General features: G+C 45.2%; 1 protein-coding gene across 2 annotated transcripts; it reads left to right on the top strand.

Moving 5' to 3' along the window:
- The first annotated feature begins 37,839 nt into the window (after positions 1–37,839).
- On the top strand, positions 37,840–44,516 carry IRX3 (iroquois homeobox 3). 2 transcript variants are annotated; one of them, XM_061594404.1, is made up of 4 exons: positions 37,840–38,305; positions 40,323–41,496; positions 42,665–42,731; positions 44,172–44,516. In XM_061594404.1, the coding sequence occupies exons 1-4, from the start codon at positions 38,084–38,086 to the stop codon at positions 44,224–44,226; spliced, it is 1,518 nt and encodes a 505-aa protein (XP_061450388.1). In that variant the 5' UTR covers positions 37,840–38,083; the 3' UTR covers positions 44,227–44,516. The 2 variants fall into 2 exon arrangements, with proteins under 2 accessions (XP_061450388.1, XP_061450389.1); XM_061594405.1 differs by lacking the exon at positions 42,665–42,731.
- The last annotated feature ends 27,573 nt before the right edge of the window (positions 44,517–72,089 follow it).

Below are 72,089 nucleotides of genomic sequence, written 5' to 3'. Positions count from 1 at the left end.
AGAACAATACGAAATCTTAAAATAGGAACACTAAAAACAAAACAAGTTTAAAAGCAACAGACTATAGAATTTCTTGAAGCAACAGATTAATTAGGCGTTAAAAGATGGTTGAAAATTTAAAAAGGCTTCAAGAACTGTCAACAAAGGGGATGAGATAAAACCCAGGTGATTTCCACAGGAAATATATTCCATGGTATTGGGGGTCAACACTGAAAAGGCCCCGTTTCCTAAACCTGCCCATCTGCTGTCATATAATGATGGAATGGAAAGCAGGGCCTCTGATGTTGATCTCAAGAGCGAGGCAGTTCCATACCGGAACAGGCAGTTCCTGAGCTAACCAGGTCCTAAGCAGTGTTCAGGTGTGCATGTAAAACCTTTTGCTAGTTTATCTAAAAAATGCAAACATATAAAGCAATCTTTAGTATTTGCTGTGTGTGTGTATATGTGTGCGTTTGTGAGAGAGACAGAGAGAGAGATGAAGGAATGACAAGATGAGCAAAGATTCTGCCACACTGTGCACCAGGCGTGAAGAACCTTTTGCAGCCCAAGGGCCACATTCCCTCATAGGAACCTTCCAGGGGCCGCATGCCAGTGGTGGATGTGGCCACAAGCAAAAGTGGGCACATCAGGCAAAACTGGGCAAAGCCAGAGGAAAAAATGGATGGCATGTGGATGTGACTCCTACCTTTGTACTACATTCCAGCCACACAAAGGCCACATTCACACCATACATTTATTCAACTGTTATTCCACTTTAAACAACCATGGCTTCCCCCAAGGAACCCATGAAGGGTGCGAGAGTTGTTAGGAGGCCCCTATCCTGAGCTACAATACCCCGGGTGGTTTAACAGTCTCTCAAAGGATTGTAGCTCTGTGAGGGCAATAGGGGGTCTCCTAACAGCTCTCGGCACCCTTCATAAACTACAGTTCCCAAGATTGTTTGGGGAAGCCATGGCTGTGAATGTGGCCAAAGTCAGAGGTTTCTGCAGAGACAAGGAACCAGAAACAGAGACATTTCGAGCCAGGCAAAAATACGCAAGGAAAGCACAAAGCAGGCCTGGAGAGTGGGTGGGTGTGACCAGGGGAGGGGGTACTGCTTGGGAAATGTCTTGGGGGCCAGATAGCAAGGCTTAGAGGGCCACATTCAGCCCCTGGGCCTAAGGTCCCCACCCATGCTGTATACTCTGGAGCGTGTGTGTGTGTGTGTGTTTTAAAGCAATTAAAATTGATCGCCTTGATTTCATGGTCTGCTTCACATTGCAAAGCCATTTTCCTAGAAAGCACACTTCTCTGGAGCACGAAGAGCTGGCCGAATAGGTTTAGAATCTGGTTTCAGTCGAAGCCTGCCTGGTCTTTCTCATGCATCTCATTGACTCGGATCTTCTGTTTAAACAGTTGCACCTGCAAAGGAGCCGGTCTAAGCATACATTGAGCCCAAATTGGGTTGTTGAGAGGGGGGGTGTTGTTTTTTGTGCTTTGGTTGCGAGCCTCCCATCCCTTCTTATAAGCCCTTGATCTCAAGGATGGAAAATGAGTTTATTATGCTGGCTTCTCCAGATGAGGCCCTAATGGAGGCTCAAGAGGCCTCCAGCCACTGCCCTCTCCTCCCAACCCCAAGGTTCTGTTTACACTGATTAATTAACACGTCCCTGCAGTATTTGGCTAGAGTTGGTGTTGAGGTCTGGGGCAAGAGGGAACAGAGAGAGAGAGAGAGAGAATCCTCTTCTCTCCCTCCCTCATTCACACACTCACTCATGACCATGTTCAGCTCAGAACAAGCATCCGAGTTCACTGGGGACGCACAAGGGTAAATACTGAAATGGGGAACTGTGGGGTGGGGGGAGAAGGAGGCAAGGCACAAAGAGAATAATCGGATTTAAAAAGACCTAATAAACCTCAAGAAGCCCAGCTCAGCCAAGATCAACAAGCTAATATTGACAAAGAAAGCGAATGTAGATGCCCAAAAGGGCATTTGGTCACACACACACACACACCAACTGTCTCCATCAATACCTTTTGGCTTTGGCTATTTGGTGACTGAATACATAAGGGGGGGGGTCTGAGACTATGGGTCAAGTAGCTCTCTCTTTGCATCCAGTAGGCTCCTGGTTCACCAGAACCAGAAACCTGGCCCTGTTCCTAGAGGGGAAATGTGGCATCAAACCTAAACGAATTGTTTTATCTTATATGTATAGTCTGAAAGCACACAATGCAGAAGACTCAAGCCTGGTTAGTGTCTGGAGGGAAGATAGGGTGGCCATGTGACCTACTTCCCAATGGGAAGGGACATGGCTCTGTAATAGAGCATCTGCCTTGCGTGTTGAAAGACCTGGGTTCAATCCCTGGAGTCTCCAGGTAGGGCTAGGAGTGTTTCCCATTTGAAACCTTGGACAGCCACTCCCAGGCAGTGTAGACACAACTAAGTCCGACGGACCAAGTGTATAAGGGAGTTCCTATGCACTTTACAAAGGAAAGTCCTCTACTGTATTTCAAGGGCTATCAGAGAGCAGTCCTCTGTTTCAAGGGCTGTCCAGTCCAAATCCAGTTTAAATATAAAAATCAAAAGGGAGAGCAGGGTTGCACATCACCAGTTAGCACCTACCTAGACAGCAGACTGAGCAGGGTAGGGACACAGGTCACCCACTATCTGTCGCAGGTGAGGGGAGCCTTTGGCCCACCTACTGTTGCTGAACTACAACTCTCATCAGCCCTGCACATTGGCCACACTTGCTGGGGCTGATGGGAGTTGTAGTTCAGCGGTAGCTAGAGGGCCTGTTAGCATTGGAGTTGAAAGCTGGCAGAAGCTGAACCGTAACTGAATGCCTGTCGAAGGAGCACACTTTACCCTGGATGCAATCACACTGAGACTGTGGCTTTAAGAAAACATTAAACTGGTGTTTATTAAAGGAAACACATGTTTGATAGGAAAGATCCCTAGTTATGGTTATCTAAACGTGGAGATGCAAAGAGCCATGCTTGCTCTTTCATCTTTTCAGGAGAGCAAGAGACAGAAGAAAGAAGTCTCCTCTCCCAAGGTGGGACGAAAAAGAAGTGAGGAACAAGTCAGCAGCCCCTAAGAGCATCAGTCTTAGCACCTGAAAGAAAACAGTCTAGGAAGCATGGAGGTTCCCTTCTCTATCTACCCTTCCCCATGTAAGCCCACCAGCCTTACTGGGAGAGAAACAGAATAGGCAGGACCGGCCAACCCTAATGGTTCCCAAAGAGAGCCCCATCTCTCCTTCTCCCCCATCCTGCATTTGCAAGCCATTTCGCAATGTCGATCCATGATTTATCCCTGTCTCATAAGACGACGCATTTGTACCTCTGGATCTGATCACTATCAGTCACACACCACTGTTAGGGATAAATTGAAACCCCCAGTGCTTGTAAACTATAGTTCACTTGTCCTACCTAAACCAGCTTGTGCTTCACAGGAAATAGAACCAAAGTGGCCTTTATTTGACTTTTGATATAAAATGTTGGTTTATTTCCTGGTGACCTGACCCTTACCTACATTCCAGTGGCTCGCATAATAAAAGCCGGTTTAAGCTGGAAACTTCCCTACTATGCATTTCTGTATCACATTTATGCTTATGGCCTTGCTTATTGTTACAAATGTTCCTTGCATAGATATGTCAAACGCCGTTCTAATGTCCCACAAACCTTGACTTGTAAAACTCCTTTGATATGTAAGCAAAGTAATATCATGTCTGTCTCCAGTTTAGGGGGCGCCCGGTTGCAGCTGGGCCTCCCCTCAATAGTTGCCTTTGTCTGTTCTTGCATAGTGCTTATCTCAAGGACATGCGAAGTATGCAGACATAGAGTCTGAGAGATAGTCTTGATGTTTCCTCTTTTGTCCTTCCCCCTGTACCCCCTTACCTCCTTACATATGCCCCAAAGCTATAACAGTTAGAAATTGCTTCTTTTGTATTTTATGACGTGAACCCGATATTGTACACTTCGGGGTAAGCCTATATAAACCCTTGGACACCAATAAACGAGGTTCCCATGCTGGCCTGCTTCGGCTTGTAAGTATTGGGTCCCCTTTGCAAAGGTTTTTGTCTCGTGTTACTTGATCTCTGATAGTGGGTTCACTTGCACTCAACTCCGCACTCTTCCCGGGTGTAATAAGCGAGTTGGGGTTGACAGGACGACTTGCGTGTTGGGTTTGGACCTAACAATTGGGGGCTCGTCCGGGATCCCTTGTGCGGACCCCCTTTTTGCCATTGCACCCCTTAATTTGATAACAGGCGCCACGAGAGAATTTCCTCGGTTATCAATAAAAGCGGGCAGCTTTGACACTTTGGGGATAAAGCACAGTTGAGGAAAAACCCGTTATCAGACGTCATGGGAAATAAAGGGAGTATGCCGGTAAAGGACAGCCCTTTGGGAATCATGTGTATGCTATGGCAAGAGGAGGAATTGCCTGTGCGGAGGAGAGGCCTGAAAAAGAAAAAGATGATAGAGCTCTGTGAGGAGGAGTGGCCACGGATGACTGCAGTGTTGGTGCCGGGTGAACGGTGGCCGAGGGGTGGGTCCTTTGAAACCGCTCCGCTATTGGGAGTGCGGAGATGGATTGGGGATACCCACCCGGATCAATTGGAATTTTGGCTCCTATGAAAAATAGGGTCGCAAAAATGGGATAGTCTTACTTTGATGGCAGTGAGAACTTTGTCCATTGAGGAACCCCCTCCTCATTATTTTAATGACGACTCGTCAAGCAAAAGAACGGTCTTGAATCGCTCTATAATACCCTCTGCTCCGGATCCGCTCCCAGCTCCCGGGGATGGAGATCCCAATCCGGAGGAAGGGGCCCTTTCATTTGTGTCAGACGATGAGACAGATGAAAAGGGGAAAGAGAAGGGGGCCTCAGGGGGCATGGACACGCGCAAGCAAAAAAAGGAAAAGAAAAGAAAAGAGGCAGAAGCGTTGGAGATGCCTTTGCTTGTACATGATCAGCTGTACGTGGATGGCCACGGGGGTATCCAGCGTACTGAGGTGGTTGAACTAAAGAGTTGGTTGGAATGGGACTTAAAAGAATGGAGTAGAATGGCTGGAACTTTTGGGGAACAGCCAAGGAGAATCAGAGAATTGCTAGGCAGGTTGTTTGAAAGCCACAATCCGACGTACTTGGATGTGGAGCATTTGTTGAGAAGGGTACTGACAGGTGAAGAATGTAGCAGGTTGTGGACAATGGAGACTGCTTGGGCTGCGGAGGCGGCAACAAATAGAGCTTGGTCGGACCGAGCGCAAACGGCTGCAGCTTGGGCAGCGGGAGACTGGACGCAGCCTTGCCGCGCCCAGCTGCAGACCGATAGGGATAGGATTTTGACACACTTGGAGCGAATGTCACAGAAACCCCCCAACCAAGCTAAATTCATGGCGATCAAACAAGAAGCCAGCGAACCTCCCAGAAAATTCTGGTCGTGCTTGTTAGAGGGAGCACGTAGTTATACCAATTTGAACCCAGAAAACGTGCTGGATCATCCAACCCTCATTGCCAATTTTGTTCATCAAGTGCAACCAGCGGTGAGGGATTATTTTCTAAATTTCAGACCCGGATGGGGGGGGGAGGCTGTGACTGTGATTTTGGAAGTAGCGGATTTTGTGTGGGACAAAGACAAGGAGAAAAGTAGAAAGAAGGAGAAGAAGGAGGATTTTGAAATGCTGGCTCTTGCAATAAGAGGCCAGCCACCAAATAGAGGATTTCGAGGCAGGGGGAGAGGCTTTCCGAGGGGGCCGAGAGCCGGAGACCAGAGAGGAAGGGGACAGATGAGGCATTCGTGGCAGGGAGACAGGGCTTGTTTTCAATGTGGTGATTATTCTCATTTCAAGAAAGACTGTCCGTGGAGGACAGGGAACGCGCAGTACACCCCTAACAACCCTTCTTACCCAGATTTTACAGGCACGAACGCAGATTTTCCGCCCCCACCTTCACCTGCCGCTCAACAGACACCGGCTTCATGGGACCAGTACGGCAGTCGCCCAGTGAACCAGCAATGACTAAATGTGGATAGGGAGGGGCTGGGAGCGGGGCTAATGAATCTTATGTCTCTGGCAGGTTTCTTTCTCTCTCTCTCTCTCTCCCAATCCAAGAACCCAAACTGTCCTTAAACGTGCAGGGGCCGATGGTGACTTTTCTGGTGGATATTGGAGCCACATACTCCCTGATAAATGTTGCATCTGGTAGTTGGTTAAGTAAAGAAGTGAAAATGACAATGGGGGTAGACGGAAACCCCACACCTATGTGCATAATGTTACCATTGCAAGTAAAATACAATGATAAAATGTTTAACCATGTTTTTCTTTATTCTGCTTCATGCCCTATTTCTCTAATGGGCCGTGACATGTTATGTAAACTGGAGGCTACCTTAACCTGCACCCCTGATGGGGTGGGTTTGTTGATGAGTGTATTAGGGGTGCTCGTGGGGACCACAGTTAAACACAAACATCTAGATTACAGCTTACCAGAAGATCTCGTCGACTTGCCATCTGACTTGTGGGGCACAGAGGATACAGATGTGGGATTGCTGCGATCGGTAAGCCCTGTCAGAATTCAGGTAAAGCCATTCCTCCCGCCACCCAATGTTGCCCGGTATCCTTTGTCATTAGAAGCAAGAGAAGGCATACGCCCCATAATTGAAGGTTTTATCGCAAAAGGAGTCATCCAGCCACAGCGAACCCCCTGCAACACGCCTATTCTACCTATAAAGAAACCCCCAAAGAAACCCGGAGATCCAGTCCGGTGGAGATTTTGTCAAGACTTGAGGGCGGTAAACAGGTATGTGATCCCTTTACACACTGTTGTTCCAGACCCGGTGACAATCATCAGTCAGATTCCATGGGACGCGAAGTGGTTTACCGTCATTGATCTAAAAAATGCCTTTTTCAGCATCCCTCTCCACCCAGATTCGCAGCATTTGTTCGGGTTCGAATGGGACCAGAGCTCTTTTGTTTGGACCCGAATTCCTCAGGGATACTGCGATAGTCCCGGGGTGTTTAGCCAGTGTCTACGGGATGACCTCGAGGGGTTCACCCCAAAAGGGGGTTCAGTTCTTGTTTTGTACGTTGATGACATCTTGATTGCGAACGGACACCAGGGGGTGCTGCGAGAAGACGGTAAGGCTTTCCTACTATACTTGCATTCAAGGGGTCATAAAATCGACCCGAAGAAAATTCAGTGGCTATCAGAGAAAGTTAAATATCTGGGGTTCATTTTAACGCCAGAGGGGCAACAAATGGATCCCGGGCACGTTTCCACCATACAGAATTGTCCGCTCCCAAAAACAAAGAGACAGTTAAGAGGGTTTCTGGGACTGATTGGGTTTTGCAGACCATGGCTGCCATCCTGTGGAGAATTGAGCAAACCGCTACACGCGCTTACTGCAAGTAAAGCTCCTGATTTGATACAATGGAGCCGGGACAATGAAAAGGCGTTTGAATTATTAAAACAAAGTGTGGCCACGTCTATGTCTCTGAAACCGCCAAATTATGGTAAACCCTTTCATTTGTTTGTCCATGAAAGATCGGGGTGGCTAGCGGAGTTCTGACACAACTGTATGGTCCCAGTCACTTTCCAGTGGCGTTTTATTCACAGCAAATTGACAATGTGGCTCGCGGGACTCCCACATGTACACGCACGCTGACAGCGGCGGCTCTACTTTTGACCAAGGTAAAAGGATTGACCCTCGGTCATTCCACTACTGTCTGGACTTCACATGCACTTTCAGCTTTGTTGCGAAAAGGTACCACACAAGTGTTTTCAGCGCAGAGACAGCAACAGCTGGAAGCAGAGCTGCTAGAGGATCCTAATGTGCGGTTTGAATGTTGCGGACCGTTAAACCCAGCTACCCTCCTGCCCGAGTTGCCTCCGCCTTTCCCGGACCATGACTGCGTACAAGTTTTGCAATCCACCTTGCAGATCAGACCGGACCTGTCTGATGAACCGCTACCGGAATCGGATGCCGTTCTCTTCACTGACGGCAGTTCTTACTACCAGGACGGGGTAAGATACACGGGGTTTGCAATCACAACACAATGGGAAGTAATAGAGGCAGCGGCGCTCCCAGGACGATGGGGAGCACAAGCGGCAGAGATCTACGCTTTAGCCAGAGCATGCCAGTTGTCGGCAGGTAAAAAGGTGACCATTTTCACAGATAGCAGGTATGCTTTTGGGGTCATACATTGTCATATCCATTTGTGGAAGTACAGGGGGTTTACTACTGCGGGGGGCAAACCAATCCAACATCTGGAACTTGTACAAAAGTTGTTACAAACTATTCTTGAACCTTTACAGCTAGCAGTGGTGCATTGTAAAGCACACACCAAGGAGCAAGATCCTGTGACATTAGGAAACGCCCTAGCAGATCAAACAGCGCACCAAGCGGCATTGCTTCCTATAAGTATGCCAACTTTGGCGCTGGCAACCACTGCTTTTGTCCCGCCTGTATCTGTTTCAATACCCCCGCAGGAACTGAAGCGATGGACCGAGCTAGGAGCGATCCTGAAACAGCAGTTATGGACTATGCCTGACGGTCGAGCATGCCTTCCCAGAGCTTTGTACCACACAGCAGCGAAATGGTTCCACGACCACGGGGGTCACTATGGTAAACATCCGCTAGTGGATTCGATCACACGCTTCTGGTATGCTCCCGGAATTCAACCAGTATGTGGTGCAATAGTGAAAGCATGTCACATTTGCCAAGCAAACGGCCCAGCTTTACCAAACAGGGCCCCGCAAGGGGGCAGACCCGTACCGGCTGCACCATTTTTACACCTTCAGATTGACTTTGTTGATCTCCCTAAAGCAGAAGGAAAGAAACATCTTTTGGTCATGGTATGTCCTTTAACAGCATGGATAGAGGCATTCCCAACCACAAATGCCACCGCCACAACGGTGGCCAAATTGCTACTGAAAGAAATAATACCGCGGTTCGGGGTTCCAGAGGTAATAGACTCAGACCAAGGAACACATTTCACAGGACAAATTTTGACAAAAGTTGAAGAAGGTTTGGGAATCAAACATCTATTCCACACTGTTTATCATCCACAATCGTCCGGGGCGACGGAGAGACAGAACCGGGAAATTAAGACTGCATTGGCTAAGTATACTCAGGAAACCAAGATGATACCACGGCGTCGTTTTGCAGGCCGTGGGAAGCAATGCCTGGGGCCAGCGCTCAGGGAGGAGAGAAACTGCCAATGTAGCCGCTGCCGCCCGTGTGGTACCTAGTCAATCATGAAGAAGGCAGACAATCTCGCGAAGATATTCCAGCTTAGTCAACTGAGGCGAAGCAGACACCGGCGTGAGGGAAGTTTGGCAGCAGCGCTGGCCCAAAGCATGGCCCTGGCGATGATCGGCACGGCGGGTGCCTACCCCAGCTGGGTGCTGGTACAAAACGCAGAGACACAGATTGTGTTGGGGGCGGCTTGGGCAATAATCCAAAATGACCCAGCTCCCGGCACGCCACTGCTGGGCCCGGCGGGGGGCCAGCTCATGCTGGCCATCGCGTTCTGCTGCCTCTTCAGCGTGCCGGCTGGCTCGCTGGCTTTGACGCTGGATTTCTTCGGACGGCGGCGGTACTGATCACTGACCCCGCTGATGCACGGCCTCACCGCTGTGCTGATCGCCTGTACCGCGGCGCTTGGCTCTTGCCTCTTAGCACTGGTCCGTGGACGGATCCGGGCGGATCCGGAACTGAGCGACTTATCTACAAGCCCCGGGCAGAGCCTTTTCCTGGCCTTCCTGGCCTGCACCTTGGCGTCCACCGCTACCGGCTTTAGCTGTGTGTCCCCAGCCCGAGTAGAGCCAGCGCGCTCCTCCTGGGATTTAGGGAGACCTGGCACACCACGATACTTCCACAGCTCCGTTTCGTCCGAAGGCTCCTCGGTGGGTTCCGACCTATTGCACAGCAAATTTCTCTCCTCTCTGCACTTGGACACCAGCTCAACGGTGGGTGGGCACTCCGGAAAAACGCAATGGTATAACTACACGACCCAGAACCAGTTTCTACCCATCTTTCTGGAGGAGCTGAAGTCTGACACCGAGAGCTCGCTGGAGGATCATTCCTTATTGCGAAGGCAGCAGCAGCAACAATCAGAGAACAGGCACAGTTTAGGGGAGCAGCAGCAGAACTCTCAACAGGAAACGCCCTTTTCAGGGGCACGAGATTCCCCACTGGAGGTACACATGGAGTCAGAAGTGTGAAGTTCAGACAGCCTATTTTTGGGGCAAAGCACCTCAACAGTCTGAAACCATAACCACCACACTACATACAGCCACAAAGGGAGAATGAAGGACAGGGGAAAACCCTAAAAGTCAACAAACCCAACTACCAAACTGTCCATGTCTTGGTTTACTGACAGTTCTTATTGTATTCTTCTTGTTCACGGCCCAGAGAGCTAATGCTAGTGGGGCGGTATAAAAATTTAACAAAATAAATAAATAAATATAAACAGGTTTAAGGTGGCCTCAGGTACTCCCTCTCATTCTTTTCCATTTGCGTACCCGCCCTACCCGAGCCTTAGGGCTCTCGCCGTTTGAATTAATGTATTGCAGGCCTCCCACGAAAGGGGGGAGCTTGCCAAACGTGGATGCTTCACTATTGGGGGGGGATCACATAACTGTGTCCCAGTATCTTTCTCTGCAGAATAGACTCCGTGAACTGTGGAAAGCTGCCGGATCCACCAAGACGGTGCCCCTTGAGGACCAGGTGCATCCATACTGTCCTGGGGACTTTGTCTGGGCAAAGAAATTTGTGAGGGGTGATTCTTTGCAGCAAAGATTTACAGGACCACATCAAGTCCTTTTAACTACACAAGCAGCCATCTTCCTGGAAGGACGGAAGTCGTGGATACATCATTCCCACATAAAGCCTGCTGTGGTAGCGGCACCTCCACCTCCCCAGGTCCCCAAAATACGTTTGCAGAGGAACGAAGAAACCGGTCAGTGGCAGGCGGCTCAACTCCCTTTCCAAGACGCAGACATCGAGTAAACAGCAACGCAGGAATGCTCCGACACGAATGGAGGATGTCTGCCTATTTGTGGGTCGCGGGTGTTTTGATTCACCATGCCTGGCCCTTATGTTGCCCCCCAAATGTGAAAATATGCAGTGACAATGACTATTATTATTTGAAAGATTTTGGACGAACAATTCCGAAAACCCAGGACTGTCCAGATCCCTTCCTGTATGATGTGGACCAGATAAAGGAAGGGATGGTGAATGCCGACATTGCGGGACGGTTATGTCATAAAGCGGCTGTTATATTGCAACACAATTATACAGGCAGCTGGGTAGTACATTGTATCCGTGTGGAAATTGAATGGCCCATCAGACTCGCACTTCGGTGCAGACAATATCGCCCTATGCCTAACTATGGTTGTCCCCCTAATGTGGATGTAAAGTCCATAAGAGCAGAGTATAACATGCTTACTTTTCAGGCACAAGATAATAGAATTACTTTTCAGCTCAGGACAACAGAAAAACAGAAGTTTTGTGTGGGTATTGGTATACCATCTTGCTATGCGTGGCTGAATGATAAACTGAGCGCTCAGAAACCCTTACAGAAGCAGGTAACACAGGCTACACATAACATAAAGACATTAGGTGGGTTTAAACAAAGAAATACTAAAATAGGCGATGGGTGGGACGGAAATACGTTTGTTGCCTTAATGGAAGAGACAGCCCCTAAGAAGGGCACTTGTTATGTCTGTGCACACACACCACCACATGGACAGGCTGGAGTCCCCTTGACTGGGGCCCCTTTGCCGTTAAAAGAATATCTTTCCTTTGCTTCACATTCCAGCTCACAGGAACTAGAAGGGGGGCTGGTTCTAAGCGGGCCCATCGCCAGATCAGTCTGTGTAGGCAGCGGAAGCCAGCCGATGGGAGGGATGATGTGTGACGGCTTGATTTACTCTACAAACCCGGGTAATTGGACATTTTTAAATGGGACACACAGAGCAGAGGGCTTAACTTGGTTATCTATCTGGCAGCATTTGTTGCGGCTGACTTTTGCAGACCATCATCTGGTGCCTTTCCTCATGGACTTAGTGGACCACCAAACCCCAGCTGGACTCTGGTGGCTTTGTGGACATTCAGCGGTGAGGAAACTACCAGCATCAGGCTCTTGGACCTGTACTTTAGGAAGGGTGGTGCCAGGGCTTCGGGTTTCCCCCACTCTGCCGACCCTGCGTCGCCGTAACAAGAGAGGCACAGGGGAGGCAGTGCTGAGAGGGTTTTTTCCAATGTATGGCGCAGCCAAAACATACCAGGAACTCATAGAACTTTCTCAAGCCTTTGAACGTTTTATGAATGATTCAGCTATTTCCTTTTCAGATCTTACAAATGAACAAGGACAAATTAGAACTGTAGTTTTGCAAAATCGGCTCGCCTTTTTATTGAGCTCTCACGGGGGGGTCTGTTCGTTAATAGGGAGTGAATGTTGTACCCATATTACGGACAGCAAAGCTGACGTCATTAAACACATTAATGATGTCGGTAATATTTATCAGGAGGTAGAGCGCATTGGGAATTTCTCTTTGTTCTCTGGGTTTTCTGACTGGTTTTCTGCATGGCCTGACTGGCACAAGATTTTATTTTACATTGTTATGGTACTTGCTTTGTTGATTTCTGTTTGCTGTTGTTTGCAATGTATTCCTAATTTGATGCAATTGGCCTCGGTCTGTTTGGGCAAGCTCACACTGTCCCTTTCCCGAAAACCGCAACCGACTTACATGGAAATGGCTTTGAGACCGATTTGGCAACCCAAGCAAGGTAATACAGCTACCTGAGAGACTAGCTAGTCTCTCAGGGCTGAAAGGGGGGACTGTTAGGGATAAATTGAAACCCCCAGTGCTTGTAAACTATAGTTCACTTGTCCTACCTAAACCAGCTTGGGCTTCACGGGAAATAGAACCAAAGTGGCCTTTATTTGACTTTTGATATAAAATGTTGGTTTATTTCCTGGTGACCTGACCCTTACCTACATTCCAGTGGCTCGCATAATAAAAGCCGGTTTAAGCTGGAAACTTCCCTACTATGCATTTCTGTATCACATTTATGCTTATGGCCTTGCTTATTGTTACAAATGTTCCTTGCATAGATATGTCAAATGCTGTTCTAATGTCCCACAAACCTTGACTTGTAAAACTCCTTTGATATGTAAGCAAAGTAATATCATGTCTGTCTCCAGTTTAGGGGGCGCCCGGTTGCAGCTGGGCCTCCCCTCAATAGTTGCCTTTGTCTGTTCTTGCATAGTGCTTATCTCAAGGACATGCGAAGTATGCAGACATAGAGTCTGAGAGATAGTCTTGATGTTTCCTCTTTTGTCCTTCCCCCTGTACCCCCTTACCTCCTTACATATGCCCCAAAGCTATAACAGTTAGAAATTGCTTCTTTTGTATTTTATGATGTGAACCCGATATTGTACACTTCGGGGTAAGCCTATATAAACCCTTGGACACCAATAAACGAGGTTCCCATGCTGGCCTGCTTCGGCTTGTAAGTATTGGGTCCCCTTTGCAAAGGTTTTTGTCTTGTGTTACTTGATCTCTGATAGTGGGTTCACTTGCACTCAACTCCGCACTCTTCCCGGGTGTAATAAGCGAGTTGGGGTTGACAGGACAACTTGCGTGTTGGGTTTGGACCTAACACCACCATGTACTGAGGGGGGTGCAAACGTTGTACATTTTATTAGGTACATAGGAAGCTGCCCTGCTTTGTGTCAGGCCAGTGGCTTAACATACTGGCAGCAGCTCTCTAGGGTTTCAGACAGGGATCTTTTCCAGGCCTTGCCTGGAGATGCCAGGGATTGAACCAGAGACCTTTTGCATGCAAAGCATATGTTCTGCCACTAAGCTATGGCCCTTCCCACAAATGCGTTCATTTATTTATATGAAACCTAACTCAATGCCGGCCACATGTTGGAGCTTTACAAGGGAAGATTCATTGTTTGTACCATTTATTCCAGGTGTTGAGCTGATAACCAGTGACAAGATAGCCCATCACAGGTGACCCACCCCTCAAAAAAGTCTGGCACCCCAAGAGGTCACCTCATTTAGGCTGCAGACACACTAGTGCCTTCAACAGCAAGCAGTCCGTTTGCTCTGGCTTCGGTTTAAAACATGTTTAAAATGTGTTTGCCCCTGGCTGGACACATCTCCCTACTCTGCGGGCTGATCTCAAACCCTTTAGGTCTGCCCACAGCAGAGTGTTTGGCCAACCACTGTCTCTGCCCAACCTACAGCAAAGTGTTTTCATTGGACACACCAAGGAGTGGCAACGAGCTGATCTACCAAACAGTTTTGACTTCAGCTTCAAGCTGATTTCATGGAGCTGGAGCTGCATTTGGAGTAAAAAAAGGGCAGAGTTTGAGTAGCGTTGTTTGTCTCCGACTTCATAAAGCAGAGCTGGAGACACACTGAAGCCAGCACAACTACAAGTGTGTCCCTACCCTCACCTGAGAAGTATCTGTGCTGCTGTAACCACAGGGAGATGCCTAGTCCCTTTGGAGCAACTAGTGTAAGGAATCTTGTTCAGCCCAAGGGCCACCTTCCCTCGTGAGCAACCTACTGGGGGTTGCATGCCACTGGTGGCGGTGGCCAGAGGCAAACTTGGGTGAAGCAATGGAAATGACTCTTACCTTTGTACACTTTGCACATTCCACCTCTAGAAAAACAGAGGTTTCCTCCAGTAGTATACTGGCAAATTCAGAAGTGCAGGGTCCCTTCATGACAGTCACAGCCATGCCCACCCGCTGCCCAGCCAGCCCCCCTTCTAAGATTATACAACCTTCTAAAATGATAGAATAACCTGGCCAGGCTTGACTACTGCTTTTTTCTTCTCTATCATTGTCACTATTTGGCTGTACTTTCTCACTCTGAGAGATATTGCTTGAATTACTGAATTCATTGTCTACAGGCTTATCTCCTCCTGCCCCCAAACTGCTTGATGATGTAGATGACATGCTATTGTCAGGATTCACTGCCTCTTCTTCTGCAGTTACAGAATTCTCACTCTCCACAACTTGTCTTGGCTTTTTGAAGTGGGAATTAACGAAGGCTTGCTTGCAATCGACACTCACTAGGACTCTTCTCAGGGGCTAACACACTCCCCTTTCATGCTGATTGGCTCATAGGACGCTAGAGACATAGGGACCTTGCTGGGACCAGGCTCCCCAAAAAAGTAAGAGGTTTAAGACCCCTCCAGGACCCCAGATGATTACACACAAATCTCTCCATCCGTATCCAGGCATTGTCCCACTTCAAGGACGCATTTCAGCCAAGCAAAAGCGTTCAAGAGGGCATGGCCTGGGGAGAATCCTGGGGGGCAGATGGATAGGCCTAGAGGGCCAGGCTGAATTTGGCCTGGAGCTCCACCTCTGCTTTGAAGATATCCCAGACTCCGTCTCTGAATAACTTTGAACTTTTTGTTTTTTAAAAGAATAAGAAAAAAATTTTGAGGAAAAAAAACTTTTAAAAGGGAAATACAAGAAAAAGGATGCAGTCAGCATTCTACCCTATTGCTTGGTAAGAGGGTGACCTTCCACTCACTTTCCTGTGGTCTGACCATTGGCCAATAATAATAATAATAACAACAACAACAACAACAACAACAAATTTAGGGTGCAAACTCATGTACACTTATCTTGGGGTAAGTTAAACTGAATTCCTTGAGAGTTACTCCTGAGTAAACATGCACAGGGTTGGTATGTCTGTTTATGCTTTTCCTCTTTCTTGTTGCCTTATTTAAATATTATTACATTTAAATCCCACCCAGTAGACATTTAAACCCCACCCAGTGGCAGCTAGTGGGGCAGTGGGATCCTCTCTGGGTTTCAGTCTGAACTTCCAAGGAGCTGTCCGAGGTCCTGAAACTCCTTGAATGTTTAGGCCAAAACCCGGAGCAGATTCCACTGCCCCACTGACATGAAGCTACCAGCCGTCACTGCAGCTCACCTTTTCTCCAAGGAGATCAAGGTGGTGTACATGGTTCTCCCCCTCCTTAATTCATCCTTACAACAACCCTGTGAGCTAGCCTAGGTTAGTCTAGGCTGAGGGACTGGTGACTGGCCCAAGGTCCACCACCAAACTTCATGGCTGAGTGGGGATCTGAACCCTGGTTTCCCAGGTCCTAGTCCAGCACTCTAAACCTTACACCACAACATGTGGCTTTAGGATCTCTCCAACATAATATTTTTGGAAGTGGGGGCTGGTGCCCATTGGGGCTGGTGGGGAAGAAATCAGGGAGCCCAGCAGCACTTGAAGCCAGAGCCAATGACAGGCGGAGCCAACTCGTTCTAGTTTTGTCCCCATCATCCTTACTGAAAGGCACTAATGAGGGAAAAGCTGACAGGCAGTGCTCACGTCTTGGGTTGATAGTAAGTAAGAAGGCAGGCAGATGGGAGTGGACTGAAGGCAGTCTGAGTTTTGTAGGCCAGTGCCCCATTTGTTCCAGTGGACCATCCACTGCTGATTTTTGGATATGGGCTGGACATGTTTAGAATCAGAAGCAAGATTGCTTGCAGTAGGACATAATAAATGCATACAAAACTGAAAGCTTGTTTGCGCATCTGTACATTTTTCTTGTAGCTTGTTTTTCTCTGGGCAGGTACTTTGGCTTCCCTTTTCTGTTGTTGTTTGGTTTCCTTAAATGGCTTAGAAAGCACTTAAGACTCCTGCAGCCACTGTTGGCCAGCGTTTTCCTATTAAGTAATTTCACTTCGATCCTATTAAAATGGAGGCTTTATAACCTTCAGCTGAACTCTCCACCTCCAAAAGAAAATCCTTTTTGCCTTTATATTTAATGACGATGGGAAGCTCTTTCTCTCTCTCCTTCCAGAAGGCGATCACATCATCTGGATCCAGCCTCTGCCGTCCTCATGTTTTGCAAGATCTAAGGCACGTGCATGAAAATATGTCTTCTCCCACAGGGAAGAGGGGAATGGGAGTTAACTCACATCTGATCTTACTGTTTTTAATGTGAGGGTTTAATTCTGGAACACGTGATGTGGAAATGGGCATGGCAGGACCTCTGAGAATGTGCAAAGGTCCTTTTCCGCACCACTGAGGAAACATCACCCAATCCTGAATGTAGGCCTAGTTCTCATTCTGGCTGTCTACCTGTGTTGATGTTATACTGCTTCAGACTATAGTCAGTGGAGGCTGGTCCATTAGGGTGAATGGGGCACTACCCCACCAACCTTATTCTGCCCTCAGCCAGCCCCCAACTGCCTGCTTCCAACCTTCCTTACTTCCAACCTTCCTGGCAGCCAATCAGGGCATGACTCAGCCTGTCATTAACTGTGGCTTCACCCGCTGTTAATCTCCCCTGCCTTCCACTCTACCCATCCCAAATAGGTACCAGCCACCATTGTTATGGGGGGGGGGGCTCATATGATGGAATGCTATATATATATACACACACACACCAATGCTCCTATTAGGAATGTCATAATTAAATTTGCATACATCTGCATATATGGCCTAATCAATTGTTTCGAAGGGAACATTTCTGCATGGAGGAACATCCCAACATAAGAGCCACACAGAGAGAGACCTGCAGTCTGAAGTGGAATGACTATACCCCAATTATCTGAAAGATTGTCTGCAGACTCTCTTGTGTGTTGAGATCAGCAGAGGGGACCCTCTTGGTAGTTCCACCACCCTCAGAATTTCACTGGGGTGGAGGGTGGCCAGGAAGAGAGCATTCTCTGTGGCAGTTCCTAGGTTGTTTAATTCCCTCTCCACAGAGGTGATCTGGCACTTTCATTATACCATCATATACTGAAGTCACACCTGTTTGCCCTGGCCTTTGACACCTGAGATATGTGTTTTTGGGACCTACCATATTCTGCAACAGTGATTTGTTTTAACTGTTTGTAATGTTGAATTTTAGATTGTTGTAATCCACCCTGGGACCTGTTGGAGAAGGGCAGGTAATAAATAGATTAAGAATAAGAATAATTCCACATGCAGCAAGAACTATCAATGAAAACTTGCCCAGAGTTTGTGGAAATAGAGCAGCTGTCACCAACCTTTTGGGGCCTGTGGGCATATTTGCAAACTGGATAAATGGTTGTGGATAACACATACACGCCACAACTAAGTACAACCACAAACTTTCCTCTAGGGCACAACAGAATGCTTCTTTCAAACCTAACTTCAGCAGGAGGAGGAAATCCTGCAAGCACCAGAGAAGGTCTCTGTGGGCACATGTGCTCCCCTGGGCACCACGCTGGCAATGCCCTGAAGGAGTGAGACTGTAGGTTGAAGTGGCAGAAAGGGAAAATGGAATATGCTCTTTGGCTATAGTGGAAGATGGGGCAGGAGGGCCCTCTGAAGTCCCAGACTTTTAATCTGAGAGCTGCAATAAATATAGAGTGGCAGAGCTGGACCAGAGAGAGCCGAGTTCAAATGTCTCCTTGGCACTACTCCAAATTATATTGTTCAGTATTTATTTTATGAATTTGTATGCCCATTACACACACAAACACACACAATACATTCTCAGAGTGAACAGGAGCCACCCCAAGCCCCTCCTCCTAACTTCCATCCGGGTAAAGACTCTTTTATTCTGACAGGCTTTTGGGATAAAAGGTGTTTAGGATTGGGCTCTACAAGGTTTGTTTTATTATTTTATGCTATTATTTGTATTATTTTAAATTGTTTTTTTACTATTTTAAGTGCTTGTTTCATGGTTTTAAGGTTGCGTATAGTTTAATTGTATTATAATTGTATGTTTTTGTATGCTTTTAACTACATGTAGTTTTATTTGTAAGCCGCCCTGAGTTCCAGTTTGGAAAAAGGGCGGGGTAAAAATAAAGTTTCATTCATTCATTCATTCACTCTGAGACAGGCGAGTGGAGTTGAACAGCTGGAACTCACTCTGCTTATGATGGAAGCATGATCTTAAGCCACTCCCCGTCTTTCAGCCCAACCTACCTCACAGGGTTGCTGGGAAGATAATAGGTGACAGGGCAATCACCTCTGGAGATGGAAGCCCAGGTAGGAAAGTGGGAAATAAAACACACACACCTGTGCATTGTTAACTTTGAAACCAGACCAGTGGCTTGGGTGGCACTTGCTTCCTTGTGTGGCATTCTATATCAGCCCAAGGGCTGCATTCCCTTCTGGCCACATGCCAAAGGCAAAAGCCAGTAAAGCAATAAATGTGATTGTTTTGCCTTTGTATAATAGGCTAGTTTCTTCGCACACATCCCTCTCTAGGCAAGCAAGAGGCATTATTTATTTATTTATTTATTTATTTACACGCCGCCTTTCAGCCCAAGGCCCTCAAGGCAGCTTACAGAAGACACAAATATCAAAATACAATATAAGAATACCTCAATAAATCAATACAATACAGCAGTACGATTTACAAAACACAATTTACAAGAGTTAAATAACAATAACCATCACAATCTACATTTCCAGCTTAACACTTGCAGCGCTAAAATTGGCCCCAAGGTACCGTCTAAAAGCACATAAGTCCATGAGTCCACTACCTCGCTGATCAGGGTTCAAGGGCATATTCCAGCCAGGCAAAAATACCCAAGGAGAGTGCACAGCAGGGGTGGTGAAGGGGGTGGCTTGGGAGGGAGTGTAGCCGGGGAGAGTCCCAAGGACCAGACAGAGAGACCTGGAGGGCCACTTTTGTCTCCTTTTGGGCCAGGCAACTACAAATAAATAATGACAGTTGAAATGCAAATCCACAAACACAGGCACCATATTTACCAACAAGGGGTAGTATTTAACTAACTTCTATTCAGAGTAGACCGATTGAAACGAATGTCCATGCCTAGCTTAGGTCCATTAATTTCGGTAAGTCTGCTGGTCAAAGTTAGCTGGATACAACCCAAGGTCCTAAGTAAAATGTGAGTATAGCGTAGCACTTGGAAGACACAGGAAGGTCCTTTTGTAGTTATTACTAACCACCAACTAGCCTCCCTCCTTCCTAAGGGACTCTTGCAGTTTTTTAAAAAAGGCAAGAAACGAAAAAGAGAGGGGAAAGAAAGCAATAGCAAAGGAGCCCGTAGACACAACAACCACAAGCGTTTTGACCGACGTCTCCGTTCTAATCGTTTGCAAATGAAGCCAACTCTGTTTGCTGGGGGAAATGTTGATCTAGGCACAAAGCGCGGCCCAAGCGACGGCAGCGCCCCCTTAGCTAGGAAGGGGGACCGTCTCGCTTTGTGTTGGCTGCCCCTGATCAGACGGGACCACAATTAACGGATTGTTGAGCGAGAAGCCGGGCGCACGATTGATTCCATATGCGATACAGGAATGCGGAACGCGCTATCTCGTCGGTAGCTTGGGGAGCATCGGCGAGGCCAGCTTGGGGGAGTGGGGGCTAACAATTTGGGGGGGGATCCAGGAACCTCCCTCTCGATCTTTATCTTCATTAAAAAAAACACACAAAACCTTGCCTGTTGCTCGGGGCTGCTTAATTAACACGTTTTAGCTTGGCGTCGCTTTAGAGTATTTACAGGAAGGCTGGGGACATCAGAACAGAAGAAGAGCCTGCTGGATCAGGCCAGTGGCCTATCTAGTCCAGCATCCTTTTCTCACAGTGGCCAACCACATGCCCCAATGGGAAGCCTGCAAGCAGGACCTGAGTGCAAGAGCGCTTTCCCCTCCTGCGGCTTCCAGCCACTGGCATTCAGAAGCATGGCAGAGCATAGCCATCCTGGCTAGTAGCCACTCATAGCCCTATCTTCCTATTGGTCTAATCCTCTTTTAAAGCCACCTAAAAGACAGACAATTGGGTGTTGGAACAAATTAAACCAGAACTATCATTAGAAGCTCAAATGAGGAAACTAAGGTGATCATACTTTGAACACATCATGAGAAGACATGGTTGTTGAAAGTGGGGCAAGAGCAACTCCTGTTTTGTTCTTTTGTTTATGTTCCAGAAGGGAGATAGAGGTAGGGTCCTCCAGATGGCTAGGCTTGGCTACCTTTACCTGTGATGCTCTGACTGACTTCCTTCTGTCGCTAGACTGTTACGTCTTTAGGGAAGCTTACCTACCCCTCCTCCTTCTGCCCTTTCCACTTTTCTTCTCTGACTGTCCGGGAGAGAGGAGACATCCTTTGTCTCTGCTCTCTCTCTCCTAGCCATGGGGCTAACTCCTACACCTGGGTGTTACACCTCCAACTTAGTTAGTTAGAACTAGGTATGCCTTTCTATCTACTATGTATTTCTATAAATAAAGTAGCTTTTCTTATTTTACTAAGTCTACAGTCTCAGTGATGCTGATGCAAGGTAAAAGCCTGCTTTCTTAGGTAAACGCACACACACACTGGCACACTCTCATTTCAACATCCGCTGTTACTCTCTGCTGCTGTTGTGCTGCTTTAAACAAATTTAGCAACACAAACACACACAGCAACAATGATTCACTAGAAAAGACATTAAGGCTGGGAAAAACAGAAGGGAGAAGAAAAAGAGGAAGGCCAAAGAAGAGATGGATTAATTCCATAAAGGAAGCCACAGACCTGAACTTGCAAGATCTGAACAGGGTGGTTCATGGCAGATGCTACTGGAGGTTTCTGATTCATACGGTTGCCATAAGTCATAATTGACTTGAAGGCACATAACAACAAAATGAGTTGGTGGACATCATGGCCTCCTGTGAGACCTTGTGACCCTCCAGATATTACGGGACTCCAGCTCCCATCAGCCCCAGCCAGCCTGGCCAACGGTCAAGGATAATGGGAGTAGCGGTCCAGAAACATCTGGAGGGCCAGAGGTGTCCCCCACCCATCCAGTTTACAGACAACTCTTCTTTTCCTCCAATGTGTAAAAAAAGGGGGGATCCCATGGACTTTATTTTCCACATATCATCTGGGGTGCTCAAGGTGTCCTACATGGTTCTTCAGAGGTAACATGGTAGAAGTCTATAAAATTATGCGTGGTGTGGAAAAAATGGTCAGAGAAAAGTTTTTCTCCCTCTCTCACAATACTTGGAACTTGTGGACATCCAATGAAACTGAATATCAGAATGTTCAGGACAGACCCCCTCCCCAAAGTACTTCTTCACAAAGTGCATCATTAAACTCTGGAATTTGCTCCCATAGGAGGAATGATGGCCACCAACTTGGATGGCTTTAGAAGAGGACTAGACACAATCAGGGAGGATGAGGCCAGCAGTAGCTACTAGCCATGATCTGCCTCCACTGTCAAAGGAAGTAAGCCTCTGAATGCCAGTTGCTGGAAACTGCAACAGGGGAGAATGCTCTTGTTCTCCAGTCCTGCTTGTGGGCTCCTCGTAAGCATCTGTTTGGTCACTGCGGATGCTGGATTAGATGGGCCATTGGCCTCATCCAGCAGGTTGTTTGTATGCTTTCCCCCTCCATTTTATCCTCATGACAACCCTGTGAGGTAGGTTAGACTGTGCAATAGTGACTGGCCCAAGGTCACTCACAGTAAGTTTCATGACAGCCAGTGTGGTGGGGCCAGGGAGACCAGGGTTCAAATTCCCATCAGCCATGACTGGGTGACCTTGGGCCAGTCACTGCGTCTCAGCCTAACCTACCTTGTAGGGTTGTTGTGAGGATAAAATGGGGAGGGAAAGAACCATATTTGTATGCCAAGCTCCTTGGAAGAAAGGTAGGATATAAATGTAATAATAACAAAATAAATAAATATAAATAAATGGCTGAGTGAGAATTTGAACACTAGTTTTCCACGTCCAGCTCCAGCACACAAATCACTACACCTCTTAAAATTCTCCCTCCCATACCCACTCATGCTGTTTAGGTGGCTAGTGTTCTAGAAATAGCCCAGTTTACAACATAGTCCATAGCCCTATGAACAGGGGCATTAAAAGACTGTGGTCATATACGCATTAACACAGAAGTAAGTCTCACTGTATGTAATGGGCCTTACTCTCAAGGAAGGCTGCAATCCTACCTACACCTAATTTGAGGGAATGCTGGAATTAGGGGGGAGGAGGCAGAGTCCTTAATGAAATCCACAGCTGCCACCCCCCAACACCCCCCTCCATTTAAACAAAACCATAGATGATTACAAGGAGTTGGCACAAAATATAGGTGTCAGCCCTTTCTGATCTCCCACCCCAAAATTTGGGAAGCACGACCCATTGAATGAAGTAGATCTTAGGGTACAATCTATACATGTCTACTCAGGAGTAAACTGCATTGACATCTAAGGGTCTTACTTCTAGATGAATGTGTATATTGTATAGCAGGGATCAGCAAGGAGGTATGCTCCAGATATTGCAGACTACAACTCCCATAATCCCTGATGATTGGCCACTCTGGCTAGGGATTATGGGGAGTTGTGTAGGATTGCCACCTTGCTTTCATGCTTTATAAACTGGCCCCATTGAATCAACTAGGGCTTTACTTCTGAGTAAACCTGGGTAGTATGGTGCTGGAAAGTTGTCTTTCGATGCTCATTTACTGGAAAGGAGCCTCACTGAGCCAAGAAGCATTTATTTCCCAGTCAACTTGCAGAAGACACAGCTGTAAATTAAAAATGTTGGGCAGGATCCAGCCAAAGTTCAGCTTCACTCTCATGCACAATTATTAGAAAGTATGCCCCACTGAACAAAAAAGAACCTTTTCACACCCTGCTGATGGTAAAGACAGAATGGTTAGGCTTTGTAACCCACTTTAACTGCCCTTCTTCAATGTTGCACCCTGTGAAATTGACTAAACTTGCTAATGTGAGGATAGGCTGGTCAAGGATTTTGGCTCTGAAGCTAAAAGAACTTCCCTATGCAAAAGCAGTATACCTTTAAAAAACCAAATATTGGTGATCATCCCTTCCTGCCTTCCCTTGGGAAAGATCTGGCAGGCCACCATTGCAGGCAGAATGCTGGATTAGATGGGCACCTTGACCTGATAATGTATTTTTTGATGTTCAAGAAGCAAATGATTCAGTCCCACTAACAATATTCTGTTGGGAATAAGCAAGCCAGCATTCTACCAACAGGGAGATATCACCTCTAGATAGTTTCAGGACAGCTCTATATTTACTGTGATGTAACTTCCTTTTTTTTCCTCCCTTCTCTTCCTACTCTTTTGTTAGAGCATGTTGTTTTTCCATATTCTCCATTAGTCACAGGAGAGATTCGTCACAAGACTGTTCTACAAGAACTTTATAATCATTGACTAAACTTACTATCTACTTCTACCTTTTGTCTCCAAGCTAAAGCCTATGTTTCCTGAACATATGAAAGGTCATGAGTAAACTGTTTTATGTATATTTTTACTAAAGAAGACTGTTTCTTTTATTCAGCTATTCAGCTCTGTGTGAAAGGGAGGTGGGCTTCTTAGGGCTGAATTCTGTTTGGCCAATTTTACTCTGCTAGAGACAGAACGGGAAAAGTCTTTTATATCACAAAACCCAATAGGTTATGGGCCCAGTGAGCCGACCAATTAACCAGATTATTTGGGAGTTTATTTTGTGTCTTTTGCGTGTTTGTTCCACCCACCCTTACCCCCATGTATTACAAGGTAGCTTGAAAAACTTTTTACTGCTGTTTTTCTGAGTTGTTTTTTTTGCAACCAAGCTCTACACAGCCAGCAAAAAAAAAAAAGTTTCGCAAGACGAGAGGAGTTTTACTACAAAGCTCTCAAAACTATGTACTCACAATTACCAACAGTGGAGAGATAGAATAAGGATTGCTCTGGAAGCAAGTGAAGTTTATATTTGCATTGAAAACTCAAGGCCAGAGGGACATGGCCAAGAGACAAGAAACTGGGAAAAGAAAAATGCCATTGCAAAAGCCATTATTTTTGATTCTCTGGAAGGGAGCAATTGATTCATGTAAGACACTGTAATACAGCCAAAGAAATGCTGGATAGCCTTCAAGCCTCATTTGACTTCAAAAGCTTGAATTCTCAAACTGTATGGATTAGAGAAATGGTGAAATTAAGGCTTGAATCAAAGAACAATTGTGAAAAGCATATAACTTCTATGATTACTGTATTTGACAAATTGAACTTAACTGGACTTGAATTTAATGACCAACAAGAGTTGGGATTCCTTATGGGAACCTTGGGAGAGAAATGTGAGACATTTATTTTGGGTTTGGATAGCAAGCATGAGTTTAAGTTTAATCAGACTATTGCCAGACTCAAGAATGTGCTGAGCAGACAGGCTCTTCTCAGTCACTTTCAACACGAAATGGTTCAAATTATCTGTCCAGTGTGAAGGATAGGAGGAAAACTCCACCCAAGGGCCAATCACAAGGTTGTTTCAACTGTGGTAGGAGGGGATATCTGGCTAAGCAGTGCCTGTCACCCAGAAATTGTTCAACCAATGGCAGCTCTCAAAATTCTCAGCAAAGAGAACCAAGCCAACATGCTTTGTTGTTGTTGTTGTTATATGCCTTCAAGTCAACTATGAATCAACAACCTCCAGTAGCATCTGTTTAGTCTTCTTGATGTTCAGCTGTAGTCCTGCTTTTGTGCTTTCCTCTCTAACTTTCATCAGCATTCATTTCAAATCATTACTGGTTTCGGCTAGTAGTATAGTATCATCTGCATATCTTAAATTATTGATATTTCTCCCTCCAGTTTTCACACCTCCTTCATCTTGGTCCAATCCTGCTTTCCGTATGATATGTTCTGCATATAGATTAAACAAATAGGGTGATAAAATACACCCCTGTCTCACAACCTTTCTGATTGGGAATCAATCGGTTTCTCCATATTCTGTCCTTACAGTAGCCTTTTGTCCAGAGTATAGATTATGCATCAGGACAATCAGATGCTGTGGCACGCCCATTTCTGTTAAAGCATTCCATGGTTTTTCATGATCTATACAATCAAAGGCTTTGCTGTAATCTATAAAGCACAGGGTGATTTTCTTCTGAAATTCCTTGGTTCGTTCCATTATCCAGCATATGTTTGCAATATGATCTCTGGTACCTCTTGCTTTTCTAAATCCAGCTTGGACATCTGGCATTTCTCGCTCCATATATGGTAAAAGCCTTTGTTGTAGAATCTTGAGCATTACTTTACTTGCATGGGATATGAAGGCAATAGTTTGATAATTACTGCATTCCTTGGGATCCCCTTTCTTTGGAATTGGGATATATATTGAATGCTTCCAGTCTGTGGGCCATTGTTTAGTTTTTCATATTTATTGACAATTTTTTGTCAAACTTTGGACAGATTCAGTCTCAGTAACCTGTAGCAACTCTATTGGTATGCCATCTGTTCCTGGTGATTTGTTTCTTCCAAGTAATTAAGAGCAGCTTTCACCTCACATTCTAAAATTTCTGGTTCTTCATCATACTGTTCCTCCATGAATGAGTCTGTCATCCTGGCATCTCTTTTGTAGAGTTCTTCAGTGTATTGCTTCCATCTTCCTTTTATTTCATCTTGGTCAGTCAGTGTGTTCCCCTGTTGATTATTCAACATCCCTACTCTTGGTTTAAATTTCCCTTTCATTTCTCTAATCTTTTGGAATAGGGCTCTTGTTCTACCTTTTTTGTTGTCCTCTTCTATTTCTATACAATAACTATTATAATAGTTCTCTTTGTCCCTACATACTAATTGCTGTATTATTGCATTTAGGGTTCTGACCGTGTTTCTTTCTCCTTTTGCTTTTACTTTCCTTCTTTCTTTAACCATTTTAAGAGTTTTGTCAGTCATCCATTGAGGTCTTTCTCTCTTTTTAACTAGAGGAATTATCTTTTTTGCATTCTTCCCTGATAATGTCTCTGACTTCAATCCATAGTTCTTCTGGTTCTCTATCAACTAAGTTTAAATCCTCAAATATGTTCCTTATTTGATCTTTATATTCTTCTGGGATGTTATTTAAATTGTATTTTGGCATTATGATTGCTTTGTTGTTCTTCTTTAGCTTTGCTCTGATTTTCAATGTGACCAGTTCATGATATGTACCACAGTGTTCTCCTGGTCTTGTTTTTGCAGAAAGTATGGAACTTCTCCATCTTCTGCTACCAATTATATAATCAGTTTGATTCCTATATTGACCATTTAGTGATGTCCACATGTACAGTCATCTTTTTAGTTGCTCAAAAAATGTGTTTGCAAGAAACAATTTATTGGCTTCACAGAATTCAATAAGTCTCTGTCCTGCTTCATTCCTATCTCCTAAGCCCCATTGTCCCACAATTTCTAGCTCTTTGTTCCCTACTTTTGCATTCCAGTCCCCAATGATTATCAGAACATGCTTTACCTGATCCTAACAAAAGACTTCAGAAAGCAAGACCCAAAGGGAGTAACTTTCTTATCAAGCGAAAGGATCTGATGGCTAATGATTGCAAGCCAAAATCAGATTATTAGATTATTTTCAGCACATGTACAAGCCACAGTACCTTTTCTGATGCTTTCTTTGATAACATTGACAAAAATACTTGAGGAGAAATTCAAATTGCTAATTGTCACTTGCAAATCCAAAGACTTGGGAGTGGTGTTCTAAAATGCAAATTACCTGATAAAAGTATAGAAAACATAGCTGATGAGGTTGTTCTGGTTCCTCAGCTGAGTTGCACATTGTAAGTATATCTGCATTAGAGAAGAAAGAATTTGCAATACACTTCCTGAATGGAAAATGTACAGTAACCAAAAATAATGTTTTTATTTGCACAAGCTTTTGAAAATGATGGTCTTTATGAACTAAGTCCTTCAGCTCAACTAGCAAATGTAGGCCAAGGAGACGAGGATGAAAGTCCTCTTCATCTATGGCACAGGTATCTGGGACATCATGATCCAAAGGCAACCCTTCAACTACAGACCCAGAACCTTGCCACAGGTATCAAGGTAAATCCAAAGGACAGCAATAGCACAAGCAATTATGTAAACTATATTGGTGAAAAAAGGAGTTAAGCTCTCAATCTCACCAAGGACTGAGAGGAGAAGCACCAAGGTGCAAGATCTTATACACAGTGACCTCTGTGGATCATTTAATGTGTCTTTACTTGGGAACAATAGATATGTTTTAATTTTTGTGGATGATTTTTCAAATCATTGTGTTACCTACTTGCTGAAGAAAGTGAGATGCATGACATGTTAAAGAAAAATGTTGTTATGGTCAGCACCAAGTTGGAGAGAAAACCAAAGGCTCTACACACAGACAATGGCAGTGAGTTCATCTCAACCCATACAGAGTTTCCTTGAATGAGGAAGAGATTTTACACAGGAAGACTGTCAGTCATACTCCTGAACTGAATGCTGTTGCTGAAACAAGGCTCAGATCTATCCTGGAAATGACTAAATGCATGTTGGCTGAGGTAGATTTACCCAGAAGACTCTGGGATGATGCAATTGTCAATGCAATGTATCTCCAGAAGAGATTGCCAACCAAGGGCACCACACATATTCCATTTCAGTTTGGCATGATAGAGTACCAAACACGGAACATATCCAAATATTTGGGAGTACTGCATTTGCCTACATCACAAAACAAAAATGCCAAAAGTTAGATGCCAGACCGGGACAGACAATTTTGACTGGCTATGCTCCTGGTAGCAAAGGCTGTAGTGATGAACTTAAAAACTGGTGAAGTCAGCATAAAACATGTTGTCTACTTTGATGAGCAAAGCCAAGCTGACAAAAGAGGGACAGTGTCAGATTTTGCAGAAGAGCAAGGACACCATGTCCAACCCCTTGTAGATATGCCAGTGCCCTCATATGGGACAACAAGAGATACCACAGACATTTGCACAACCTGGCCTGAGCACATGGATTAGGCAGAGGCTACAGAAAATGATTCAGAGGCTGACAGCAATACAGATGAGGATGTCGAGATGACTGGTCTGGAAGTTGCAGAACCAGACCAGATCCCAGAACAGGCTCCCAGATGCTTATCATGACACAACAAAAATCTTCCAATTCTGTGCCTGTCTTACCTCACAAGGTTGGTGCTACCCAGAAAACCATCAAATTGGGAAGAGATTAAGCAGATGTCAGCAGCCAAGTCCATTCAATGGAGAAAAGCTGCTCAAAAGGAGATGGATGCATGGCACAAGAATAAGACGTGGACTCTGACAGAGCTTTCACCAGGCAAGAAAGCCATGGAATGCAGATGGGTATTCAAAGTGAAGCAGGATGCAGGAGGAGAAGTTGAATGCTACAAGGCAAGACTAGATGCCAAGGAATTCCTGCAGAAATATGGAGAAGGTGTTGATGAAACGTTTGTTCCTGTTGTCAAGCATAGCACCATAAGAATGCAACTGAGTGTGGCAACCTCCAAACAGATGCAAGTCCAAACAGACGCCTTGATGTGAAAACTACATTTCTGCATGGAGAAATAACAGAGGAGCTATATATGGAATAATTCCCAGGCTTCATGAACCCGAAACAAGCACATCTTGCTTGCAAACATAAAAAGGACCTGTATGAACTCAACAAGGCTGCAAGGCCTAGAATGAGAAACTGGATAAAATACTCATGGATCAAGGCTTCAAGGGTGGTGAGGTAGACCAATGTCTGTACACCAGAAGCAAGGATGGGCATTTAACTTTTATTCTGACATATATTAATGATCTGACTGCAGCAATTCAGACAGATCAGGACTGCACAGAAATTATGCATCATCTAAACAAAGTGGAAATAAAGGACAGGCATTGCTACACACTACCTAGACATTCAAACTTGAAAGGGAAGGAGATGGCTCCTACTTTCTAAGCCAAGTGCAAAAGACTGTGGAACTCTTAGAAACTCTTGGACTCCAAGATACCTACCTTGTAGCAACACCCATACTGACAGACTTTCTTAAAAGCAATGAAGAAAGTGAACCTTTACCAAATAACAACCAGTACAGAACAGCAATAGGTAACTTTTGTATTTGACATTGCAGCTGCTGTAGGGGTTTTAATTAAGAAAACTAGCACACCCACACAAAAAGACTGGGCTGCTATCAAAAGGATGGCTAGGGACTTGAAAGAGACTATGGACTTTAAGCTATGATTGCCAGGTGACAGTAAACCAAGACTTGTATGTTATACTGATGCAGACTGGGCTGGAGACAGTTTGGGCCCCAAATCCACCAATGGTTTTGTGTTTACATATGGGTATTGGCCTATCTCCTGGGGCAGCCACCAACAAGAAATAAAAGCATTATCTTCCATAGAATCTGAATACATATCCTGAATAGAAGCATGCATGGCTTAACCGATAGTTGAAAGACGTTGGAATAATTGTACAAAGCCCAATTCAGATTACGGAAGACAACCAGAGTTGTATTAGACTTTCTCAGACTGAGACAATCACACCATGGACTAAGCACATTGGAAATACCACAAAATGTGTGAGGTGATTGGAAAAGGATTCATCAAGATGAACTACTGTCCAAGTACGGAGATGACAGCAGATATCTTGACAAATTGTTACCAAGAGATTGTTTCCAGAACCTTCTAGTCAAGACGGTACTTTAGGGTCCTTACATGCCATCTTGAGAAGGAGTGTTGAGAATAAGCAAGCTGGCATGCTACCAACAGGGAGATATCACCTCTAGCTAGTTACAGAACAGTTTTACATTTGCTTACTGTGATGTAACTTCCTGTTTTCTTTCCCTTCTCTTCCTACTCTTTTGTTAGAGTATGTTGTTTTTCCACATTCTCCATGAACCATGGGACAGAGCAGCCACTCAGCTGTTCTACAAGAACTTATCACTGACTAAACTTATTAACTATTTCTCCCTTTTCTTTCCAAGCTAAACCCTATGTTTCCTGAACATATGAACGGTTGTGAGTAAACTAATTTATGCATTTTTTTTTTTTACTAAAGAAGACTCTGCTTATTTTATTCAGCTAGTCTGTGTGAGGGGGAGGTGGGCTGGTTAGAGCTCAGTTCTGTTTTACCAATTTTACTCTGCTAGAGATAACTACAAAAGTCACAAAACCATATAGATCCTCCTTCACTCTTAAATTCCTGGGTATCTGGGCTGCAGCGGTGATGGCTCTCCAAATGTTTTGGACTACAACTCCCCATCAGCCCCAGCCAGACTAGCTAATGGTCAGGGAGGGTGGGAGTTGTAGAGCAGCAATATCTGGAGTGCCATAGCCCCCCCCCAAAGTAAAATAACCTTCCCTTTGTTGCCTTCCAAAACACTGGAATCCATCTGCAGAGCAGGTTCTGACATTTTGTACCTGTATATCTAGGGTGGAGAACCTGTGGCTGTCCAGATGTGGCTGGACAACAACTCTCATTCTCCCTAACCAATAGCCATGCTGGCTGGGACTGACCGTGTTGTGGAAAATAACCACTCTTAGCAGATTCTGGCCTGCTTGCATTGGCTGCCTGTATGTTTCTGAGCTGGCTTCAAGGCGCTGGTTTTAACCTATAAAGCCTTACATGGCTAGGGACCACCATACCTGATGGAACGCCTCTCCTGACATGAACCCACCCATACACTCCACTCAACATCAAAAGCCCTCCTCCGGGTGCCTACTCTGAGGAAAGCTGGGAGGCTGGCAACAAGGGAAAGGGCCTTCTCAGTGGTGGCCCCCAAATTATGGAATGATGTTTCTGATGAGGTATGCCTGGTGCCAACACTGCTATCTTTTCGGCGCCAGATCAAGACTTTCCTCTTCTCCCAGGCATTTTAGCATGTGTTTTTAAATTGCTTTTTAAAAATGTGTTTTTAAATTTGTATATTTGTTTTTAATGTTTTTAATTGTAAACTGCCCAGAGAGCTTCGGCTGTGGGGTGGTATACAAATGTAATAAATAAATAAATACATAAATAAGTCTTTATTAAGACTTGCATTGGGGTATTCCAACAGGCCATCACTGGACTGGGGAACTCCCTGAGAAAAAGTTAACACACACATTTATACACATTTGCAAGCATACACAAATGCATGCTAGAGCATGCATAAAAAGCATTGTTCTTGTGGAAAATTACAGAAAGCTACAGAACATCACCCTATTCTGTTATCGCCCTTCACTGCCCTCGATACTCTGCCAGTTGCCCTCCTCCCTGTCTAGTTTTTCTTTTTCCTTTAAGGTGGTTAATGTTGGAATGTATGAGGTTCAACTCCAACTTGGTGGGTTGAGGCTGCATGGGGTTAATAAGGGTAGCTAGAGAGAGCTAGACCTCTTGCTGGTTGAGGCTATACCTATCCCTGTGCTCCTCTGCCATCTCTCCCCTTCCTGCTAGGCTGATAAGCAAAGGAATGTTGATCCCAGTTCCTTCCCGTCTTTCTCAGTGTTCTCTTTCTCTCGAGAGGGGAGCAGACATCTTCCCTTTGTCTCTCCCTCTCAACCAGCATGAGAGCTGCACTGGGACCCGTGCAGACTGCTCCAACATAGTTACTTAGCTGAATGTAAGGACTCTTTCCTATCAAGCATGTACTTCCAGAATAAAGTAGTAGTTTCTTATTTTACAGCTTAAAGTCTCTGTCTGACTAATTTGCAGGGAAGGTAGAATCTTAGCAAAGATTCAAACACGCACGTAAGCTCGCTCAATACTCTCCGCTCTGCTACGCAACCCAATAGAATTTTGACAGTTAACACAAGCTTTATGCTGAACATACATAATTCTAAATTATTTCTAAATCCACACCAACAACATGTGGAGGCCCACTGGTTTGTCATCCCTGCTGTGTATACTGTGTGTTGTCTCCTCCCTCCTCTAGTTACAAATCCCATAGCATATGTGAGGGGGCAGACTGAGAATGAGATATAGAAACACAATATACATATTTTTTTAAAAAAATGCCCAGGACTTGACTACACCACCACTTCTACCACTACCCAGTGCTCTTGTGCCTTTATGACAGCTGCAAATACAGACAGGAGTCCAACAGGTGTATCTTTTATCACAACAGGGAGAGCTGTAAGTAAGCAATTGGGAAATTAGTCATCTGTTGAAATTCTGCCTGCTGTTTAAAAAGCTTTGCCTAAAACTGACCGCTTACAGCAGCTTTCTAGGCAAACAGCCATTTGTCGCCATACTTTCAAGGGTGTCCTGGGGGGAGGGGCGCAAGGGAGGTGGAGGGGTTTGCCAATGACCTGCAGTAACAATCCACAAACCCTGCTCCGTGCCCAGAAATATTTCTGCGGACACTATTTGCATCCTTTGCTTCTTCCTGACCACTCGTTAAAGACACCCCCTCCCCCAGTGCAAACACGCAACAACGCCTGAGCCCTTCCTGTCTTCCTTGATCCCCCTCCTCACATTCTACACCCATCCCCACCCGACTGGGGAACCTTTCACACGTTCCAGCGTGCCCAGAGCAGGCCCCTCCAGGTGCAATGCTCCTTGCGGATCTTCTCCCTGCTGGGGCTTTTCCATCACTCCTTCCCCGGGCCTTTCCATCACTCCTTCCCCCTACGCACACTCTCTCTTTCTCTCTTCCCGGCATTCTCAGGTTCCCTTCCTCTCCGCGCTTCCTGGTTCACACGTTCTCGTGGCGCTGGCTTGGGGATTCTCTCCATTGCGATGCGCCCGAGAAAGCCGCTTCCCCAACGCCAAGGGCGCGTGTGCCCCCCCCCTTTCGATTTCACCGGCGGGATAGGACGGGGAGCACGAGGAGGAGACCGACGTTTCCCTGCCCCAGTCCAACCTGTTCTCTCCCCTTCTGCTGGGGGTCACTTCGGCCTCTCGGCTGGGAGGGCTCAGCTAACCGCTTCTTCTTCTCCTGGCCCGTGAACCGAGGAAGAGAGAGGCGGAGGAAGGTCGGTTGCCGTCCCAACCAGCTCGTTTTCCCCATGAAAGGCTGGACACGTGTCTCTTTACCCCGCTTAAGGCTCAACCTGTATTGAATAATGCTATTTTTAAAAAAAATGCACTTGTGCCTCGATGACCCCAAGCTGGAATGGAAGCCTGAAGCAGGAAAAGTTGTGAGGCTTTCAAAAGCCAGGTGGTGTTCTGGAAAAGACAGTGGAAGATAAGGCAAGGTGGAGAAGGCCGCAGCTGAAAGGTAGGGCACCTGCTGGGCGCTCAGAAGGTCCCGAGTTCAATCCCCGGCATCTCCAGATAGGGCTGGGAATGTCTCCAGTCTGAAAACTGGGCGGAGCCATCGCTCAGGGGGGGAGAAACTACCCTGCATGCGGAAGGTCCCAGGTACAACCCCCGACGGCATCTCCAGGTAGAGAGCCTTGTCTGAAACCCTGCAGAACTGCTGCCAGTCAGAGTGGACGATCCTGAGCTCGATGGACCAACGGTCTGACTCGGTATAAGGTGGCTCCCCCTCTTCCTAGTTATGGGTCTCAGGTCTGAAACGGTGGGTTTTCGTCATAGGGTGCATGAAGGCGCATCAGTGGGTGTCCATTTCAGGCATGAACGGAAGAGTCACACATGGATACGCTTGCAAATATCCGCGCCCCCTCCTTCGCGCGTGACTTAAAAATTGGAATGGGAAAGAGGAGAGATGGAAATGAACGGGTTAATCACACACGTACACCCCCCCAGCCTTCCTCCTCCAGCTGGCTGCTTTTCATTAAAAGGAGGACTCACGATTGATACCGTAGTGAGATTATGGCACGCATCTCTCGGGTATAACGTCTCCTTTGGCCCTGGAGATGTGCCCCCTCCAGGAAAAAAAAATCTCACACAGAGTGCATCAAACTGGCCAGCTGCTTTCCACGTGTGTGGTATATCAATTTTACACGCAGCTGTAACGCGCTTCTAATAAAGCGAATAGCTGTTCAGCTCCAACGGGGGCGCTTTTCCAAGGTTCAAAGCGCCCCATAGATCTTCACAACATCCCTGTAAGGTAGGACAGTACGATGGCGCCTGTGAAGTGAAAAGGCAGAATTATCTTAAGATTTGAAAGGGTGTGTGTGTATGTGTGTGTGTGTGTGTGTGCGTGCGCGTGTGCGCGTGTGTGCGCGCGCGCGCCTGGACTGTGGTATCACCAGCACCTCCGCGTGAATAAACGCAGGTCCCAATCCCGAACAGACGTGAGAAAACAGAATCCTGCCCCCCTCCCTCAACCTTGTCAACTCTTGTCCTGGGTGAAGCCCGCCGTTTTCTTTCCCTGGGATTTGTCCAAACGTCGATTATCCTTGAAACCCCGAGGCGAGGCCGAGATTACTCGCGAGTAAATTGCGACCTTTTCTCCCTTCCGCTCCCTCCCCTTTGCCTCTAACTGTTGCTTCCCCGTCGTAGCTCTGCTCCCCGTCTTTTCGCCAAATCTCCACCGCCTCCCGTCTAACCCCACGGAAGATAACGAAGTTCTTGAAAGTAATAAAGAGAGCAAAATTGCGAGTCAAACGGGGAGTCCGGGTGGTCCCTCGAGGGAGCTTCTCTCTCCGCTCCCTAACCTCCAGATGATGACGATGATATTCCACAACTCAACTGATCGTTGTTCTATCTCTGACCCCCACCCCATTATATTGTAAAACTCCATTACAAGTGGAAAGTTGAAAAAATTGCGGATGAGGGATGAGATATGGAGGGCCGCGGGTGTACGGAGAGGACCGCTTTAGACTCGCAGAACAGGAAGGCGATCAAGATGACCGTAATACGATTAGAGATGTTTCTGCCAGATTGCTCGCTATTGATTCCGAGAATTTTAATTCTGGCTCTTGCTGTTTGACATAATCCGCATTTATTACGAGACGAGAGAGGTTTATGAGAGGAAGCGATCCAGGCCGATTCCTCGAACTGTTTAATCTGACATACATTTCATTCCCCCCCTCAAATGAATAGATAAATAAATAAGAGATAGAGTTATAAATAAAATCCAGACGGGGCTGGGAGGGAGGGAGGACGGATGATCGGAGATTATATGAGAGCGCCCCAGATGTAATGCTGAAGAGACGATATATCCAGCGGGTTCGAGGAAACAGAAGGCGAAATTGCGATGCCACCTAACTCTAACTTTGAAACGCCTAGAAGGGATTTTGCGGGAGAGGAATATTCCACAAAGTGGAAACTGGTGTTCCCAGATGGGTTCTGTACAGGTCTTTATCTGTCGGACTTTGTTCCCTTGAAAGGTACGGAGGGACTCCTAAACAGACGGATAAATCTAGAAACAGGTCCTGAAAGGATGCGCGTGTACTTTGTCTGAAGAAGTGGACGGCGGTCTATCAAAACTTACGCCCAATTTGGTCGTCTTAGAAGTATGACAAGACCTTTGGTTAATGTGCATGCGTGTGAACATTTGTGTGCATGTAGTTGCATGTGCTTGGATACACACACACGCTTATGCAAACACATATTTAATTTTCCTTCCAATTTACAGGCGAAGAAGTCCATTCCTGGAGAAGGCATCCAAATCATGTATTGCGTTATGATATATAAGAAATATAAAGTACCAAGTGTGCCTATGAGAGACAGAGAAAAAATATTAGAAGGTTAGTAGAGTCCCATGAAGAGCAAAATAGTCTCCCAACTGAAGTTACTCCTACAAATAATTTTGCCATCGGTTGTCAGTAAGTTAAGCGAGTTTCAATCTTTACACAAGGGAGAAAGCCCCACTGAACAAAGTGGCACTTACTGCTGAGTAGATAGGTGTAGACGATCATACTGCGCGAGCTAATTAAACGCCAAGCATTTAAAAAATAGAAGTATTATTGTCATTATTATTATTAGAACAACATCCGATCACAAAATTTCACAATAATTAAACCAGCTGTTGACTTTCTCGCTACAAATCTCCTCTCTGCCCTTCGCTTTTTCTTTCTCATAAGATACGTGGAGTTTCGTCCCGCTCAGGTACTCACTGGGACCTCTCCCTTGATTCACGCGCCCCGGTAGAAAACTTGGGGACTGAGCAAAAGGGTCATAAATTTCCTAATTAGAGTTTTAGCACCAAGACAGAAAGCTCTTAATGGGTTTCATTCAAATGCCTGTCATGGTGTGCGTGTATGTATGTCTCGGCGTCTCCCTCCCTTCCTCCCCCCCCCAATTTTTTTCACACCACTTATTTACCAACGGCCCACGGGGCTGTTCCTGCCGTCTCCTTTGTTAAAATTTTAATTTGCCTTCTTTTTTCGCCTTTGATGTCAAAATTCTGACCTACGAGGCTTTGAAGCCCCTTATTAGGAGGCAAATTAACTTCGCTTTAAAAAAAACCCTTACTTTTTTAAAGCCTGTCACCTTACTGTATCCTGCCCTGCTGAGTTAGAGAAACTACTTCAAAATTCGGTGGGAAAAGAGAAATTCACGTGGCGGGGGGGAAGGAAGGAGAGTGACAGCAGACTTTTGAATCTATATTAGTAGTGTTAAATCCAACAGCTACAGGGTTAGATAGGTTGACTTGATGGGGGGGGGAGAGACTGAACAAAATTAATCAGCAGTGTGTGTGTGTGTGAGTGAGTGGCACGACTCTGTACCGATCACTATTTTAGCTCTCCCTCAATTGATACATTCGCTTCGAAGGGAGATTATTATTATTATTTTGAAGGGAGATTTATTATTATCATCATCATCATCATCACGAAAAGCAACAACTCTCCGGGGCAGGGTTAAATCTTTCTGAAACACCGAATGGATTGGAAAGGCTTCAACCAGATTTGAAAAGTACTCAAATAAAAAAAAAAAACCGGCGACGTCAGTAAATGGAAGGCGTGGGGGGGAGGGGGAAAAAGAGCCCGAGCGAGAAGCTAAAGAGAGAGACTTAAAAGAAAGAGGAGGAGCTAAAGAGAGAGACTCCGGCTGTCAGTCAAAGGCTGGAGTTCCAATAATCTCCAGCAATCTGTTAGGACCTGACCTGGAGTCCACTCAGATCAATAGGAAAAGTGAAGGAAGAAAGAGACGGAGGATCGTTACGCAGCAGCAGCTGGAGGAAGAAGAGGAGGAGGCGGCGGCGAGAAGGCGGCGGCGGCGGAGGAGGAGGAGGAGGAGGAGGAGAGGAGAGGAGGAGGAGGAGGAGGAGAGGAGAGGAGGAGGCGGCGGCGGCAGTGGCAGCCCCGGCCTCGCCTGGTCTCCACCCTGCCTCCCCACCCCCCTAACCCACCCAGCACCACCAATGCCTGGCAGAGTTTCTGAGAGATCCTAAAAAGTGCAGGCAGGCGAGCAAAGGGCGAACGATCGGGGTCCTTTCTTCGCTTCTGCCTCACTCGCCTTCCTACCTTCCTCGCTCGCTCCTTTCGCTCTCTTTCCTTTCCTCCCCCTCCCTCTTTCCCCTCCCCTCTTTCCTCCCCCCTTCCTTTCCCTCTCTCCCCCACCCCACGCCACCCCGCCATGGCATTTTCCCAGCTGGGATACCAGTATATCCGCCCGATCTATCCGTCGGATCGCCAAGGGAACAGCAGCTCCCGAAACGGGGCAGACCTCAGCCCGACGGGGACTCTCTCCAACGTGCTGTCCTCCATGTACGGAGCGCCTTACGCAGCAGCCGCGGCTGCCCAAGGATACGGAGCGTTCCTACCCTACACCGCCGAGCTGCCCATCTTCCCGCAGCTGGTAAGGATTCATCTCCTCTCTCCTGCCCCCCAATCTCCAACTCCGTAGGTCCCCTTTAAAAAATATATATCTCTTTTTGTCTTCAGGTTTTGCTTCTCTTCAAACTCCCCACCCCCACGCCGCGATGAGACTTTGTATAGTAGCTGGCGCCGAGCAAAGAGGCAGGCAAGGGTGAAATTGACTAGAGATGATTAGCAATTGACCAGCTCGGTCTCGTGGTTTCTGTGTCTGGACCTGGGCCGAGGACAATCTCACCTCGGCAGACTGTAGACTGTGCGGAACGCCTAATTTGGTTTTAATCTTTAAAATAATAATAATAACTCACAGAAGTGAATCAGAGAGTTTCGGATATAGTTCGCGCGCCTTCTTGCTTTTTAAAAAGCCACCTGGATCCTTAAACACCGATTACTAGGGAGTAATGTGTCCTTTTAATTTCAATGCAGCTTCTAAATAATTCCGGGTGCGTGAATCTTCTTTTTCCCCCACCTTGGCAGAAATGGGTTGAAGGAAAGGCGGCGGGGTGGGGGTGGGGGTGGGGGTGGAGAGAGAAACATCTCCACGGGCGCATTTGATCGTCTTTTCTCAACATAAGAACAATCCCCTATTGTGTCTTTCCCGTATTGTCAATCACAGGCACAGGAGCTGAGGGGGGAGTCGGTATCCAGCTTTAAACATCAGTAATAATATTAATATTAATAAGGCCAGGAAGCAAAAGGATCTGCTGTGGGAATGCAGAGCATATCATAATATATGTAGGAGTAAGAGCTTAGGTTTATATATACATACATATATATATATATACTCAATAGAGAATTGTGGTTTTTGTGTGGTTGTGGTTTTTTTAAAAAAATCTATAATTCAAGAGTTTGAATATAGTTTCAAAGCGCCATTCCTAGGCCCGTGCCCCCATGAAAGCTGATAAAAAATCTAACCACCCCCTCCCAATACATACAGACATCAAAACTCTCCCTCACAAATGGGTGCTAGTGTTGTATTCCACCCTTCCCACACACACAAAAATTAGAGGTTGATTGACAGTTCCTTCCAGCGCACGGTGGAATCGTAAGGGAAAGGGTTTGTTTTTTTAAAAAAGGTTTATCAACAACATCTCCGTTACGAGGGGTGGGGGGAGAGAGAGACTCAGGGCAGAGATTCTGCCAACTTCAGCCTTCCTTTTTTTCTTCCCTTTTGTTACTTCTACAAAGTTGCAAGCGGTGGATTTTAAAAACTTACTGTTCCCTCCAACCCGCGAAGGTTTTCTCGGAGGGAAACCGCACGGAGTCACTTGAAATACAGTCTCGATCTCCCCACTGAACGCACAATGCGTGCAGCGCGTCCCCCCCGCCCGCTCCCCCAAAGTCTCATTAGCTGTATAGGCCTATTTTACTTCGGTTTGGAAACACGCATATCTATTGCTGCTGCCTGTTATAGCGAAGGGAGTTCAACCCAATGCAAAGCTGCTACCCGAGATTATCTGGAAGCCAGCACTGAATGTGAAGGGCCCAAGGAGTTTAAAAATAGAAGTGTGTGAAGGGGGGCTTTCAACTCGATATAGGAAAAAATACTTTTGGAGAAGGACTGAGTGAAACTTGGCGAGGAGGACCCTGTAGAAGTCTGTGGGTTTAAGGCGCAGGGAACTACAGGCATTGCCCCTACCCCGCCAAATCCCTTCTATAAGTTCCCGAAATGAGAGATTCTAAAATTGAAGACAGAATCCTGACATCTGTCTACTTCTGCTTTTAAAAAAAATTATACATAAAATGGCTGTCCACCAGGGCAAGCTTCTGAGTTTCACAGGGGTCTTCGCCATCGGGCCAGAAATGACAGCCTCGCAGCCCTCGATTAACTTGGTCCCCTCCAATAGAGTTTGACCTCTCTCCCGCCCTTTGGGAGTCAAGCTGGCTACTGAACGGGGTGGAGGGGCGCCCTCTTGCTCGAAAGAGGACATTTCCGTGGCCAGAGATTTCTTTCTCTTTGTAACCCCGCTCACAGTTTTCTCCGCTCATTCATCTTCTAGGGAACCCAGTATGAGCTGAAGGAGGGCCCTGGCATCCAGCACCCCGGCTTCCCTCATCACCACCCGGCTTTCTATCCCTATGGGCAGTACCAGTTTGGAGACCCGTCGAGGCCCAAGAACGCCACCCGTGAGAGCACCAGCACCCTAAAGGCCTGGCTGAACGAGCACCGGAAAAACCCGTACCCGACCAAAGGCGAGAAGATCATGCTGGCCATCATCACCAAGATGACCCTCACTCAGGTCTCCACCTGGTTCGCCAACGCCCGGCGGCGCCTCAAGAAGGAGAACAAGATGACCTGGGCCCCGCGGAGCCGCACCGACGAGGAGGGCAATTCTTACGGCAGCGAGCACGACGAGGAGGATGGGGAAGGCGACAAGCGGGACCCCGACGACGAGGAAATCGACCTGGAGAACATAGACACGGAGAATATGGAGAGCGGGCCCGGGGCCAAAGGGGGCCAGCTTCTCCTGGAAGGGGAGGACGAGGAGGGGGAGGAGGAGGAGGAGGACGACGACGACGACGACGAGGAACCTCCGGAGGATTCGGTTCTCCTCCACTCTGACGCCAAAACCACGGACTCGGAGGGCTCCGACGGCTTCGACGACTTGCCAGGAGCCCAGGAGCGCTTCTTGAAGGCCATGGAGGCCCGTCAGCGCGCCTCGTCGGGCCAGCTGCCTTCCCCAGCGGCTCTCCAGCAGCAGCAGCAGCGCCCCCCATCTTCTCCCCCGACGGCTCCCAGCCCCGCTTCGCAACAGCAGCCGCAGCCTCCTAAGCCCAAGATCTGGTCCTTAGCAGAGACAGCCACCAGCCCGGATAACCCGTCACGGAAATCTCCCCCCAGTGGTTGTTCCCCTCCTGCCGCAGCGGCCACCCCCCAGAGCCTCCAGCTGGTGGGAGCCCCGCCGCCGCCGCCCCCGACAGCCCCAGGACCCGCGCACAGACTGGTCGCCTCTTGTCCCCTGGGCAAATTCTCCAACTGGTCCAGCCGGGCCTTCTCAGCCCATCCCCACCACCATCCCCACCACCACCATCACCACCCGCTCACTTTACTGAACACTCCCCACCTCCTGGGACTCGGGGGGGGCAATTCCAGCACGGCCCCCAACGCGGCTGCTCTCGCGGCTTTCTCCAGACCGGCGGATCAAGCTCAGAGCGCGGAGGCCCCCGGAACAGGTAACGCTTTGATGGGGATGGAAGAAAGAGGGGCACTTGAGGAAGAGGGGAGAGGAGGCGGAATCTGGAAAGATGGGGGTTGGCGGGAGGGAGCGACAGAAACCTGAGCTGTAGCCCTCCACCAGAGATCCACGAGGCTTGCTTCCACGTCGGTGTGCATAAACTCGCAGCTAATATGAACTGGGGGGGGGCGGAGATCTGAGGCCGAACCTTTGGTCCCTGAGGCTTAGATTTCTGAATCCACTTCTTAGAAGAACTCTAACAATGTGGGGGAGGAGCACCCCAAACAAGTCATACCTAAAAATGAAGGAAGGGACTGAGAGCGGCTGGAGAGTTTGAAACCTGATAAACAGTTCAGCGTAGGAAAGAAGAGAGCTCCTCAGTCTTTCGGTTTCTGGCTTCTCTACTCCACTCCGCCTTTCCTTTCCCAACAGTTTTACTCTCTGGCCTCAAGCTTTCGCTTGTATTTGGCAAAGAAACCTAGGCTGTCCCATTCCCCCACCCCCCATACACACACCTCTCTTTCCGGGCTGGATCCGCTTCTGACTCTTATTGGATAGGCGTCAGTGCCAGGTTCCTGCTTCAGGATCGTTTGCTGGTGTTTCTTTAAGGATAAGGATAATAAATAAATCATAAAGAGTTTACCTGGGCCCTCGGAAAGATTTTTTTTTTAATTGCATTCAAAACTGGGTTGTGGTTGTTGTTTCAGTCTCTCCCAGCTAGGGAGACCCAAATGGCTGTGGTCAGAATTGGTGTTCTCTACATTTGCCTATTTTAAAACAGCATATTTAATACTTCCTCGAACAAACAAAAAGTCTGTTTGCTTGGGAAGAAGTCCCATAGCTAAAATTAAAGGGTTTTTTTTGTTTTTGTTTTAAACTTCCAAGTAAAATGGGTTTGAAGATCCGGGCTCTCCGTGACCTTAAGCGCACACACAGAAACGGTCAAGCAAATTCCCACTGAAATACTGGGCCATGGCTAGGATCTGGGTTCCCTTTAAACAGTTTGTATGCCTTCTGTTGTTGTTTTAAGAATGTGCCGAGCAAAGTTCGTAAGAGTGACTTGACTTGAATTCAGGGACCTTTAGAAGCAAATCCAAGGTGGTTTTTTGTTTTGTTTTTTAAAAAAAGGAACTTTTTTTTCCTTTGTTTGCTTTTGTTTGTTTTAGATCGATCTAGTGCCTTGGAAGTAGAGAAAAAGTTAATAAAGACAGCTTTCCAACCAGTTCAGAGGCGGTAAGAGATTATCTATGTCCTAGAGTGTACATGAAAAGACAGACGGGAAAAAGGGAGCTAGAGAGAAATTTGCTTAGAATCTAGTCTCATTGGAATCAATGGGACTTCCTGCTATGTAAGATGCAATCCCATGCACATTTACTTGGGAGTATGCACCACTGAAAGCACTGGAGCTTTCTTCCAAGTGAACATGCAAGGGATTTGGGCCATGTGTAATTTTAGGACGGGGAAGAGTTATAAAGGGCCATCCCCACCTTTCTTTTCCCAAGTCAGCTCTAGTGTGGTTTTGTGATATTAAATGAGAACATTGAGGACAGATGGCAGAATCATTTTTGTAGGCTTTGTAAAGGAGTGCATGCGAGATGCAAAGGTCCTCTCTGTGGCTCTTTTTAGTTTTGTTAGAATGAATAGGGGCACAGAAAAACTCTCAATTCCTCCCATGCACCCTCAGCTTCAGTTTAACCATGCCATTCAAAAATGACCACATTGAAAGAACTGGTCTAGTGAGGAGGTGTGTATGAAATTCAGTGGACAGGCCAATGTAAACATCAGCTCTTGTGCATACCTGTGGAGTATAGGTTTGTGATATGTGTGTACATGTTTATTCACACATGCACACCTATATGTATAATTTATCCTGTCTATATGTATTTGTGTGTGAGAGTGTGTAGACACACACACACACACACACACACACAATGATCTCAATGCAACACAGATACAATCCATTGAAATAAATAGATTGGATTGTGGCTAATGCATATCCATGCATGCGTGTATTTCTTTGGGTATAATATTGTTGAAGACTGGGTATATTTGCTGATTAGAAAGAATAGATCGTTATTGTGTGTGAGAGAGTAATATATTACCTTTCATTACTTACTTTTATCAGTGTTAAGCACACAAAGTTAAGAGTGCTAAAAATAAATGCTTAGCACTTGGGCCTGCACAAACAAACGAGTAATAAAAATAAAAGATCATGCCCTTAATATATTGGAACTCCTATAAAGCCGCAGAAGGTTAGCCTCATTAATCTGTTGCAGCCAAACTAACAAAAGAGTCTTCTGACACCTTAAAGACTAACCTATGTATTGTGGCATCAGCTTTTATGGACTAGAGGCAAATGGGCAGACAGGTTAGTGCATTTCAAAACTCCACAAAAGCTTATGGTACAATAAAACTATTAGTCTTTACAGTGCCCCCAAAAGTCTGTATAAACCTGGAGTAGCTTTTCCTAAATATTAAATAAATTGCTAAATATTAAATATCTAAAATGTTTTATAATTTCAAAGTCTTTTTGTTCTGAGTTAAAGAAAGCAGGAGCTGCAATGCAGTCTCCTGTTCTGGTCACATATTAGATGACCAGATAAATCGCTCTTCAAGATATATATCTACACACACACACATATATATATACATTCTGTCTTCCTTTTCTTCCAGGCCTCAGAACCAACTTGATGCAGCTCTGGTTCTATCTGCGTTGTCATCATCATAGCTAATTTTTTTTAATTATTGTTCTAATGATTGTAAAATAAAAAAATCTCTGTATAGTTACAACTTGTAAGCATGTCCATGTATTAAATGATTTTTTTTTACAAAAACCAAGTTAAAAAAACTCTGCTTCTGTGCTATCATCTGGATTAGCTGAACTCGTGAGGTTTTTTTGAAGTCCAGTGCAAAATAGGCGTCTTCATTTTTTTGTATATATAGTAAAAAAAAAATGTACATATGTGTGAACCAAATTGTACAAGAAAGTATATATTTTTGGCTAATAAACTGTTGCCACTTTGACTACAATTTTCTGATACCTACTGGTATTATTATTATTTCCTTATGACATTTTGGTGATAACATGTTGAAATCTTTAAACCGGTTTAAAGTCTTTAGATTTCCAGAGGGGTAACTGTCTTTAGAGGCCACCAGATCTAGAGGTCTTGGTTTCCTATAATTTTGAGAATGAAAATCAGTAGAAATTCTGGGTGCAGAACGCAGCGATGTGCTCTTTAGAGGAAAATGGGGAATGCGTGTACTGTATATACAGGAGAGAGAAAGGACTCATTCTTTAGATTTATTTATTTTTTGAGTTCCATATTTGGGGTTCTAGATTTGTTTGCTGTATCAATTTATTTTTTAAAGAACATGTCTTAACGTTTTTAAAAAAATCCCTGTAAGGACACCCCCTGCTGATCCACAACGCCTGGACTCCCACTGCCCGGTGAAAAGTTTGCTTGAAAGCAAGTCCCGTTGGTTTCAATGCCTCTTATTTTCCAGCTTGCATGTTGAGAGGCAGAGAAACTCTTTTACGTGCGGGCTGCAAAATCCTGTGCAGTCTCAGTTGTAGTTCAAAGCTAGAAGTTGCTCTCTGTGCACTGTTTGATTATTTTTTAAAAAAAACACCCAACAACTACCAAGCATTACCGGGTGTGTGTGTGTGTGTGTGTGTGTGTGTGTGTGTGTGTGTGTGTGTGTGTGTGTGAGAGAGAGAGAGAGAGAGAGAGAGAGAGAGAGAGAGATCCCCCCCCCAGGTTAGTGTAAGGATCGGGCTGAAGCTTCGAGACAGCTGTTGTTTGAATCATTCCGGTACAGACAGGTTGGGAAAGTCAGCCGCGTATTCTCTACGTCCTTTTTTACGGCTCAAGAGACACAAGTTTTTTTTGGGGGGGGAGGCAAGCTCTGAAGGAAAAGGAAGAAGAGAAGAGGGTCTTCCTCCCTTTTGGGGGAGGGTCTCTCCTTAAAGGAGACTTGGATTAAGCTATTGCTGCCTGAGTTGGCAGCGCACGGGAGGGACTGCGGGGCGGGGGTTGGGTGGGAAGCAGCAGGATCGCTATCTCCTGTGATTATTTTATATTCATTATCCAACCGTTTCTATTTATTTTAAAAAAAACAACACTCAGAAAGTGAGAGGGGGTCGGGAAGCCGCCGGCTTGGCTTTGGACGAGCGCGGGTGAAACCTGAAGCTGGAGCGCCCTCAGCAGGCGGAAAGCACGTCGCCTGTTTTTGCATTCCCCGCGTTGGGCACCCACCTCACTTTATGTACGTTTACTCGAAAGTAAGTTTCACTGGGACCAGTAGCAACTTACTCCCAGGTAAGTTTGCATGGGGTTGCAGCGTTTCGTTCTTTCTTTCGACGAGCCTTTTCCCTTTCGTCTGACTTCTCGCCTTCTGTTCGGGAAGGCTCGCTGATGGCTTTGCTCAAAACCAAACCAGACGGACTTAGGCTGCAATCTTCCATCATCACCTCTCTGGGAGTCGGCCCCAGTGAACTCCGTGGGGCTTACTTCAGAGCAGGCATGTGCCTTATGTATTGGAGCGGGGCGACAGACTGATCTAGCTCAACCTTCCCCAGCCTGCCGTGCCCCAGACTTTGGTTCCCATCACCCCTGACTACTAGGCATCATTGCTAGCTGGGCCTGATGGGAGTTGGAGTCCCACGAGGCATTTTGAAAGTAATAGTTGTGTGTCCAAATGGACACCAAGTCCTAGTTTTCGGACACCCAGGGGACACAAATGGACCCCTAAAATTTAATCCATGAACCAAGAAACCAAATTCATATTGGAAGCCACCAAAACGCTGACTAGAGGTGTGAAATTTTAGTGAAATTGAACAGAAAGGGTTCACATTATTATTGTACAATAATTCTTAGGGCGCTTACAAACCACCAGTCTTTCTGAAAAACGTAACAAAAAAACCTCTCTGCTTGGTGCACTGTGATGGCTGGTTCTTTGTATCTTCCGTTTTTTTTATTATTTCTTTCACCCTATAAGAATTCTGCTATAGCAGGGCCTGGATCATAAGTAGCAGTTTTTAATTTTGATTAGCTTTTTCATCCATGTCTTTACTGGTGGATGGGCAGGCTACTAAGAATACTGCTGGGCTGGTAACTTATGTAAATGTATTTGCAAGGGTGTCTTCACTTCTTTTTTTTAAGTTTGAATCACCTTTGCCTCAATCCAAATGTCAGGACCTGTAAATTGTAGAGAGACTTCCACGTGCCAGCCGTTTGAATGATAGAATGGACGCCCAGGAAGAATCCCTTTCAAAACGCCCTGGAGTCCCAACAACATCTGAAGGGCATCAGACTGGCGGTGGCTGCTGTCATTAGTAAGATGGCAGGGGAGCGTTTTGGGACGTCTGGAGCGAGCTTGGTGGGCGAAGGGAGAAGTCAGTAGCCATCTCAACAGCCTCCAATAAAATCTACGACGTCTCAAGGACCTTATTTTTTACTCTGGGTTGGTAGCTATTGCTTGCCTTTTCTCTTACCTCACCTCCAACCCCGGAAATGGAGCAGCGAGGTAATGGGGGGGGGGGGAGAGAGAGAGAGAGAAAAGGAAAGAAAAATAGATTTTTTTGAAGGTTGCAGGAGACAACGGTGTCGCGCCTTGATTTTCTTATGGCAAATGATATGGTGGATAAAAGCTCGAGGGGGGGGACCAGGGTCGTTTTGTAAGCGCTTGATATTTTCCCTGGACTTCGTTTTTTGCTAGATATTTGAACTGCGGTCGGTCTGCTGCATGCAGCGTTCCCGCCTGGGCGAACGTTCACAAGTGACGCGCCCAAGACAAAGGGTGGGGGGAGACGCAAGAACCCAAATGCGGGGCTGCCTTCGCGTCACTTGTGAACGCGATCCCTGCTCAAGACATTTTTTTAAAGGTTTTGTAATGTCGAATGAAATGACTCGAATCCTGCCTGTAGAACCTTTATTGCACTCGTAGGCGCGCTTTCATGGAACCCCATTGAACTCGATGGGGTTTACTTTTGAGTAAACAGGCAGAGGCTCCAGCCGCCCACTTTGGGACGAGCTTGCGGAAGGCAAGCGTTTCCATCCTCCTGGCTCGGGCAGGGGGAGGCTCTGTGTGGCACTTTTTCAAAAACTGCAACTTTGGATCTTGGAAAGGCTCCATTGGCCGAGCCCAATTGGCTAGCCCGTTAGCGCGTCATCGAATTGTCCTTCGCGAGGGAGCCCCCTCCTCTCCCGCACGCGTCAATTTCACTCGTTTGTAGAGAGGCGTTGGAGGCCTTTTCGACTGCGGAAACCAAGCGAATCTGGGATATTGCGCGTGCCGGAGATCTCTTAAAAAGCGGCTGCGTTGAGGGGTGTTGGGCTGCCGCGTTGGAAAGCGGCGAAGCCCTCTTCTTTCTCCTCCTCCCCCTTTCCCCTAAAATTACATCAGCCAAAGTGACCGTTTGTTCCAGGGAAACTGCGGCAGGACACTCAAGGGCTCGCTTACGCGAGACGGGCAGGCGAAGAAAAGGTGCCTGCTAGCTTGGCAGCAGAGTCCTGTCCATATTTAACTCAGCAATAAGTCCCACGGTGTTCAATGGGGCTTACGTTCAAGGAGGTGTGCATAGAATTGCAGCCTAGAAACGTTACTCTCGCCTCTTTTGTTTTTTTAAAGCCTCTTAAAGTGTAGGGGGAAAGGGGGGATAAATGGAATCACTTGGCTCCGGATAACTCACCCCCTCCAAATTTTGTTCTAACTGAAGAAATCTGCAAGGTTTTGCATGTCAATCCTAAGTTGGGGGTGGGGAGAGAAGGAGAAAGCAGTAAGGGGAGGGATAGGCTCCCTTTCCTTGGCAAAGTGTTGAAAATTGGCCCGCTTGGCGAGAGGTCAAACCACTTAGAGTCACTTTAGTTTTACCTGCCAGTCTGAGGAGGAGAGGGAGGGGGGGGGTTCAACCTGGAAAGACACTTGGGCTTATAAAAATGAGAAGGGGGAAATTTAAAAGGGGAGGCTTTTCCTCTGGAGTTGTATTTGCCTATAAAGAATATTAAAACACATTTCTGTTAACTGTGACTCCTAGCTTTAGAATTCAGGAAACTGAGTGCCATCAAATTAAAACCATCCCACCTCCCTCACTCCCCCTTTTCTGTAGGGTTCCTCCCCCCCCTTTTTCTCTCTTTGGCAGTTAACTTCAAAAATTGATCTTGCACAATTCTAGAATATTAAAACTAACTACAAGTCAGGCCTGTAATGAGCGTTGATCCAGGGCCCTCTTAAATCGAACAAAGCAATATTGGTGTGAACAAAAAGCAGTTGCCAGGTGTTATGATGATGATGATTTATTTTAAAAATCAGTTTAAATGAAAGCAAGGAAAAGCTAGCAGTTGTGTGTGTTAGCAGAGTGACAGGAGATCTAGGAATAGAAATGATAAGTTCTTTTTTTTTTTAATGGGGCTGACCAGTTGTTTAAAATGTCACAAGCTTTGAAAGCCAGGTATCTTTCATCAGTTTAGAGATGTTCAGGCTGTTATCTCATGCACACTTACCTGGATCTAAGCAGCACTGAACAAAGTGAGTTTTACTTTGTAGTAAATAGGGATGGAAGGATCTGTCCATTGTGCTTCTCTCACTTTCTCATTTTTCCAATCTTAAATTCAGTTCTCCACATTTCTGCAGCAATTTGCAAATTTCTTTTTTAAAAAATCCTCATGAAAATTCTCCAGTATTTTAGTGTGCATTTCTCTTAATTAACATATTTTGTATGCAGTTTTGATTAATGGGCAGGGAATTTTCCCTAATATAATGCCTTTTTGTATGCTGTTTTCACTCATATATTCGTTTGTATGCACACTTTCCTCTAATATATGAGTTTTTGCAAACATTACTTAGTTGGAGAACGGCACTGCAAAATTCAGATAAGTGTGAATTTTGAAGGATGGCTGTGTTTGAGTTCTCATGTTGTTTTGGAAAGTGCAGATTTGATAAATTTGGCAAACTGAATTGAATTTCTCCTCCATCCCTAGGATTAAGCTGTAAGACTGGTTGTTTTTGGTGAACTACCTGCTCATTACAGTTAGGCTGTCATCTTTTTAAATTTAGGTTGGTGGGTTGCTAAGCTGTAGCCCTTCAGAAGTTGTTGGACTGCAGTTCCAACCACCCCTGTCCATTGGCCATGTTAGCTGGGGCTGATGGGAATTGGAATTCAACAACATCTGGAGGACCACAGGTGAAGCATCCCTGATTTCACACATCCAAGAAACGTGGAGCTGCCACTGAAAAGAGCACCTCTGTCATGTTCATGTTGAGTGTTTCCTCTGTTTTTGTGTGTGTGTGAGCAGAAGCCAATTATATTGAGGGGTGTGGATGGGAAATGTATAGCATAATGATGTGGAGGCATGGGATTACTGTGTGTGTGGCTTTTCTTACTAGACATTACAGGAAAATGCAATATGTGGATGCCATTTTCAGCGGCAGCCCTGTGTTTTCTTTGTAATGCATTATTCTACCCATCTCTGATACTATATGAATGCATGTGTGAATATTATTAATGCAGGATAGAAAGTAGAGCGAAGGGGAGGGGAGGATCCATTATTAAACTGGAAGCGCTCCCCACCCTCTATGGGTTTTACATTAGAATTTCAGACATACGGGGGAAAGCTTTCAGGATCTTGTGCAAAAACTCTCCAAGAATGCATTTTAGCCTAGACTATGTCCTTGTGAATGTTGCTCATGTGGGGCCCAACAGAGCCATACTCAAGGTTTCCTGCATTTGAATTACAGACCTGAGAAAAGAAAAGCACCAGTTTGGCATTTGTGAAAACAACCTTTAGTCATGCTTTCTCTCCTCCTTGCCCACCACTCCCTCTCCATTTGCCTGAGTATTGCACAAAAACATGCCAATTTGGAAATCCTGTTGGAGTGCCATGGCATCCCCAAGGAACCCTGGGAACTGTAGTTCTGTGACTGCAGAGAATTTTCAGAAAGGGCGTAGCTGTACTACAAATCCAGGCACTACCTTTTCAGAGGTGGGGGTGGGTGATGGAAGGATATTATTTAATTATTTAATACCCTGTCCTTCCTCCAAAGGAGAGGACAGAAAGCAGGACTTAGGGAACATAGAGCAGCATAAGAAGCTGTCATACGAACTGGACCACTGGTCCATCTCGGCCAGTATTGTCTACATACCACTATTCTTCACCCTTGGGTCCCCAGCTGTTATTGGACTGTTAACTCCCATCTTCCCCAGATAGCCTGGTCAGTGGTCAGGGATGATGGGAGTTGTAGTCCATCAACATCTGGGGATCCAAAGTTGAAGAACACTGGTTTATACCAAGTGGCAGAAACTATCCAGGGTTTGAGGCAGGGGACATTCCCAGCCCTATCTCGGCATGCCAGAGATTCAACCTGGATCCTTTTGCATGCAAAGCAGATGCTCTACCACTGAGCTACAGCCCTTTCTTGTGGGGGGCAAGATTTCCAGGTGGTCTAGGACTTTATGGAGGCACAGGTGATGTCACAGTCAGAAGTTATTTTTACCAATTTCGGTTGTTTCATCAACAATAGCCTTATATGGTGAAGGCAGAGCTTGCCTTGGTTGGCACATGTCCAGGTTAGATTACTGTAGTGCACTCTCCAAGTGGCTGACCTTAAATATGGTTTGAAAACTTTAACTGATACAAAATTGGTCATTTGTAGGGTCTAGATGTTTGGATCATGTTTAGGGATGAGGGAGAAATTTGTTTCAGTTTATATTTCAAGCTGAATCTATCAAATTTGCACTTTCTGAAACAATATGAGAACCGAAACACAGCCATCCTTCGAAATTCACACTTGTTCACATTTTGCAATGCAGTTCGCCAACCAAACAATGTTTACAAAAATGCATATATTAGGGGAAAGTGTGCATAAAAATGAATATATAAGTGAAAATAACATGGACAAATGAGCTATATGATGATAAATAGCTTGCAAAACCATGTACAATAGTCAAAGGTACCTACAAAACTATGTTTATTAGGTGAAATTTGCACTAAAATGCTGGAAAAATTTCAGGAGGATCTTTTTTTAAAAAATATCACAAATTGCTGCAAAAATGTGGAGAACTAAATTTAAGATTGGAAGAAAGAGAACCTGTGAGAACCAAAATTGACAGACCTTTCCATCCTTAATCATATTTCACCTAATCTGTGCTAGTTATGTTAGCTGTCTGTCTGTTTCCGGGCCCAACTGAAGGTGTTCTGGTACTGGCCTTCAAAACCCTAAATATTTAGGAGCTAGACTATTTGAAGGGCTGCCTGCACTCACATGAACCTTCCCTGGTCTTAAGATCATCATCTGGGGCCCTGCTCTGATGAGAGTTGTCAGGTTGGCAAGTAACCAGGAATGGTGGTGGCCTTGCTCCTGTGGAATACCCATCCTAAAGAGATTCATATGATCCCTTCAGTATATTTGGAGATTCTTAAAGTCCTTCTAATTCCAGCTTGCATTTAATTTTATGATCTGTATCAGCAAATATTTCTCTGCTACTTTTTATTGTTCAATATTATATTTAATGCTGCTGTTCTATGCAATTTTAATGTTATTTTAAGATGTTTGGGTGTGGTTGTACAGTTGTATTGAATTACTGTTTAAATAAGCCACCTTGTGAGGCTACATAAAGGTGGGATAAAAATCTGTCAGGTAATAATGAAAAAGTACTCCCAAAGAAGAAAGGGAGACAAGAATGGAAGGCAACGGTGAAACAACACAGGCCAGTGGTTTTCAAATTGCCCTGAGGAACCCGGGGCGCCCTCAAAAGCTTATCAGAGGTTCTTGAGAAAATCAATGGCAAACTATTCTGAAGACAACTTGCCCACTGATTTCCTCCTGTAATGTTCAGCCAGAGAGGAGTGTTGAGTGTGCTCATGAAAGTCAGCAATGAGGTCCAACGCTGCGCCAATGTCCCATAGGAACGGAAGGATGGATTTGTTTGTTTGTTTGTTTAATTAACAAAATTTATATAATCATTTGAATGTAATGACCTCTCTGTGGTTTACAAAAACATTAAAATTATCAATAAAACATAGCAATTTAACATATTTAAAGCTACTAACTAAAAAGATCAAAACCAGCCAGCATCTATGTGTCTGGAAAGGCTGGCCTAAACAGAAAAGTTTTAAGCAGGCGCCAAAAGGGATACAGCAAAGATGCTAGCCTAGTGTCAATAGGCAGGGAGTTCCAAAGAGTAGGGTTGTATCCAACATTAGTCCTGTTCAGAGTAGACCCATTGAAATTAATGGACATGCCTTACTTAGCTCCATTTATTTCAACAGGTCTTCTCTGAGCAGGACTACTGTTGGATACAACCGCAAGTGTGCACCCTAGAATATATACCTGGAGTCTTTTGCAACACACAGTGATTGCAGAGCATACCCAGTGTGGAAACCGTTCAGTCAAAGCCAAAGTATGAGCAGCTTGGGGGCTTCCCATAGGTGTCTGCTTAGCCACTGTGAGAACAGGAGGTTGGACTAGATGGGTCTTTGGCCTGATTCAGCAGTTCTTATGTCTGAAAGTCACTGGCATAACTCATATATTTGCAGTGGTGGCTAGTCACTCCTGTTCCCGGTGGGGCGGCTAAGGAAGGTCGCTGGAGACAGGGTCAATTTGCCCTGGTTTTGTCTTCATCTTCCCTTGCAAAGATACTCTGGACACTTAAGTAACACAGTGGTAAAAGTACTGGTAGGGCTCTGCATCCTCCTTGCTCTGAGGGTGACCAGCCTCCCATGTACGTTTGTGGTGACTGAATGCTCACCAGGGGGATGGGTGGGGAGTGAGGATGGGATCAAAGCTTCTGGCCTTACCCTGACCTCTTCTATCCATTTCTCATAACCTTTGAACAGAATCTACATGTGTAGAAGCTGCACATTCCCACAGATTGTGCTCTGAGCCACCATACAATCTGTACCTACAGATATGTATACATGTACACTCTGTTCAGAAGTTATGATGAACACAAGGAGGCTGACTGCAGGTGGGGGGGAAGGGGAGCACCAGGTGCAATCCTGATCCCCCCCTGTGTGGGGGGGCATTGCAAATATATTGGTAGTATGAATGTCTTGATCTGCAGAGAAGTAAAATGGGGTACAGACTAAAGTTAAGCCAAGTTAAACAATAAATAAATATAGAGACGTGCCTTTCTTGTTGTGTAACTCTAAGGACAGCTCTTCCCAACCTGGGTCTCTCCAGATGTTATTGGACTCCAGCTCCCATCAGCCCCAACCAGCATGGCCAATGGTCAGGAGTTATGGGAGTTGTAACCAAACAACATCTAGAGGACACCACGTTGGAGAAGGCTGATATAAATAAAAGTTGATCTCTAGCCCAGCCTTCCCCAACTGGATGCCCTCCAGATCTCTTGGACTCTAGCTGCCATCATCTCCGCCCAGCACACTCCATGGTCAGGGATGGTGGGAGTTGGGAGTCATAGGAACAGGGAAAGCTGCCTTATGCTGTGTCAGACATTGGTCCATCTAGCTGAGTATTGTCCATGCTGACTAACAGTGGTTCTCCAGCATTTAAGGCAGGAGCTTTACCCAGGCCTACCTGGAGACATGAGCGATTGAACGTGGGATCTTCTGTGTGCAAGGCTGATGCTCTACCACTGAGCTACAGTCCTTGCCCAAAACAACATCTGAGTCCAACAACATCTGTTTGAGGAATGCAGTTGTAAGAAAACCACTTGTTGGGGACTGTTATTGACTGTGTTACAGGTTTGAAGGAGTTAATGAATGCTTGATGTGAGTGATGTGAGACTGCCAGGTGGGAGGGGTGTGGTGAGGGAGAGATGTAAGGGAGGGTTTTTTTTGTTGGGATTTGGAGTGGAAGGAGGGAGGTTGTGTTGTGGGAGTGAGCTGGGTGCATATTAGTTAGAGGGGAGTAGGACAGGTAGGGGAGAGGGGGACTATGCATCCATATACTATTTAACATCTTGTATTTTAATAAAGTTATTTGGTTCATTTGAATTTCTGTGTGTGTGCCTAGTCATGTGTTCTACCATATCGGGGTCCTATCAGTTCCTGTACCTACATCCTATTGTGCATCAGGGCACACCAGTGGTCACCTTCTGGGTGGGACCAAAGGTGGAAGGGCTGAAGCCTCTGGTGCAGGGAGCACATCTGACCCAGGCTGAGGCAAGCGTCCCGCTGGGTGGGGATTTCTCGAACCAAGTGTGGGGTGTCAGGAGGGATAATCCCTGGTGAAGGGACTGGATTCATGACAGCTGTCATAAGAGAATCACAGAGAAACGTCATCAAAAGAGAAATTATTATTATTATTATTATTATTACTATTACTGCACCAGGATGCCACTGCACACTGCATCTCATACAGAGCTGCTAAGGCTGTCTGGTGCTAAGAGTTAATGCCAAGTTAAAAGTACCAACACAGAGGAGCATCCAGGGTGACATGCTTCAAGTTTAGACAGTATGCGTTATGCAAATGCAAAGGGGTGTGCAGTATTGACATTTTGAGGTCACAGTTGATAGGAATGTATTATTTATAGGCCTGGGTAGCAGGAGGCCGATAAACCACATTTGAAATCCTCAAGGTTTGTAAAGCTAGATGAAGGGTCTTTTCTTCCCCCATTTCCTTTTTAAAAGATGCACGTTAGTGGGTGTGAGGTTAACCTATCTGAAGGGCAGTATTTGCACAGACCTTCCTGTAAGAGGGCTGGTTCTATACACAGACAAAGGCTGTGATATAGAAATAAACATTAGAGAGAGAGAGAAGAAAATAATTGTGAGGGTGCTTGTTTAATCTCTTCCTCCATATTTAATTGTTTGTTTGGTACAATGCTAAAACAGAGGAACATTGGAATATGGTTTATATTGAGTCAGACTGTTGGTCCATCTAGCTCACTGTTGCCCACACTGACAGGCAGTGGCTCTCCAGGATTTCAGGCAGATGTCTCTCCCAGCCCTACCTGAAGAGGCCAGGACTGAGCCTGGACCTTCCACATGCAAGGCAGATGCCCTACCACTGAGCTATGTCCCTTCTCCAGATGAAATTTTCAAATAGAGGGCTGTCCTTTGTAAGGTAGGACACATAGACACCCTTCTCTCTGAGGAGGGCAATTCTTCTGCTTAACTTTGGGATTGCCAATGCATTGCCCATCAGTGCCAGTGTGACTGCAAGTTCCACCTATGGCACCCACAGAAGGACTCAGTAATCCAGAGTGCATGAGATACTATTTGCTCTTTCTGCTAAGTTCCTGTTGGCATCGGCTTGGCCTCTCCTACATTGAATTGAACACCCCTCTTGTTTTGGATGCCAGGATTAGACACCCAACATGCCTTCTGTACTGACCAGAGGAGAGGTGCAAAGAACTTCTCTCTGCGAGCATGCTCTGCAGTGGCTGATGAAGGCATCTTTTTCCTGTTGATGGTGTGGTGGGGAGGGAGGCATGCTCATACCATTTTGTATTCCAGACTCTTTTTCTGCTCTTTTAGATGTAGCAACCATTTTGTGTTATGCCATGTTCCTAATATAGCCATTTTGTGTAATGCCACACATCAGCAGCCATGTTGTGACTGGCACTAGCTGTACTTTCTCAAAATTGCAAATGTGAATTTGGGCTCACTAGCCCCAAATGTTGGCAACCCTATGTATCTCCTTTCCTGCTTCTGCTCTTTTCCTCCTCTCCCCCCAGCATGGACTAATCTGGTTTTGAGCGATCTTCTTGACTACACACTTGATTACACCTCCAGCAGCTAATTGTTACTCTGTCCAGCATTTGCTCTATTTCTTGGGGACCTCCTTTCTCCTCCTCCTCCTCCTCCTCCTCCTCCTCATCTGTCACCAGCCACCCTACCAGAAAGACAGGCTAAATAGGAGGAACACATTCTGAGGGTTTGATAGTACAAGGTGGTATGTGATTGGCTCCCTTGAGTCACCTGAGAGACTGCTGAACCAGAAGCATGGACATCGCTTTCACCAGATGAGCTGCACCTGCAGTACTACCTCCTGGCCACTGGCCTCAGTCAGTGTCCCAAGAGCAGTGGATAATTATCAGCACAGTTATGGCTCCCTCTCTTGGTGACGCAGAGTACAAGGAGCCCTAGCTGCCAGTTTCCCTGGTTTAAGGTGCACTGGCTGTCCAAGTAGCTGTGTGAATTAGCTCCTGTGATTTATGCATCCATTTCCATTGTGGGGCTCACTCTTTAAATCTTTCTCCTTCAGACGATCGCTGCCTTGCCAAAGCCCTAGCTAGCCAGAGAAAGCTTTTAGCCTAGCCCACCTGCCCCCCTCTCTCATTTTCTTGGCTGCTCTTTCCCTGTCTAATCAATTATCTTCCTAGCTAGTCCTTCTCAAAGGTGAGAGCTCATTATGCATATTCATAAATCACAGAGCTCAGACCTGACACTGATTGATGTAATCATCTCCCTTCTTCCACAAGGACTAGGATAGAGGGAACCAGGGTGGAGGTGGGAGTTGGAGGGGATGGCAGGAGATTGAGACCTGGATCCACTCCAGCTACAGCAAGGTCTCTCTCTCATTTCCTATTGAATGCAGAGTTAGGTCCCCATCACAAGCCTTTTTGACAAGGCAGCACAGGTGAAGAAATACCAGCCAGTCACCTTTGCTCATTCAGTTACTTGCTTGCTTTTTTTAATTTAGAATATTTGCAGCAATGCTGTTCAGCAGTGCTCTCTGAGTGACTTACAATAAATATAGGGAAACCACCAATGGCAAATAGTGAATACTTAAGAGCTGGAGTAGAGAACTGCAGGCCTGGGGGCCACATGCAGCCTTGCAGGCCTCTCTCTCTGGCCCTCAGGACTCTCCCAAGGCTACGCCTCTCACTAGCTCTGCTTCAAGCCCTCCTTGAATGTTTCTGCCTGGCTGAAATGTGTCCGATAATGCCTCTTCCTTATCTGGGTGGCGGACAGGGAAGGGTGTGTGAGGAGATGTAGAAACTAACCAAAGAAATTCCCATTAGTTGATCCACATAGTTTTGCCTCTGGTTCTGTCCACCACTGATGTGACCCTCAGAAGGTTGCCCAGAAGGGACTGTGGCCCTTGGGCTAAAACAGGTTCCCCATTCCTGCTTTAAAAGCAATAAAATGATATCCAGCAGAACAGCACAAAAAGACAAAACAAGCAGTGTTTTGTTAGTGCAGCGTGGAGTGCTCCTTGTTCAGGATGCTGGCCAGCTAGCAATGCCCTCTTCCATGATATTCCATCCCATCTCCTCACACCTCCCCTCAAAAAGACATGTGGCATTCTGTGCCCACCAAGCATGCTCAGCCTTCACTGTGCTATGAGGGTTCCCCTTAGGGTTTCCAGGTTCAGGGCCTGAGGCTGATCCTGTATCTTTAGGAGAAGAGAAAGTCAGCCAAGTGCAGGTGTTCTTGAAACACTCGAATGGGAAAAACCACAAGGTGGAATTCTCCCTTCCTACTGCACAACTTTTAAAGGTACAGAAGAGCTCTTGGAGGCCAGGCCTGGCAACCAAGAGGTTATCTATCTTTAAAAGTTGTGCAGAGGGAAGGGAGAATTCCACCTTGTGGTTTTTCCCATTACAGTGTGGCAAGAACACCTACACTTGACTGACTTTCTCTTCTCCTAAAGATACAGGATCAGTCTCAGGCTCTGAACCTGGCAACCTTAGTTCCCCTCCCTTGGATTTTTTTTAAAGAAGGTTTTTTTTAACTTCTGCAAACTTTGAGGTACTCCCAACAAGGCTGCTGAAATGTCCCTCTTGAGTGCAGATAGTGCTGCTATGGCTTCATAAGGTGTGGCACATAGAGAATGAGTTGCAATTAGCATGTAGAGTACAACCATAAAAACCTTCTGATGAATTAAAAGACTCGGGCAAATACACATATTTCCTCCTGATGCTGAAGAGAAAGGCAGTGAGGCACTAGGGGCACTTCTTCTAGAATTCCTCGTCAACTTGGACTATTTCACTGTTTTATTATTTTATTTTTATTTCTAGCGTTAAGGGAGAAAGCCACCCTTCCCAAGAAATGCTGAACTGAAGAAGAGAAAATGTTTGAGGATCTGCCTTCTCATAAAAAGCTGAAACTTATTTTTTTTTTAACTGACTGCCTTGCTATTTTGGATGCTTCATTGTATTCCTGGGGAGATGGTGATCAGAACAAACATTCTGCAGCGATTGTTTATGGCTGAAAAAAATTACACACTTCCATTGCACTCCTTCATGAGGTTACACTGCATTCAGACTCTGTAGTTACAGGGGTGTGCTTTGCCATGCCTCACAAAAGTAAGAAGAATATTGTTTTGAGTTAATGCATGGGTAGCCGACATGATGCCCTCCTAACTTAATGTTGATGGACTCCCATCAATCCCAGCCCAATATTGGAGATTACGGGAGCTTTGCTCCAATGATATCTGGAAGGCACCACCCTGGCTGTAGTTCAGTGGCAGAGCAGACGCTTTGCATGTAAAGGATTTCCAAGTAGGACTGGGAAGACCCTTGCCTGGAGCTCTGAAGAACTGCTGCCAATCAGTGTAGACCAAGGATGGGGAACCTTTTTTATTCCCTTCTGAGCAACCTTCATGCCAGTGGCGGGCAAGGCCAGAAGCAAAATTCGATGGAGCAATGAATGTTAAAAAATTTACCTTTGTACGGTAAGCTGGTTTCTACATACACCCCGCCCCTGTATTCAGTCTAGCCAGAGGCATTATCAGAGTGGAAAGGCACGTTAGAGTCAGGCAAAACTACCGAACGAGAGGGTGACACAGGGCCAGTGAGGGATGTGGACTGGGGAGAGTCCTAAGGGCCAGGAAGAGAGGCGCGGAGGGCCACATTTGGCCCTCAGACCTGAGATTCCTCATACCTGGTGGAGACGATACTGAACTAGATGCGCCAATGGTCTGACTTGGTAGGAGGCAGTTTTCTGTGTTCTTAAAAGGCTGGTCATGATGTTATTCCAAAACATATCTATTTACTTGTATTTATTTATTTATTAGGTTTATATCCCACCCTGTCTCCCAGTAGGAGCCCCGGGCGGCCCTTGTATACGATAGCTCTGGAGGAAATGGTCTCTGTTCCACATGCTTAGGTGATTTGCAGGTGAAGAGTCTAAGCCTCGGTGAAGTCAATGGGACTTAACGTCTGAATAGACATACATGGGATTGAACTGTAATGGACTCCTGCTCTCTCCCCCCACCCAAGCATTAAAGCTAGCAATACATGTCATATCGATGTCAAGCATAATTCATGTTTCCAAAATAGTGTTTGAGTGTAATCATCTTTAAAATTCATTTTAAATTATGTACTTTCTATGCGGAATGATTTGATTTTTTTAAAAAAAGGTTTGGGGCTTTAAAAAAAAGAAAGCAAGCACGATTCTGATCGGGAATGTAATAGATGTTACAAACGAACAGTCCTAAATCTAATAAAGGATATGTGCACCTCAAACCATGCCAGGGATATTACCAAGGAAGTAACCGCTAATCAAGTGATTTTGAATGCCTTATCTCCCCTGTTAACAAACAGCTATAAGAAAATTAAGGCTTATAGTCTGATTGCTTTTTAATCTAAGAAAAACCAATAAAGATATCAAAGGTTCTTTATACTGAATGCTCTGAATGCAAAGCAGACTAACAAGGTCCTTGCTCCCTTTAAGTAAGACCCCCCCCCAAAAAAAACCCTACACTGATGTTAATCCTTACCTTTAAACAAAAATCCTCCAATTGTCACATTCCATAGCACAGCAGAGGAGAAATATTTAATTTTTATGGACAAAAGTCTTTGGAGAATACTGCCAAGACAAAACCTCCGTTTATGAAATGCTGAATGGGCAATGGCGTTCACAGTGGCTGCTTGCTAACGATGTATGTCCAACAGGCCTCTTTAACTATTCAGCAAATGAAGGATATTAAACAACATTTTGCTTTAAGGTACACTGAGGCCATCCCCATTAGGACATAGTGCCATTCATTTACCCACATGTTAAGTGAATGTCCTTGTGACTAATGAGTAATAATCAACAGTGACTCCACTTCATTCCTTCGCTCCTAGCAATGTTAAATACTCTGATGGAGCCTCTTTGCTGACACACACACGCTAGAGAATATAGTTTTGAAAAATGCTAAAGGACATTCTTAGTAGGGAGCGAGGGAGGGAGGGATGGACGGAAGGAGCAGCCACACACTGGCACACACAGGGAAGTAACCCTTTATTACCGTCTACCCTCTTTTATTTGATCCAGCACTTAGAGGTACAGCTGTGCTGTTCATTTTATGCCTTTCACTAACCAGGATCAGCAGCATCTGTAAGCCAGTTTGATTTCTGCAGTGAACAGAGAATCATCTACCAGCTTGGTAACATTATTATTTATTATTATGCAAGGAATATATATGTAAAAAAGGATATCAAAATGATAACTGGTATACTGGACGTGCCATTCAGTATATAGACGCACAATTAAAAGCAGGTATCTTTGCAATATTGAATGTCTAAAATAAACGCAGAGCAGAGGACTGCACATGAAGCATTGTAGCTTTGCATGCAGAAGATCCTGTGTCCTTTCCCAGAGTTTGGAAAAGTTATTTTTTTTGAACTACAACTCCCATCAGCCCCAGCCAGCATGGACACTGGACTGGCTGATGGGAGTTGTAGTTCAAAAAAGTAACTTTTCCAAGCTCTGTCCAGTCCCTGGCATTTCTAGGTAGGGCATGGAGAGATCCTTGTCTGAAATCTTAGAGAGGCTCTGCCAGTGTAGTCAGTTTAGTCCAGCAGTAGAGAACCTCTGTCCCCCAGGCATTTGGTCCCTCGAGGCCGTCTTGGCCAAGCCATGCCCATCTGACATCATGTGTAAAAAATCCTGAGCTAAAAAGACCAATGGTTTGACTCAGTATAAGTCAGCTACCTCTGTCCCCACTGACATGGAAGTCACGTTCTGGAATGTGGAAGTCTTCCTTGCAAATCTTAAGTAAGTAGTACTCCTATGGTGGTATTCAGTGCTAGTCCTACTCAGACTAGACCCGCTGAAGTTAATAGGCATGACTAATGTAGGTTCATTCATTTCAATGTGTCTACTCTTGGTAGGACTTTGCTAATGCATGCCCCAGGCTTTTTGTGAACCTATTCAACAATATCAGAAACACATCCTTCTTTCAACAATTGTAGGCATCTCTTGTAAAAAAAAAATTGATTTATTTAAATTGGTCTTGTTTGCCCGCAGTAATGTCATTGCATTGTTGGCAAATTTGACTGGTGATGTCAAGCCACGTCATGTTGTTGATGTGCCTCTGGTGGCAACATTAAGTTAGATGTAGCTTTGCAATCGGGTGAGATCACACATGTGACTAGTTCAGGGAGACAAAAAAGAATCAGAGGCTGGGGTAAACAATGACAGTGGAAAAGAAGCAGACAAAGAAAACCATGGTACCAAAGATGATCAGGGAAGTGGGGGAAAGACAATACTGGAACAATGTTTTTCAGGAAAAAATCATGCCCCACCAAAATGGCTAGATCCTACCCCAACAATGAAACTTTTCATCAGGGGCACAGGAACATAGGGAGTTGCCTTATACCAAGTCAACCATTGGTCCATTTGGCTCATATTGCCTACACTGACTCCCCATGGTTTCAGGCAGGGAACATTCTCAACTCTACTTGGGGATGTCTGGATTGAACCTGGGACCTTCTGCATGCAAAGCAGATGCTCTACCATTGAACTACAGTCTTTCCTCAAAGAAGGGCTCTCCTTCTTTGCACTCCTAGCAAAGACACTCTGCACGTGCTCTGAGATGCTTCTTATTTTCACACATTTTAGGGCTGAACAGTGACAATAGGGTCAAAAAAGTGGCAGAACAGAACCCTAATGAGCCCTTGCTCAGATTAAATCATGGATGTTTGCTGATTATTTTCTATTTTTCACTGCATATATATAATTTGACATATGTTTTAGAACAGAATATAACTTCCACTGCATTTAATGAATCTATTTTATTACAACCTCCTTAGCGCTTTCAGTAGGTTCATAAACTTACTTAACATATATATATATATATATATATACAGTTTTGCTCAAGCAGTCTTCCCATTGCTTAGTCTAGAAGCTCGTTGCCTGGTTGTCTTCTGTGACAAGTTTCAAAAGTCTGGGAGGTGTAAATGAATCATTTCTTTGCCGTGATAAAGCTTAAAGTTAGAAATAAAATGTGTCAATCAATTGGGTTGGAAATGTTCCTGCTGTCTAAGCTGGTTATGCAAAGCACTCAGAGGTACATCGCTACAATCAATTAGGTCAAGGAAAGTGATGGCACTCGGAGCCATCAATGGGTGTCACTTGAATTACTCATTATTTTTAGCACCGTTGGAAATGCATGTCAGTAGGCCAGCTCGCTAGGATAGGAATACAATTACTTATGAGCTATGCATTCAACTCAAGCTTCCGCTACATTAACATCTCAAAATTAAATTTTATTTTCAAGCAAAACAGCCAAGGTGGAGGGTAAAAAAAAATGGTGGCAGTGGTGGAGAAGAAATACCTCCCATTCTATATGGATGCATAACTGTGCAGAACTCCTTGCTAATGACAAGGGCAACCATCCCCAAACAGCCCAATAACTGCCACACTTAATCTATGACCGCCTGTATAAGTAATCAAAGCAACCTCCAAATGCTGCTGGGAAGAAAGGACAGGAATGCATATGATATATAGATGCACAATGCACTTAGATAGTGAGTGGCTCAAGGGTTGCGTGCCCTGCCGCATGTGCAGCCGTGGGCAAGCTGCATAGTCCCAAGGATCTCAGTTGCCCCCCAGCTGGCAGTTGCAGACAAGGAAGGGGCTGGCTTGTGCAGCTGTAGCAAGCTGAGTGAGCCCCTAGCCGGCTGGAGAGGACTAGCCTCAGAGGGAGGCAATGGTAAACCCCCTCTGAATACTGCTTATCATGAAATCCCTATTCATAGGGTCACCATAAGTCAGGATCGACTTGAAGGCAGTCTATAAATAAAACAAAAACAATTCAGGAGTGCAACCCCAAGTGGGAAGGCAAGATATAGATGTTCCTCATCCGCTCATATTACTAGAACTCAGGGTCATCCAATGAAACTGATTGACAGTAGGTTCTTCATACAGTGGCAACAGCAACAACACAGTTAACTTAAGTAGTTTACCATACAAAAGGTGTGATGATAACCGCCACTAGCTTAGATTATTGTTAGAATTGTTGCGCGCCTCCCCAATCTCCAAGCAGTGAGATTTCCAGGGTCCCTGCACTCATCCAGGGTTTGGTTTCCTTTGGGAAGAAGGTCAGCGGAGACTGCAGCGTCTTTATGAAATATGGTTTATTTATTTACACACATTCCAACCTGAGCTTAGGATGGAGGGGTTCAAAGCATCAGCAGTCCAATATCCAGCTTTCCCATCAGTGTTGCAGGAGGTATCCTAAAGCCATGGTGCAGAGAGATAGCCTCTCTGCCCACCTCCAGTCATCAGCCTTTCTCTCGACCATTCTAAAAACACTCAAAGCGCAAACCTCTGCTAGCTGCCAGGAGGGGGGGAGGCTCTCCTGAAGAGTTTCAATAACAAAAGGGTCTTCCTGGCCCATTCACCAGTTGCTGGGCAACTGATAGACCCATTATCCTACCTGGCCACTCTATTAGCTTAACAAAAGACTCATCTGACCAGCAGAGTGAGTTTCTCATTCCAAGCCACAGGATTCCAAATCAGAGGTTGGAAGGGGACCCATAGGGATCATCCATTCCAATCCCAAACTCATAACAGAATGGTTAGACAAATTTACAGAGCCTATCAGAAGCTATTAGTTATCACTTCTTCTAATAGCAATCTAGGTGGTGAGTGCTGATGGAAATTGAGACAAACAGAGTCAATGAGAAACAAAAGGAGGTTTCAGCATGCTCGCAGGAACCCAAGATTTGCATAATTACAAAATATTTTTGTTTCAAAAAAGGGGTGAAGTGGCAAACCCCCTAAAACCAATCCAATGAGGACTGAAAATGTTTGTTAGCCACAGCACACTGAGTGTCAGGTAGAAGAGAGAAATGGAAAACTGGTGGTGAAATAGAATGGAATGCAATACCCTAGAGGACAAGAGCATTCCTAGAAAATAGTGAGGGGATGTGCTGCAACATTTTCTTTCGGGCTTAATTTGTAATAGCAAAATGGAACCTCCATATTCAGAGGCAGCACCCTTCCAATTTCAAGAGGCACATAATAGGAGATTGTTTTTGCCTTCATGCCATGGTCCGAGAGCTTCCCAGATGCATCTGGCTATTGCAAACAGAATTCTGGACCAGATGGGTTTTTGATCTGACCCAGTAGGCTACTTACATTGTTGGGAACTGATGCAGTCCTCTCAGTCTACTCTCCACTGGACTGAAGCATATTCCAGATTTCCGTCCAAACTCCTGCCCAACACACACACTCCCATGCAACATTGCTATCCTCTAGCAAAGCACACAAAAGCCCCAGCCTATACATATGTTCCCTTGAGTTGCACATGTCAAGAAGTCTCCTCATCTCATCAACCACAGTCACATTAGAAGATGTGTTCAAGTATGACGTGAAAACTACAATACAGTTAATTTATGTCAGAAGATGATTTTCTTGTGAAGCTGTTTGATGAGGGACACTTCACATGTGGTCTAGTTAATTGGCTCACTCTTGATTTTCCTGGTGTGCAAATGGCCCTGGCTTTGGTGTGTGGCCTTTACCATTCTAATGCCCATCCCAATTAATTTACCCTTATGTCCCCTTTGTGGGCTTGCTTTTGAAGACAGTTTGTAAACTTCAATTGGTTCAAAATGTAAGTCAACAATAAGGGAATCTCCCTCAGTGAAAACCTTTTGATCACAAGAAGAAAAGAAGAGCTTACTGGATCAGACCATGGTCATCTAGTCCGGCTTCCTGTTCTCACAGTGGCCAGCCAGATACCTGACATACCGCCTCCAACAGTGAAGGTAAAATATAGCCATGGCAGGTCGCCATAGATAGCCTTTTTCTCCATTTATTTGTCTAAACTTTTAAGGTTAGCCGAGTTGGTGGGAGTCAATTCCATAGTTTATGAGTTGTGTGAAGACTTTCTTCCAACATTCAGTTTCATTGGATGGCCTTGACTTCTAGTATTATGAGAGAGGGTCTCACTTATTTAACCTAATTATTAGAAAATGTTTAAAGCTATATGTAGGAATCAGTATAGAGACAAGAAGTTTTCCTCAAAGAAAGATCTTTACGGAATAAAATAGCTTTCAACAGCACATCTGAAGATGACAAAAGAAGAAGCCTGATAAATTTTCCTGGAAATGGAGTTTCGCCATGCTGGAGCCACCACTGAAATGATCCTTAGTGGTACCCAATTGGTGTTCCTTTGCTGATGGAAGGCAACTGTTACTACAGGGGTGTGGAATCTTTTTCAACCTGAGGGCCGCAATCTCTTTGGGGCAATATTCTGAGGGGCCACATGCCAGTGGTGGGCGGAGATAGAGGCAAAAGTGGGCGGAGCAACACTTTGTACAGTAGGCAAATTTCTTTACGCCCCTCTCTATTCTCCATCCAGACAAGCAAGAGGCATTATCAGAGTTCAAGGACGTATTTCAGCCAGTCAAAAAAACTTGGGTCGCAAAGCAAGTCAGTGAGGGGTGTGGCCTGGGCAGAGAGGGTGTGGCCTTTTGAAAGTCTTCTTCGATGGTTCTGTAGTTTCCTCCTTTTGATAGTAGCTTGATGGTGGGACACAGGGGTTGGATGCCTACCTGTGAGGGCTGCTGTTGAGGCATGTGGGTGGATGGTGCACACTGTGAAATGAAAGCCAAAGCTGGCAACAGGCATCCTTCAAAACTAGCATTTCTCTAACTTTTATGATGCAGTTCTTCTGCCAAATCATATTTTTTAAAAATGTGCACAATGGGGCAAAGTGTACAGAAAAATACACATATTAATGAAAATCGCATACAAAAATGCATTATATTGGGGGAATTTGCTTTGCAAAAAAATGTGCCTATTAGACACAATTGCATACAATATTAGGAGAAATACACATTAAACTGCTGATGAATTTTCATGAGGATGAAAGAGTGGTAATGGAGAGAAACAAATTGACAGACTCACCCATCTCTAGGGATGGAAGGATCTGTCAGTTTTGGATCTCTCAGCTTTTCATTTTTCCAATCTTCCATTCAGTTCTCCACATTTGTTTCCACAGCAATTTGTGATACTTTAAAAAATTCTTTAGTGTTTTAGTGCTAATTTCTCCTAATAAACACATTTTTCTATTCAGTCGACTAACCTAGACATTTTTGCAAGCAATTTCTCCTAATGTAATACATCTTTGTATGCTATTTCCATTAATACATTCATTTTTATGCACATTTCCCCCTAATACATGCATTTTTGTAAACATTGTTTGGTTGGCAAGTCGCACTGCAAAATTTGGATATGCACAAATTTGAAAGGATGGCTGGATTTCAGTTCTCATATTGTTCTGGAAAGTGCAAATTTGGCTTTAAATGCAAACTAAACCAAATTTCTTCCCCATTCCTAGTTCATAGTATATATGCTGGTTGGTGCAAGCCAGCTAGCCAGATCTTAGGCTGCACGTCTGTCACACATTGCTTCTTAAATAGTCCAAAGGCCTTTGCTCACACAGGTTGGAGAAGAGAAGACCTGGCTTGCCAGCTCCCACAGGTGAAGGGCCTTGAGCGCTTACCTTGGTGCCTTCTGTCCCTCCTCTCAGCTGCAGGTGGCATCCCAAGAAACAGCGAGTTACAATAATCCAGCCCTTGAGGCCAGGAAGACAGAGATCTATCCTGATAAGGTCTATGCCTAGAAGTAAAGGTCTCCCATTATGAATTCTTTGGAGATAGTTTCAAGGGGGGTGGGAACAATCCTGTTATTGATAGAGGCAAAAGATTACTGCCAGAAGCCAGGTTTCCGCAGTCAGTTTTCCTTTCGCAGCTGACCTCATATTTCTCTCTGTGTGTCCAAAGGCGAAAAAGCTTCTTGTTGGGTTTCAGTCCCATCTGCTGATAAGAAAAATCAGCAAGAAGATGGTGTAGCCCTGTCCCCCGAGGGAAACCTTTTCATCTGGCAATAGAGTAAACCAATTTTCTTGTTGCCACTCCATTCAAATGGGTGAGAGACTAGGGGAAGTTTAGTTCATTTGCATCACTTATACAAAGAGAGGTTGTCTGTTGTCTTCCCATAGAACCCTCTGACATCAGTCACCTCATATATTGGCTGCACTGCTGGGAAGCCATGGAAGATTTCTGAACATTCTCACAGCTCAGGGTGAAAGTGTTGGCAATACAACGTTGACAAACTGTGCAGCTTCTGTGAGTAAAGTAATAGTTCCACTTTTTTGGGGGGGGGAAGAATCAAATGGGGCATGTGGACCTGAGCAGCCAAGGAACTGAAATGTAGGGTTGTTTCAGTGCCAGCTGCAATTGTGTGCCAAGGAGCACTACTGGATTCTGTACTGAACTTCTTGTGCAGATGCAGAAAAGGCCAGCTGAATTGTCTTCAGGGTTCATCTTTACTGAACAAACATTAGGAAACAAGGTTTCCTCCTGACCACCCAGGGATATAATGTGGCACAGGCATGATTCTGGGGAGTCCCAAGCTTACATGCATAATGTACAGGTAAGCAGTGTTCACAAGTTCAGTGAAGTCCTGCTCATAATAAAGTGGGAGTCTTAAATTTAATGAGAGGGAGGCTAACATTTTTTTTCAAAGAAGCTGAACTAGTTCATGTGTCTAAGAACGTCTGGGTAATTAATCTGAATCGGCATTTAACATGAATCTGATGCATAATGACATAATCTATATCCATCTGCATGTTTAACCTCATTGTTGAGAGCAGGACTCTTCACCTCACTCTTTGGCCACAGTCTGCATCTGCTCCTAGGAACATTGGATCATTGAATATCAGCTGTCTGGAAGACTAGACTCTAGTTCAGCGACTATGCTATTTTCCAGGTGTTGTGAACTACAGCTCTCATCAGCCCCAGACAGAGTGACCAATGGTTGTGGATGATGGGAGCTGTAGTCCAAAACATTTAGGGGGCACCATGGTGACTGATTCTGCTTTAGTTGCTGTCTTACTGAGGTTGCAAGTAAGGTCTTGCTACTTCCTTATTTGCCATCCAAGGTCTTTCTGATTGTGTAAAAGCAGCAGGGTCAACTGACCCAGACATTTTGGGCTAAAATTTCTATCATTCCTGTCACACTCCAGTAGGTGTCCTTAGGGGCTAGGATAGCAGTGGGTACAAGCCAGTTACCAAAGTACTTGCCAACACAAGCAGGACTGAAGGTAGAGTGCAGTCCAAACAAGCCAAGGTGAACCATAGGAAATCAGTGTAGGACCAAATGTGATTCAGAAGTAAGGTCAGGAAACAATCCACACTTGGTATTGTGGGGAGTTCAGCAGGGATCTGGAATTAGCATCAGGAATAAGAAGCCAGAGACCTATGTTACTTCTGGCAACTGGAAGGCTCAAGAGGGAGTCATTATATACTCTCATGGACCTGACCAAAGCTGCTGGCAGTGAAGGAGTTTCAGGGATTGCTTATTCATGATTATGGACTCTGGGTCCATTGATGCATACTATGATATTACTCGACCTGAATCTTTTGGTGCTGGCATTCTTGAGCAGTTCATTAGTGAATTTCTCTTACTATTCAAATCCATGCAAATCTACATATTTTTTCAGGGCAATTTCCCCTAATATAATGCATTTTTTATGTTATTTTCACTCATTCTATACATTTTTATACACACTTTACCCTAGTATATGTGGTATTGTATACATTACATGGCTGAAGAATTGCATTAGAAAATAAGGAGAAATTCAAATTTTGAAGGATGGATGTGCATCCTTGGACTGGGGAGGGCAGCTCTGGGAGAACTAGGAGAGGTCCTCAAATGCAAAGATGTATCACTGAACACTAAAATCAGGATCATTCAGACCATGGTATTCCCGATTTCCATGTATGAATGTGAAAGTTGGACAGTGAAAAAAGCACTGATAAGAGAAAAATCAACTCATTTGAAATGTGGTGTTCGAGGAGAGCTTTGTGCATACAATGGACTGTGAAAAAGACAAATAATTGGGTGTTAGAATAAATTAAACCAGAACTATCACTAGAAGCTAAAATGATGAAACTGAAATTATCATACTTTAGACACATAATGAGAAGACATGATTCACTAGAAAAGACAATAACGCTGGGAAAAACAGAAGGGTGTAGAAAGAGAGGAAGGCCAAACAAGAGATGGATTGATTCCATAAGAGAAGCCACAGACCTGAACTTACAAGATCTGGACAGGGCAGTTTACAACAGATGCTATTGGAGGTTGCTGATTTGTAGGGTCGCCATAAGTCGAAATCAACTTGAAGGCACATCACCACCACCTTTAGATATGAACTGAGTTGAATTTCTTTCCCATCCCTAACCTAGACCAGGAGTAGTCATTGTGGTTCCCTCCAGATATTGCTGGACTACAACTGCCACCATGCCTGACTGTTGGCCATGCTGACTCCCCTGATGGGACGTATAGTACACAACATCTGGAGGACATCATGTTGGCTAACCCTGACCTAAATCATGGATTAGTATAAAAAGCATTTTCTAGGCCAACACTTTTGTGTGTGTCTGTGTTTTAAGATGCAACTGCACGGTGAATTAAACAGCACTCATGTGCTGAAAGGGCAATGGTTCTGTGGTCACTGAGGCATTCCTTACACACACTTTATGAAAAAATTCATGGGGAAAAGGATCACTGGAAATCAACATAGCTTTCTTGATAGACCAGAGTTGTAAAGGGCTTAGTTACTGTTCATAAGAGAGCTAATAGGGATGGCAATTTAAGGGATTGTTGCTGAAGTCAGTGCAACCACTTGGAATACCACTGATGGAATGTGACCGTGGCATATCTTTCTCACACAACTCAGCTTTAAAACAACAGCTTCAGCAGGATACTATGCAAGAGAGATGGCTAGTCCTCTTCAGCACGGTTGTATGGATCCCCACTCTTTTCAGGCCAAGTGAGTGTTAGAATTGATCCATGCAGGATGCAAAATTGCAGGCCTGGACTGCTGTTACACCAAAAGAAGAATAAGACGGCAAAAATAATACTGAAGTGGTAGACTGGAATCCACCATTTCAAGCCATGCATGGAACAGGGTGTGGGAATATCATTTATTTAAAACGTTTTAGCTGAAAAGGCTCCCAGAGCAGCAGACAGAGATGAATAAGGAAGAGAGCTCTTGCCCTCAGGCTTCCAATCTAAAAGGCATGGCACAAAAGGAAAAACGGATGGGCAGGGAGGAGAGAAAAAAGCAAGTTAAGGCATTAGTTGTTAAAGTTATCCAACCAGAATGGAAACAGTTCATGTAGACAAGGGATAGCCAACATGGTGCCCTCCATATGTTGCTGTACTCCAACTCCCATCAGCCCTAGCCAGAATGGCTAATGGTCAGGGAAGATGGGAGCAGTAGTCCAACAACTTCTGGAGGGGACCGCATTGGTTACTCTGAGGCAGCCTGATAGAATAGCTGCAGCCAGGTAACAACTAAGGGAGGGCCTAAGGCAGTGGGTGTCTCTACTCTCCCTCTGCTCTGCAGCCTGATGGAATAGCAGCTGCCTCTAATTTGAATGTTCCCTAGTGTTAAAAATGGCCCCTTACGTAGAAACGCAAATTGAAAATACCTCTCATACCTGGGGATGGAGGAGCAATTCAGTTCAGTTCACATTTAAAGGCAAACTTTCCTAATTCATTTCCTGAAAGAATACACAATGTGTAGCTATCCTTTGAAATTTGTCTTCCTCTGAATTTTGCAATGTTTTTTCTTCAGCCATGTAATGCGTTCAAAGGAGTGCATAAAAATGTACATATATACATTTATAAAATAAAATATCATACATTAAAATAATGTACAAAAATGCATTATATTAGGGGACATGCCCCGCAAAAAGTGTGTACATCAGGCAAAATTGCATCAAAAAATGTGTATATTAGGAGAAATTCACACTAAAATATTGATGGAATTTTCACGAGGTCTTTTTTTTAAAAAAAGAAAAATTGCAAAGTGATGTGGGAATGTGGAAAATTGAACTTAAGACTGGAGAAATAAAAAAAGGATAGAAACCCAAATTGACAGATTTTCCTATCTATGCATGACCATACTGGAAAAGACTAATCAGGTGGCCTGTGTGCCTGCTCAGTCTGCAGTCATTGTGGATGGGCACCTTCAAGGCCTCTGCTGCTCTCCCTAATGTTGGTTCTTTATCTTTAAACCAGACCTTCAAACAGAGCAGTGGTTCCAAACTTTTTCCCCCACGGACCACTTAAAAATTACTGATGGTCATGGTAGGCCACTTATTGGATTTTTTCTGCCTGTTGTAGCAACTGTAATGCAGGGTGCTAGATGCTGTACGATTTTTAATTGTATTCTTATTGCTTCTTTTCTTTCTTATATATTGTATTTTATTGCATGGTGATTTGAATTCCACAGGATTCTACAGAATTCCATTTGTAGGTGTTCTTCACAGACATGCTACCAACCTCAATGAAGCTCAGTCCACAGACCACAGTTTGGGAACCCCTGAAATAAGAGGAGTGTCCTCTGCAAAGTAGGACAGATGGATAGATTCCCTATGGCCAC

The sequence above is a fragment of the Rhineura floridana genome, chromosome 13 (assembly GCF_030035675.1).
Source record: "Rhineura floridana isolate rRhiFlo1 chromosome 13, rRhiFlo1.hap2, whole genome shotgun sequence".
NCBI classification, from domain to species: Eukaryota; Metazoa; Chordata; class Lepidosauria; order Squamata; family Rhineuridae; genus Rhineura; species Rhineura floridana.
The sequence above is the reverse complement of the archived record's forward strand: the minus strand, read 5'-3'. Positions and strand labels throughout refer to the sequence as shown.

What these genes read in the sequence shown, in the direction of transcription:
- IRX3 (XM_061594404.1), top strand. Translation starts at nt 38,084, where the DNA reads ATGGCATTTTCCCAGCTGGGATACCAGTATATCCGCCCGATCTATCCG. An exon ending in TGCCCATCTTCCCGCAGCTG is followed by an intron (nt 38,306 to 40,322) that starts GTAAGGATTCAT and finishes TTCATCTTCTAG; the next exon opens with GGAACCCAGTATGAGCTGAA. An exon ending in CGCGGAGGCCCCCGGAACAG is followed by an intron (nt 41,497 to 42,664) that starts GTAACGCTTTGA and finishes TGTTTGTTTTAG; the next exon opens with ATCGATCTAGTGCCTTGGAA.